Here is a 72,089-nt window from a genome sequence, read left to right as displayed (position 1 = left end):
CAGACACAGCCCGTGACCTTGGTTGTGTCTGGGAATCACAGGGAGGAGATAGTGTTTTTTGTAACACCTTCTACCTCCCAAGTGATTTTGGGTTTTCCATGGCTGTTGAAACACAATCCCCGGATTGATTGGCAGTCTGGGGTTGTGATGCAGTGGAGCGAAACCTACCACCAGGAGTGTTTAGGATCCTCGGTTCCACCCGGTGAGATAGCTAAGGAGGAGGTCAAAGTCCCGCCCAATCTGACGGCGGTGCCATGTGAGTACCACGATCTTGCTGACGTCTTCAGCAAAGATCTGGCACTCGCCCTTCCCCCGCACCGACCGTACGATTGTGCCATCGATTTGATTCCGGGCGCTGAGTACCCGTCCAGCAGGCTGCACAACCTCTCACGTCTGGAACGCGAATCAATGGAGACCTACATCCGGGACTCGTTAGCTGCTGGGTTGATCCGGAACTCCACCTCCCCAATGGGTGCTGGTTTCTTTTTTGTGGGTAAAAAGGACGGCGGACTCCGTCCATGCATCGATTACAGAGGGTTGAACGAGATCACGGTTCACAACCGATACCCGTTACCTCTGTTGGATTCGGTGTTCACGCCCCTGCATGGAGCCCAAATATTCACCAAACTCGATCTTAGGAATGCGTACCACCTGGTTCGGATCCGGAAGGGAGACGAGTGGAAGACGGCATTTAACACCCCCTTAGGTCACTTTGAGTACCTGGTCATGCCGTTCGGCCTCACAAACGCCCCTGCAACGTTCCAAGCTTTGGTTAATGACGTCTTGCGGGACTTCCTGCATCTAGACGACATCCTCATCTTTTCTCCGGACCCTGAGACTCATGTTAAGCATGTACGTCAGGTCCTACAGCGGTTGTTGGAGAACCGGCTGTTTGTGAATGGCGAGAAGTGCGAGTTCCACCGCACTTCTTTGTCCTTCTTGGGGTTCATAATCTCCTCCAACTCCGTTGCCCCTGATCTGGCCAAGGTTGCGGCGGTGAGAGATTGGCCCCACCCAACAAGCTGTAGGAAACTGCAACAGTTCCTCGGCTTTGCAAATTTCTACAGGAGGTTCATTAAGGGCTACAGACAGGTAGTTAGCCCCCTGACAGCCCTGACCTCCACTAAAGTCCCCTTCACCTGGTCGGATCGGTGTGAAGCCGCGTTTAGGGAGTTGAAACGCCGGTTCTCGACTGCACCAGTCCTGGTGCAGCCCGATCCACACCACCATCTTGACGATAGTGGACCGGTTCTCCAAGGCGGCCCACTTCGTGGCCCTCCCGAAGCTTCCTACGGCCCAGGAGACAGTAGACCTCCTGGTCCACCACGTCGTGCATCTGCATGGGATACCAGCGGACATCGTCTCAGACCGTGGCCCTCAGTTCTCCTCTCAGGTCTGGAGGAGTTTTTGCAAGGAACTGGGGGCCACCGTGAGTCTCTCGTCCGGGTATCACCCCCAGACGAACGGACAGGCAGAGCGGGCCAACCAGGAGTTGGAGCAGGCCCTCCGTTGCGTTACCTCCGCGCACCCGATGGCCTGGAGCACCCATCTGGCCTGGATCGAGTATGCCCACAACAGCCAAGTGTCGTCTGCCACCGGCCTCTCCCCGTTCGAGGTGTGTTTGGGGTACCAGCCCCCATTGGTCCCGCTTGTGGAGGGTGAGGTCGGTGTGCCCTCGGTCCAGGCCCACCTCAGGAGGTGCCGCCGGGTGTGGCGGACCGCCCGTTCTGCCCTGTTGAAGGCCCGGACGAGGGCGAAGGCCCATGCAGACCGCCGACGTTCCCCGGCCCCTGCATACCAGCCTGGGCAGGAGGTATGGTTGTCAACGAAGGACATCCCACTTCAAGTGGAATCACAGAAACTGAAAGACAGCTACATCGGACCCTTTCCCATCACCAAGGTCCTCAGCCCGGCCGCAGTGAAGCTACGGCTGCCAGCTTCACTGCGGATCCATCCTGTTTTTCACGTGTCGCGGATTAAACCATACCACACCTCACCGCTCTGCACCCCTGGACCTGCACCACCTCCTGCCCGGATCATCGACGGGGACACGGCATGGACCATGCGGCGGCTTCTGGACGTCCGTCGCAAGGGTCGGGGCTTCCAGTATCTGGTGGACTGGGAGGGGTATGGTCCCGAGGAACGCTCCTGGGTGAAAAGGAGCTTCATCCTGGACCCGGCCCTCCTGGCTGACTTCTACACCCGGCACCCGGATAAACCTGGCGCCCGATGAGAGGGGGGTCCTGTTGTGTGGGCCGCTGAAGAGGAGGTACTGCTGGAGGTGACAGCTGTCATCTATCAACACCAGCTGTCACCCATCACCACCATTATAAAGACCGGACTGCAACTCCACCTCCTCACCGAGAAATCTTCTACCTTACAGGTAATTCTCTGCTAAACCTTAAATTCGAGTATTAGTCTGATCTCTTTTTGCAGCCGTTTTCCTGGGACGGATACCCTGTCTGCGGAGTTGGCGTTTGGTGTGGAATGCGACGGCTTCACCTCACCCCCCACCCAGATAAGTGGTTATCTCAGGAGCTGCACGAGTGTGTGATTGGAGGTGGAGGTTCTCCCTCCTTACTGAACACAGACTGCGGGATTACTGAGTGTGCGAACTCACACTCATCCAGAACTGTTTGTTTTCTGCCAGTAGTACCAGGTCTGACTGCTGAAGACAGTGGCCACCTGGGGCGCAGGGCTTGGCAGCTCCGGTGTTCTTCAGGTCCGTTGGTGGTGAGGCTTGTGTGGGTTCCGGCTTTTCTCTCACCGGACGTCTCCTATCTTCAAGCCTGCCACACGTCACCTTTTTGTCGGATTGATATAACGCATATTTGTATCTGTCTGTATTACGTTGTGCACCTTCACAACATTAAATTGTTACCTTTTGGCTATTCCATTGTCCCTTCATTAACGCCCCCTGTTGTGGGTCCGTGTCACGACACTTCCCCAACAGTTGGAGATTGGCCTATAATTAGCTAAGATAGCTGGGTCAAGTGATGGCTTTTTAAGTAATGGTTTAGTTACTGCCACCTTAATCACCAGTCACTACACAGTCAATCAAGTTTTATTTCTATAGCACTTTACAATTTTCACTGAACCAAAGTGCTTTCCAATAGCACCAGCTAGAGATAAAATTAAAAGTATGAAAAACACAATAAAAGCATCCAAAATAGAATAAATAGACAAAAAAAGTGTCAAAGCAATTATGTGCAAAAAGCTGCCCTGAACAAGTATGTTTTTAACTTAGCTTTAAACAGAGGCAAACTATTAATGGACCTCAGTTCAGGAGGTAATGCATTCCACAACTTAGGACCTGCTACTGCAAAAGAACGGTCACCCCATTGTTTGGACCTGGGAACCTCAAGAAAGTTTTGGTCAGCAGACCGAAGTGCTCTGACAGGGTTGTGTGTTTAACAGGTCACATAAATAAGGTGCAATGCCATTTACAGCTTTAAAAACAAACATTAACAGTTTAAAATCAACTCTAAAACGGACTGGAAGCCAGTGCAGGGAGTAAAGTACAGGAGTGATGTGGCTGTGCTTCCTGGTATTGTCAACAGGCGAGCAGCAGCATTTTGGACCAGTTGGAGTCGGTTTAGAGAGCCTTGAGTGATAAACATAAAGTGCATTGCAATAGTCAATCCGGGAGCTGATAAAAGCATGCATAGCCTTTTCAAGGTCCTTTTGGCTTAGAAAGGGTTTGACTTTTGCCAGGAGTCTCAGCTGGAAAAAACTGGCTCTTACCACACTGTCAATTTGTTTCTCAAATTTTAAACATTCGTCAAACCGCACACCAAGGTTCCTTACCACAGCCCTATGATAAGGAGCCAGGGAGCCAAGATCTGGATCAGAGTTAGTTTTAGCTCCAAACAGAATACACTCTGTTTTGGCTTCATTAAGGTGCAGAAAATTCTGAGCCAGCCAGTCCTTAATATCCTTAAAAAAAGTTATGTATGGAGTCCAAAGCACTTTTATTATTAGGCACAACTGGCATATAAATCTGGAGGTCATCGGCATAAAAATGAAACTGAAGATTGTGTTTGGTGATGACTGAACTCAGTGGAAGCATGCACAAAGAGAACAAGAGTGGTCCGAGGATACTGCCCTGGGGCACACCAGTGGTCAGAGGAACTGTGGAGGAGGAGAAGTCATTAACCATCACCCTGAAAGTCCTGTTGGTCAAATAAGACTGAAACCACTCCAAGACAGTCCCCCGGAGGCCAACCTGCTGGGACAGATGTGTGAGGAGGATTGAGTGGTCCTCAGTATCAAACGCAGGTGTTAGATCCAACATCACCAGCAGCACAGGTTTTTTTTTTTTTTTTTAGAGTCCAACGATAAAAGAATGTCATTTTGTAATTTTAAAAGAGCTGACTCAGTGCTATGTCGAGATCTAAAACCCGACTGAAATTTATCTAAAACAGAGTTGTGTTCTAAAAACGATTGCAGCTGATTAAAAACAACTTTTTCTAAAACCTTAGATAAAAATGATAAATTTGACACTGGTCTAAAATTAGATAAAACTGAGGGATCTAGGTTAGGCTTTTTAAGAAGAGGCCTAACTACAGCATGTTTAAAATGGGCTGGAACTGTCCCGGAGCTGAGGCAGCTATTAATAAAAGAGAGCAAGCTCGGACCCACAGTGTTAAAAACCTCTTTAAAAACCTTTCCTGGAATAGTGTCCCATGAGCAGTAACTGGGTTTAATGCTCTGGACAACCTCAGTGAGGAGTGTCAGAGTAACCGGCTCAAAACTATTAAAAACAGCAGATGGTTCAGGTAGAGTGTAAAGGCTATTAAAAACCGTGCTACAGTTTAAAATATTCTGTCTGACTGTGGCTACTTTCGCTATAAAAAAACTTGAGAAATTTTTCACATGTAGCCTGCGAAATGTCAGACAATATGGTGGGTGGGTTTAAAACTGACTTGATTGTGTCAAATAACACTCTTGGACAGTTAGAACTACTGACAGATATTGGGTTTTTGCCTCCTTCACAGCATTCTGATACTCTGTAAGTCTATCCCGTAGCATTTCCAAGAACACCTGAAGCCTGTCCTTTCTCCATCTCCGCTCAGCCTGTCTACAGTGACGGCATAAGGCACGGGTGGTGTCATTGAGCCAGGGGTCTGGTGGACCTGGATTTAAAAGGTGCCACAGTATCTAAAATATCAGAGCATGTGGTATCAAAATATGATATGAACTCATCTGGACTAAGGGAGGAGGCCACATCCTCTGTGCAATAAAGTGCAGTGTCTCTAAAAGCAGCCTCAAATTTCCCTACAGTCGAGGGGGTGATGGTGCGGCAGGAGCGGGCTGGTATGGAGGGCCTGGGGATATTGACAGGAGCTGTAAATTCAAAAATAACAGGAAGGTGATCTGAGATAGGAGCAACTGCTGTATTACTAAGAGCCAGGGAAAGTCCATGTGAAATGACTAAGTCTAGTGTATGACCGAATTGATGTGTGGAGCCATGCACTGATTGTGATAGACCAAAAGAGTCCAAGAGGCTTTTGAAGTCATTGCCCAACTGATTTGAGGCACAACATGTATGTTAAAGTCCCCACAGATGAGTATATTGTCATATTTAGGCATTATATCTGATAAAAACTCTGAAAAGTCAGTCATAAAATCCTTATTACTTTTAGGGGGGCGGTATATGACGACGCAAAGCACAGGAGAGGCAAAGTTAATTATACATGATTGTAATTCAAAACTAGAATAGTGCTGTATTGGAACTAAATGACAGCTGAAGCTCTGTTTGAAGAGAGTGGCCACGCCCCCACCGCGTCCTGAAGAATGAGTACCCAGCCGGGAGGAGTTCAGTAAAAGCGCTGTTATCGCCAGCTTTTACCCAGGTCTCATTCAATAAAAGTAGGTCCAACTTATGTGTTAAAATAAAATCCTTAAGTATAAAAGTCTTGTTGGAAAGGGACCTAGTATTCACTAGCGCGCCTCGTATGGAGATGGCGCGCTCGTTTTGCTGCTCTGCGCAGCTGAGCGGGCGGAGATTCCCCAGGACACTGCCCCGTCTCTGGGTCTTAGCGTGACGCCAACGCGGAAGTGTGCAGCTGGTCCCAGGAGCAGACTGTAAGAGCCATCGGTAGCTGATATGGACTTGTAAATCCACACAGTATCCAGATGCTGGGCAGCGGGGAGCACTTTCATCTGCAGAAAACAGGTAGGACTTGACTTTCACATAGAAACCACCTCTTTTCCCACGCCGCCTGTGGCGCTTGTTGCGTGGAAACGCTGTGACAAGCCGGTGTAGGTATACCTGCACAGACGCCAGGAGAGGTGGTGGTGTCTTTGAATATCCCTTATAATCAAAGAAAGAATGTCTAACAACCGCGTCACGGATATTTAACAGCGTTTCTCTATCATAAACATAAAAAGACGTGACAAACAGAGTACTCCATAAAAATATCAGTAAAAACAGATGAGGCAGACGGCGGACCATACACAGCGGCGCCATCTTGAATCTCCAGAGTAGTAGTAGTAAACTCTGAAATCTGGTTCTGAGGATACAGAGTCTGTCTTCTCTAGATTGACATCTAGAGTCATGAGGTCCTGCTGCTCCACCACGGGGCAACTTGGCCCTCATGGATGATGTCAGGGAGACAAGGCAGTGTCTCTTTGAGGTCTTCCTTGGGGTGCTCACCGAATGACCTGCAAGAAAACTCACAGCTGGTTAGGCAAACATCCCCCACCCAGAGGTCAGAGGATGACTCCAGCAGAAGGTCAGCCTGCCCCTGCTGGCTCTGCCCTGCCACAGGTAGGTTAGCAGTGGCTGCCACTACTGACTGAGACTCATCACTGGATGCAGATCTGCCGTTGTTCCCCTTCATTCAGGCCCCATCTAAGCCATGTATGACCTCTGGAGAGAGGGAAGACCTGGGGAGGACGGCTGGAACTGCTGGATCGAGGGGCAGACAAAGGGCCAGCTGTGGACTGGACAGAGACCCTGGAGGCAATGAAGATCTGGGACAAGACCCCAATGGTGAGCCCGACTGCGGGGCGGCAGGCTGGGCAGTAGCTGTTTGAAGGATGTCTATAACTGAACGGAGAGTGGAACCAAAAAGAGCTCTGGTTACTGGATCCATTCCGAAGCAAGGTGACTGGAGTTTAGATACAAGCTGACACAGAGTGGCTGTCTCATGGCACAAAGACACCAAATCCATTGAAATGATGTTCTGGGCAGAAGAGATCAGTTGCTGCAGCTGGACAAGATCAAACAAAGCGGGGGTGTCCTCAGGTGACGAGGCAGCTTGCCCCGCTAGGATTACTTCCACGACTGGCTCAGGATCCATCTCAATATCTTTGATGATGCTGGTAATAGTGTTCTCCATCCCTACATAGGAGTTACAGAGGTCTCTCGATGCGGATACGCTTCTCTGGCCACGAGGCCCTGACTAAGTCAGCACTGGCAGCTGGGGCAGTCCACCGCGAAGAGGGCGGTGTCATTGAGGAGGATGATGACACAACAGTGTGTTGTGTGGGACTCCTGGCAGTCTAACCCACTCAGGTATGCTAAGGGATCAAGAGCCCAGTCCGGGGATTTATCCCTTTTTAAACACACTTTCCACAGAAGATAGCTCTGGCAGAAGTTCCACAGCCCATGGATGGGCTTCCACCACATTTTGAGCTTTATCCAGCCACTCTCTCTTGGTCCTCTTTTTCTTAAAGCCATGGAAGGAATTATAACAGAGTTGAAATTGTTCACTGAAAATCTTGAAAGAGATTGGACTGGGCAAGCTGCCTGTGGGGTTTAGTTTTGGTGGGTCCATTCTGTTACGGTTGGGCGTAGGGACAGACTAAATTGAACCCCAATAGCAGGTCAGCCAAACAAGAAGACAGAAGATCAAGAACAGCAATTTATTAATTCACAGAAGAATTGTCTTTTTGTGCAAGGTGAGTTCAACACAGGAGTCTTCAAAAACAGTGACAGTTCTGAGGAATATCTTCTTCAGAAAAGGAGAGCATAAATTCCACAATCAAAAAAGGGACACTTAACATAATACGCAGAATGTCCCAAATCAACATCCACTTCCTCCTTATGTAAAAGATAAATGCAAAATACAAAAATAGCAAGGAGGTTGGAAAACTGAGGGAAAAACAGCCTCCTCCTTGAAGGGGGAGAGCACTTAGGAAATAGCAGGACTTCCAAAAATGCAAGGTGAATTCAGAGTACTCACAAGAGGAAATGGATTCCAGTGACCCAGCAGTAACACCAGCAACGTTCAAAAATGCATACATGCAATGGACCCACAACTAAGGCCAAACAGGAGTCACAATATATAGCCAGCCTTAATTGTTGCAGGTGCACACTCAAGCAGGTGCACTTAGAGACTGATGTGTAAAGAATTTAAGAGAACACCAGATGGCAGTAAACAGATATTACCTGAAACTGAAGATAATAAAACGGACCACTAGATGGCAGCAGATAGCCAGACATTGCTAGAAACTGAAGGAAATAGACAGACAAAGGCAGAGACTACTACTTGACAAGATAAAGGTGAAAAGACAAGATGTGATGACCTAACAAGGAGACAAGAGCTGAAAGAAGATATGAGTAGATACTTTGGGATCAACTGTGAGGACATAAGGAGATGAGTGCAGAAATAACAGTAGATAGGAGCTGGGGACAGATGTGAGAAAAAGAGAGAGGAGACAAGAGACTAAAACCCCAATACTGACAGAACCACAACATCATGATCTTTACCACTTCATCATGTGGACTCATTTCCTCATCATGACCGTTGGACTTAAAGTTTCTGGATGCGTCATTCCACCATGTCTGTCAGTTATTTGTGGTGCTTTGTTCAATTTATTTTAGTCTTGTCATTGGTAGTTTGGCCAAAGCAGATGGTCCCCCCTCTGTGTCTGGTCTGCCTGAGATTTCTTTCAGGTTTGACCTGACCTTTGTGAGACACTTCAGATGGACTTATGTTGTGATTTGGTGCTGAAAAATAAACTGAAGTGACAAAAGAATCGATCACTGTGACGACTTAATTTCTACTTCAAGACATAAACATCTGAGATGCAGATGATTCAAAGTAAGTAAGTCCCTTCGGCTGCTCCCTTGTTTGCACTTGGGGTCGCGACAGCAAATCCAAGGTGGATCTGCATGTTGAATTGGCACAAGTTTTACGCCGGATGCCTTTCCTGATGCAACTCCACATTACATGGAGAAATGTGGCAGGGGTGGGACTTGAACCCGGAACCTTCTGAATTGAAACCAAGCGCATTAACCACTTGGCCACCACCCCTACAGATGTTCAAATCTTGACTGGAACTCAAACATGTGGTCATGTGACCCCAGTGTGAACGTCACTGCACTGACTGTCCTTCTGAGGACAGAGTTTAAAATTATGTTGTTGACTTTTATAACTCAGTGGTTGACCTCAATCCTATATGGTTGAGTTGGATCAGCCACATGTGACGGGACGTCCCCTGTGTGGACTGAAGGTGAGGAATCATTTACCAACTGAAACTAGACTGAAGACTCTTCTGTTGTCGGCTGCTAACAGTTACTGATCAAACCAAGTCTGGTATGATCCACCACAGGGATCTGTCCTGGGTCCTGGATGGAAACCACCCAAGAAGACAACCGGTCCATCACCACTTCTGGAAAATAACCATCGATTTACTGCAAACAAGTGAAACGTAGACGTGTCCTTGACTTCTAAAAACAGGAGAGCACGAAGAGTCAGCAAGTAATAATTATAAAAGGATTATCAGAAAATCAAGACGAAGAAAAGAAACACCTGAACCAAGACAACACTCAAAAGTCAGCATGTGAGAGAGATGATTTACATTAACTAACATGTAGAGAAGAGTGTCATCAGCATAACAGTGAAAAGTAATTCCACATTACTGCAGTGTTTGTCCAAGAAGTGCTGTTGAAAGAGAGATTAGCAGAGGGCCAAATACAGAACCCTGCAGTACTCCATGTTATAGTGGAGTGATACATCTTGCCAGGTATCTTTAATCTTGGAGTCTGAGGACCCAGAGACATGAATGTGACTTCTGGCGATGTGGCTGATGATTTGGACCAAATGATTTCTCTGTGATACTTTGAACTATTTGACACACTGACGTGTTTGAAGACAAACATTTTATTGTGACGAGAGCGACACAGCATCAGTGTCACTTCCTGAGACGAAGGTCGAGGACGTTTAACCGACAACTGAAGAAAGAAAAAACAGACAAAGTGACTGAGGAAGGAGACGAAGCTGCTGCTGAACTCCAGAAGGAAGCAGAGTTCAACACAGGAAGCATTCAGAGAAAGTTCCACTCACAATGCTGCTGCCACACACACTTTTCATTTTACTAACAATTCTAACAGGTAGGATTCAACATCAACAAGAGTTTCTTCATGTGGCTCATTTTTCTCTCTTTTTGCTCTAACACAGTTTGTGTCCTTCAGGTGTCAGCTGTGAAGAACTCACTGCAGTCCACCATCAAGAGGACACTTTAGAAGGCAGTACTGCTACTCTGGAGTACAAATACCACAAAACTGCTGATGGTGGTGATTATTTCTTCTGGTATCGACAATATCCAGGAAAACCACCAGAGTTCCTCCAGATCATCTCAGGTTTGAGCAGAACAAGAGCAGCAGAGTCTGTGAAATCAGACAAAAGGTTCTCAACTAAACTGTCTGAAGATAAACGTGGTGTGTATTTGGAGATCAGCAGTACTGCAGTGACAGACTCTGCTGTGTACTACTGTGCTGTGAGGCCCACAGTGACACAAAACAGTCTGTGGACAAAAACCTCACTGAGTGACAAACAGCGCCACCAAGTGTACACACAGCATGAATTTCTGGACAAATGCACTCAAACATTCAACACTGAGAAGATCCAGTTTAATGTGGTGTACCACAGGGGTCAATCTGAGGGTCTCAGTACAATTTAAATGTTGGCTTTCTGTCACATAATTTGGCAACACAACATTCTCCCTTTTGCTGATGACATCCTGTTCTATCTTTCTGTACTGATGGCAGTCGCTCTGTTTTTCTCACAAACTTTGTGGTCACAGCTGCAGTTCTCCTACCAGGGTTCCACCAATCACACATTTTCTTTGACGACTGTTTTTCAGATTCCGAAACTCGAAACAACAGTGCTAATTCTCATTGGCTCCAACATTAACACCAACATAAAGTGCTTAACAATGACCACTAGAGGGAGCCACAGACTGTTTGCCATCAATGGATGATGTCATGTTGACGGTTCACCAACAGATGATGTAGATGAAGGTCCAGATGGTTCAGAGTCTCAGTGTTCTTCCTCTCTCTCCTCCCCTCTCACTGCAGACATGAAACACTGGCTGACAAACATCCTGATTCTGACTCTCTGGCTCGGTAACCCTTTAAACCTACTGATTGTTCTCCTTTAATCATCTTTATTGATTCATCTCTTCCTCTGCATGTTCTGTTCTTCCCCAGAGTGTAAAGGAGAAGACAGAGTGATCCAGCCCACAGCAGATGTCATTGCTGCTGAAGGACACCACGTCACACTTCAATGTTCCTTTGAAACCAGCAGCACAAGCAATTATTTGTTCTGGTACCAACAAGAACTAAATGGTTCTCCAGAGTTTATGTTGCAACGTGATAAATTTGGAACAAGAAGAAATGCTGCAGAGTTCAACAAAGAGAGATTTGATGCTGAAGTCAACAAGACATCAGTTGATCTGAAGATCCAGAAGCTGCAGCTGCGAGACTCTGCTGTGTACTACTGCGCTCTGCAGCCCACAGTGACAGCAAGCAGCAAAAGAGAGGACAAAAACACTACACAACCACCACTAGAGGGAGCCAGTGTGCAAAAACACTACACAACCACCACTAGAGGGAGTCAGTGTGCAAAAACACTACACAACCACCACTAGAGGGAGTCAAGACCATTAGAGTTGTGTTTGATCTGTTTCATGGTGTGGAGTCATGCTTGAGGAAGAGTGTAACAGTGTGTTGGAGGTTAAGTTGAACATTGAAGGGGTGATGAATGTCATCACTGCATAGGGGGACTGATGATACACTTAATTGATTACTGTACTTCCATATTTAGAGGAGACTAAAATTTTTGCACGTTATATTTATTGATTTTTCTTCTGCTTTTAATTGTATTCAGACTCACATTTTAGCAGCGAGGTTAAAAAACAAACATTGATTCAGGAATTTTATACTGCTGTTGGATTTTTTTTTAACTGTCAGATCTCAGTGTGTTAGAGTCAGTGATGTTTTATCTGATGTTCTCATCTCCTCCACTCGTTCCCCACAGGGTTGTGTCCTTTCACCTTATTTGTTCTATATACCAACATGTGCCAAAGTCAACACCAAGGATTCTGTCGTGTCTCTTAAACTCAGATGACCAAGACCATGGCCCTGTGGTGTCACATTTTATCAGCTGCTGTAATTTGCCTGTTTTAGACGTCGATGTGAACAAGACCAAAGAGATGATATTTGATTCATGAAAAAAAAGCAGAAAGCCGTCTCCATGTAGTTATTAATGGTCTGACTGTGGAAATTGTACAGAATTATAAATATTTTGGGACTTTTATTGACAGCAGACGAACCTTTGAACATCAGATTGACCAGGTATGTAAAAAAGCTCAACAAGACATTTTTATGGTAAACTCATGTATTTTAATGTTGACAGCACTTTTATGAATTTTGATTTAATGTATTTAATTTATGTAGCATTAAATCACAACAAAGTTGCTTCAAAGTCCTTCAGAGATGTAAGGTGTAACCAGACCAAACATGACAACAAGCACACAGGCAACAGAGGTAAGAAAAAAAAAAACTCCCTCTGATGATTTGAGGAAGAAACAGAATTCAAACAAAGTCTAAATTGTTCTCCAAAGGTTTTGAATGTAGCCAAATCGGGGAGGCTGCCTGTGGGGCTCATGTCTCTGGCCTGTTGATTCTGTTATGGGTGTGTGTTCAAACACACTCAAAATTGACCCCAAAATGCAAACAGACAAACACAAAAGGTCGATGCAGAAGCCAAAGTGATTTATTTTCCCAAAACAATATCCCACGGTGCAAACAAGCGTTCAAAAATGAGTCCAACAAAAGGCAGAAACAGAAACACTGTACAAGAACCAACACCAGCAAACACAGAAACAGTCAATCTGGATCAGGACAAAATACTTACAGAGAGGACCAGAACTGAGGAGAGCTGGAACCACAGTGAACCTACAGACACTGACCTGAGGACAGGTGAGGACTTAAATACAGACACACTCATAAACAACAGGTGAGTTTAATTAGGGGAAGGAGGAGGAGCCAGCAGTAGTGGACACAGATAACCAAAAAATTAACTTTGATAACAGATAATCAGATAACTGAAAAGTTATCTTTGATAAAGATAAACTGATAAACCACCCAAAAATGTATCAGAAGTTACAGATAACCAATAAATTTCAGTATTGTCTCTGGTACATTTGCAACTACTAACAAGCTGAATTTTAGTTTTAACAGCACAATCGCTTTTGGAAGCATCAAAAGCGACAAAAGACCCAGACAATGAGCCCGCACTTCTATGTTTGATCATGCTGCTCCCTGCTGGCAGCTACATGGCTACAGCACAGAAGCACCCTCAGAACAGCCACAAAGCCAGCTCTCTACCAATCACAATGCTCTGGTCAGGCAGAGGTCTTGGAAAATAAAGGCATCCTGACTTATGGTTTGGTGTGAATACTGATAGAATAGCTCCATTAATGTTAATTCTGTCATTTGTACAAAGTTAAAATATAACATATATCTTTTAATGTTGAATAATGCACTAATTCTGAGGTTTTGTAACAAACACAGACAGACTGCAAAGGATTCTGGGTAAAAGTGCCTCTGCTAAACACTGATTGGTTCAGTCATTCATTATGTAAACCAACACGTTAATGTGACATGTGTCGTGTGTTGGTGTTTACAGATAAATGTGCTTTTGTAAAATATTCCATTTTTTATTTGTAAAAACAGGCATTTTTACAGAGCCCTGGAAGTGTCATCGCAAAATGTTCTGCATGTGGAGAGAATGTGCGCACGTTTTATTAGTTTTATTATTAGTTTTATGTTGTGCGCATGTTTTATGATGGTGTAAAACGTGCACTCAATATTGTCTTGACACATAAATGTAGGCTTTACACTGTGCAAGTTTTGGCCCTTTTTCAGATGATTTTTCATTTGTGCAAGAATTATTTGGACCGAGTTTCAGGTTAATCGCGCGTCCTGCATCATGTTGTGTACATGGAGTAACAAGCTGCGTTTAACATCTCACAACTAGGGATGGGTATCGAGAACTGGTTCCTTTCAGGTATCGTTAAGAAATGATTCGATCCACCGACATCAATAAGTTTTGTGCTTAACGATTCTGTTATTGGTCCTTCAGAGTGGCCGTTGCTTTGGCGGGTGTTTGTCAGGAAAATGATCATTTCTCTACATTGATTACAGACCCTGCAGCGGGTCCTTAATCAACTTTTCTGCAGCACGGCATTGCTTTGAACCTTGAACCAATCGAAGCATGGTTCACAGATTGAAGCAATGCTTCAGTTGATTGCTTCATTTATTTATTTCTTTCGCTTAATTTCCCCCCCTAAAACCCTAAAGAGCATACGTCTGTGAGTATTACTTACCTTTTCTATGTTAAACCGACCTGTTATGGTCTTCTGAAACAGTTGATAGATGTATTTTATAACTTAAAAATGGGAGGGATGCTAACGCGTTAGCATGTCTATGGCATTTTCAATGTTAAAAGTTAGCATTTAGCAATTGCAGCTATCATCATGTTCAGGTGCATTTGTCTTCAAATTGTAATATTCCTTAAATTTATTTTTGCTTATATATTAATAATCTAATGATTATTATATACAATTTTATAAAAGGGACAAAAAGAACCTGAATAGAAACACAACAGAAAATATATAATAGCAACTAACATAAATAAATAAATACATACAGAAATAAATAAATGTTTCCTGTGAACACCTAGTGACTCTCACACCTCCATTTCATCCCTGTTTTATTTAATTTTAATGACAGTTTGTTTCGGTCAAACCATATTTTCAGTTTGTTAATTTCTTCAGTGATTTCTTCCAGAACTTTCTGCCAAACTAGAAAACTGCTGCATCCTAGTAAGAGCAGAATACTACTGGAATCAATTTGAATAAGGAAAGTTGTATTTTTTTTCTCACTAAATAGATGCTGCACTCACTGCAGTTTATTGTCTGGAATAGTCCCAGATTGTATTTCAGAGCTTCTAGAATTCAAACATTTTCGTGCAGGTGGTGTTGGTGGGTAATTTTGGGTTTCAGCTTTTTTGTTTTTCACCACTTTCATCCCTGAATATGAGTTGATTCACTTTTGTGCGGATTAAAGTTACTAACTGGGACTCCTGTCTCGTTGCAAGAAAGAAACGAGAATCATCCTCCGTTCTGTTCACACAGCTCCAAATGTTGCGCGGCTCTCTGACAAGTCAAGATAGAATGATAGAATTCAGTCTGAATTAATAACTTCAAAGCGAAACACAGTTTTGTTTATTTTTATTTATCAATCAATCAATCAATTTTTTTATATAGCGCCAAATCACAACAAACAGTTGCCCTAAGGCGCTTTATATTGTAAGGCAAGGCCATACAATAATTATGTAAAACCCCAACGGTCAAAACGACCCCCTGTGAGCAAGCACTTGGCTACAGTGGGAAGGAAAAACTCCCTTTTAACAGGAAGAAACCTCCAGCAGAACCAGGCTCAGGGAGGGGCAGTCTTCTGCTGGGACTGGTTGGGGCTGAGGGAGAGAACCAGGAAAAAGACATGCTGTGGAGGGGAGCAGAGATCGATCACTAATGATTAAATGCAGAGTGGTGCATACAGAGCAAAAAGAGAAAGAAACACTCAGTGCATCATGGGAACCCCCCATGATAAGTCTATAGCAGCATAACTAAGGGATGGTTTAGGGTCACCTGATCCAGCCCTAACTATAAGCTTTAGCAAAAAGGAAAGTTTTAAGCCTAATCTTAAAAGTAGAGAGGGTGTCTGTCTCCCTGATCTGAATTGGGAGCTGGTTCCACAGGAGAGGAGCCTGAAAGCTGAAGGCTCTGCCTCCCATTCTACTCTTACAAACCCTAGGAACTACAAGTAAGCCTGCAGTCTGAGAGCGAAGCGCTCTATTGGGGTGATATGGTACTACGAGGTCCCTAAGATAAGATGGGACCTGATTATTCAAAACCTTATAAGTAAGAAGAAGAATTTTAAATTCTATTCTAGAATCAACAGGAAGCCAATGAAGAGAGGCCAATATGGGTGAGATATGCTCTCTCCTTCTAGTCCCCGTCAGTACTCTAGCTGCAGCATTTTGAATTAACTGAAGGCTTTTTAGGGAACTTTTAGGACAACCTGATAATAATGAATTACAATAGTCCAGCCTAGAGGAAATAAATGCATGAATTAGTTTTTCAGCATCACTCTGAGACAAGACCTTTCTGATTTTAGAGATATTGCGTAAATGCAAAAAAGCAGTCCTACATATTTGTTTAATATGCGCTTTGAATGACATATCCTGATCAAAAATGACTCCAAGATTTCTCACAGTATTACTAGAGGTCAGGGTAATGCCATCCAGAGTAAGGATCTGGTTAGACACCATGTTTCTAAGATTTGTGGGGCCAAGTACAATAACTTCAGTTTTATTTGAGTTTAAAAGCAGGAAATTAGAGGTCATCCATGTCTTTATGTCTGTAAGACAATCCTGCAGTTTAGCTAATTGGTGTGTGTCCTCTGGCTTCATGGATAGATAAAGCTGGGTATCATCTGCGTAACAATGAAAATTTAAGCAATACCGTCTAATAATACTACCTAAGGGAAGCATGTATAAAGTGAATAAAATTGGTCCTAGCACAGAACCTTGTGGAACTCCATAATTAACTTTAGTCTGTGAAGAAGATTCCCCATTTACATGAACAAATTGTAATCTATTAGACAAATATGATTCAAACCACCGCAGCGCAGTGCCTTTAATACCTATGGCATGCTCTAATCTCTGTAATAAAATTTTATGGTCAACAGTATCAAAAGCAGCACTGAGGTCTAACAGAACAAGCACAGAGATTAGTCCACTGTCCGAGGCCATAAGAAGATCATTTGTAACCTTCACTAATGCTGTTTCTGTACTATGATGAATTCTAAAACCTGACTGAAACTCTTCAAATAGACCATTCCTCTGCAGATGATCAGTTAGCTGTTTTACAACTACCCTTTCAAGAATTTTTGAGAGAAAAGGAAGGTTGGAGATTGGCCTATAATTAGCTAAGATAGCTGGGTCAAGTGATGGCTTTTTAAGTAATGGTTTAATTACTGCCACCTTAAAAGCCTGTGGTACATAGCCAACTAACAAAGATAGATTGATCATATTTAAGATCGAAGCATTAAATAATGGTAGGGCTTCCTTGAGCAGCCTGGTAGGAATGGGGTCTAATAAACATGTTGATGGTTTGGATGAAGTAACTAATGAAAATAACTCAGACAGAACAATCGGAGAGAAAGAGTCTAACCAAATACCGGCATCACTGAAAGCAGCCAAAGATAACGATACGTCCTTGGGATGGTTATGAGTAATTTTTTCTCTAATAGTTAAAATTTTGTTAGCAAAGAAAGTCATGAAGTCATTACTAGTTAAAGTTAATGGAATATTCAGCTCAATAGAGCTCTGACTCTTTGTCAGCCTGGCTACAGTGCTGAAAAGAAACCTGGGGTTGTTCTTATTTTCTTCAATTAGTGATGAGTAGAAAGAAATTTATGTCCAGAGATCAAGGATACAGTGACTAATTTCATATTTATTTACTTTAAGACTCAAGGAAATACATAGAAAACCTGTAAAGCCTACTTTTAGTACAAAATTCACAAGGTATCGATAAGCGATTCGATAAGGAATCGGATCGATAAGCAGAATCGATAATGGCATCGATATCGATAAAACCTTATCAATACCCATCCCTACTCACGACCACCTCCTGATCGCCAATCGTATGGTCGAATGAAAATCAAACCTGTTTGATATTATTCTGGTCGGCCGTCATGAGGTTATCCTGCTGCTGAAGAGCTACAAGCATCCAACTGCTTGCACTGTGCCTGTGAAACACCGCAGAGCTGTCTTGTAATGTTTTTTTTTTTGTTGTTGTTTTGTTTTTAAACTTAATTTGTAAAAAAAAAAAAGCCATTTGCAAAGCCAAAAAGTTGATTTGACAACCATCAGATATAACCGGGGTCAAAATAAATAGAACACTGCCATCTACTGGTGCCCAGACACTTAGTACTTAGGGCGAATACTGCCATGAACACTGCTGCCCTTGTCGGATTTTCATTGCCAGGAAATGGCGGAATGATTTGGGCTTTTTTTTCCCTCAGAATTTTTTCAGAAACTGTTAGAGACTGGCAGCTGGACACCATTAAAAAAATTTATCTGGCTTTCGGTGAAAATGTTACGGGCTTGGTAGAGAATAAGGAGTGTTACTGTCGCTTTAAGGATGGCCCCCAGTGGCTGTGGGGCGCGCCGTGCTGAACAGGCTGAACAACCATTTCACTTCTAAACGGATGGCTGTCTGGATCCGTGACCATCGTGTGCCATTTCTCTGGTTATCACAAGAGCTGGACATCAACCATTTTCCGGCAGATTTCACTTTTAACAAGAGATTTTGTCATGGAAAGCCGAGCGGAGGCTTCGCGCGTCACGATGGATTCGCTACTGGAGCGAGACAAAACCACCTCCGTTTTGGTCTGACAGGACGGCTTTGAGGTGACGTTCAGACAGCTGTCGGTGGTTTTTCCATCGAGTGATTATCCGAAAAATTGTGGATGTGCCTGGACATGCCAGAACATGTCCCGTGAGGCTTCATCACGGCGTTGCTTTGCGCTATGCGGCACTGCCGCGATGCGTGGAATTCCTCCGCACGTCTGTCTCAATGTGCCGAAAAAGTGCTGATGTCCACGTCTTTTCACAATTCCTGTGCTAGTCAGACGACGTCCCGGATAAAACACAGCGTCCAGTTTGGAAATGAACGGCACATTCCACTGTTACAGGAGTTTTTCTCATGGAAAGAGGAGCAGAGGAATTTCGCGCATCGCGGCGCAGCCGCATGGCGCAAAGCAACGCCGTGATGAAGCCTCACAGGACATGTTGGGGCATGTCCAGCTCATGCACAATTTCTCAGATACTCACACGACTGAAAAGCAACCAGAAGCCGTCTGAAAGCCACCTGAAAGCCGTCCTGTGAGACCAATACGGAGGTGGTTTTGTCCCGCGACATGAGCGGCATGGTGGCGCAATCCTCCGCTTCTCTTTCCTTGAAAAAAACTCCTGTAACAGTAGAATGTGCCAAAAAAGTGCTGATGTCCACACCTTCTGCCTTGTTTGTGAAAGTCAGACGACGTCCCGGATCAAAAAGCCTTCACGTTGGAAATGATCTGGTTGTTTCAGCAGGGTTTGAGCCTGTCGATCGGCGCTCAGAGCACGCCGTGCTCTCAGACACTGTGGACGGTCTTTAAACCGGCTGGAGCACTCCTTAATCTGTGTAATCCCCATAAAATCGTCGCTAAAAGCCATCTAAATTTTCTGAATGGTGTCCAGCTGGAGGTCTCTCACAGTTTCTGGAACAATTTGATGCAGCAAAGCTCCAAATCGTTCGGACATTTATTCGCAATAAAAATCCGACGAGAGGGGTGGATCACTGCTCACACAAAGCCTGCTCACAGGCGAATGACGCAACTGACAGGCATGAAAAAACCCACGCATGCGCACGAAGGTTCAAGCTTGGCTAATGCAATCACACGTGATTCAAATCCATATGGTTTTTGCAAAAAATAAAAAGGTCCGATACTTTTTGGACAGACCTCGTATACTTTCTTGTTGGTCCCATTTTAGTCTTACTTCTGGTTCCTGGTTTAATTCCATGTTCCTTGGTGTTGTGTCTTGGTGGTCTGTACAGCCGCTACAGCGTCAGCAATCAAAACAAAAATGTCAGGGTAGGGGGCTGACCTGATCAGTTGTAGCCACTTCTGTTTCTATTTGGGAATCTATAAAACAACGGCTCCGGTGATGTTTCCAACCTACTGACTCGGTCGCACATCTGGGAACTCTGCCTGTGAGGTCTTCACTTCGAAAGAAGCTCAGCTGATGCAGATGACCAACGACCACAAACAACTGACAAAGCACGCATTTTTTAAATTTTTTTTCGGACCCGGAAGTTTAAAGTCACGTGATGCGTTACAGTGGGGTAAAAAAAAGAAGTATTTAGTCAATCCCTAATTTTGCAAGTTCTCCTACTTAGAAAGATGAGAGAGGTCCATAGTTTTCATCATTAGTACTCTTCAACTATGAGAGACAAAATTAGAAAAAAAAAGTCCAGAAAATCACATTGTAGGATTTTTAAAGAATTTATTTGTAAATTATGGTGGAAAATAAGTATTTGGTCACCCACAAACAAGATTTCTGGCTCTCACAGACCTCTAACTTCATCATTAAGAAGCTCTTCTGTCCTCTACCTGTTACCTGTAGTAATGGCACCTGTTGTAACTCGTTATCTGTATAAAAGACACACGTCCACAGCCTCAAACAGTCAGACTCCAAACTCAACCATGGCCAAGACCAAAGAGCTGTCGAAGGACACCAGGAAGAAAATTGTAGATGTGTACCAGGTTGGGAAGAGTGAATCTACAATAGTCAAGCAGGTTGGTGTGAATAAATCAACTGTGGGAGCAATTGTAAGAAAATGGAAGACATACAAGACCATTGATAATCTCCCTCGATCTGGGACTCCACGCAAGATGTCATCCTGTGGGGTCAAAATGATCATAAGAATGGTGAAGAAAAATCCCAGAACTACACAGAGGGACCTGATGAATGACCTGCAGTGAGTTGGGACCAAAGTAACAAAGGCTACACACTACGCAGAGAGGGACTCAAATCCTGCAGTGCCAGGCGTGTCCCCCTACTTAAGACAGTGCGTGTCCAGGCCCGTCTGAAGTTTGAAAGAGAGCATATGGATGATCCAGAAGAGGACTGGGAGAATATCATGTGGTCAGATGAAACCAAAATAGAACATTTTGGTAAAAACTCAACTCGTCATGTTTGGAGGAAGAAGAATGCTGAGTTGCATTCCATGAACACCATATCTACTGTGAAGCATGGGGGTGGAAACATCATGCTTTGGGGCTGTTTTTCTGCAAAGGAGACAGGACGACTGATCCGTGTTAAGGGAAGAATGAACGTGGCCATGTATCATGAGATTTTAAGCCAAAACCTCCTTCCATCAGTGAAAGTATTAAAGATGCAACGTGGCTGGGTCTTCCAGCGTGACAATGAACCCAAACACACCGCTCAGGCAACGAAGGAGTGGTTCCGTAAAAAGCATTTCAAGGTCCTGGAGTGGCCGAGCCAGTCTCCAGACCTCAACCCCATACAAAATTTGTTGAGGGAGCTGAAAGTCCATACTGCCCAGCAACAGCCCCAAAACATCACTGCTCTAGAGGAGATCTGCATGGAGGAATGGACCAAAATACCAGCTACAGTGTGTGCAAACCTGGTGAAGACTTACAGGAAATGCTTGACCTCTGTCATTGCCAACAAAGATTATGTTACAAAGTATTGAGTTGAACTTTTGTTATTGACCTCTTCTTCTTCTTTGTCTTTTGGCTGTTCCTGTTAGGGTTCGCCACAGCAGATCAATCATTTCCATCTCACCATGTCCTCTATATCCTCCTCTGTCACACCAACCACCTGCATGTCCTCCTTCAACAAATCCATAAACCTCCTCTTTGGCCTCCCTCTTCTCCTCCTGCCTGGTGGCTCCATCGTCAGCATCCTTCTCCCTATATACCCTGGGTCCCTCCTCTGCACATGTCCAAACCATCTCAATTGCGCCTCTCTGACTTTGTCTCCAAACTGTCCCACTTGAGCTGTCCCTCTGATATGTTCATTCCTAATCTTGTCCATTCTTGTTACTCCCAAAGAGAATCTCAACATCTTCAGCTCTGCCACCTCCAGCTCTGCCTCCTGTCTTTTTGTTAATGCCACCGTCTCTAAGCCGTCCAACATAGCTGGTCTCACTACTGTCTTGTAAACTTTCTCCTTCACTCTTGCTGATATTCTTCCGTCACAAATCACTCCTGCCACCTTTCTCCACCCACTCCACCCTGCCTGCACTCTCTTCTTCACCTCTTTACCACACTCTCCATTACTTTGAACAGTTGACCCCAAATATTTAAACTCATCTACTTTCACCACTTCTACTCCTTGTAACTGCACTATTCCACTGGGCTCCCTCCCATTCACATACATGTACTCAGTCTTGCTTCTACTGACTTTCATTCCCCTTCTCTCCAAAGCATATCTCCACCTCTCCAGACTAGACTCAACTTGCTCTCTACTCTCACTACAGATCACAATGTCATCTGCAAACATCATAGTCCATGGGGACTCCTGTCTGATCTCATCCATCAACCTGTCCATAACCACTGCAAACAAGAAAGGACTCAGAGCTGATCCTTGGTGTAATCCCACCTCCACCTTGAATGAGTCTGTCATTCCGACTGCGCATCTCACCGCTGTCACACTATTCTTGTACATGTCCTGCACTACCCAAACATACCCTCTATGCCACTCCAGACTTCCTCATACAATACCACAGCTCTTCTCTTGGCACCCTGTCATAAGCTTTTTCTAAGTCCAGAAATACACAATGTAACTCTTTCTGGCCTTCTCTGCACTTATCCAACAGTATTCTCAGAGCAAACATTGCATCTGTAGTGCTCTTTTCCAGCATGAAACCATATTGCTGCTCACAGATCTTCACCTGTTTTCTAAGCCTAGCTTCTACTACTCTTTCCCATAACTTCATGCTGTGGCTGATAAACTTTATGCCTCTGTAGTTATTGCAGCTCTGCACATCTCCCTTATTCTTGAAAATAGGAACCAGCACACTTCGTCTCCACTCCTCAGGCATCCTCCCACTTTCCAAGATTTTATTAAACATTCTGGTTAGAAACTCTACTGCCATCTCTCCGAGACATTTCCATGCCTCCACTGGAATGTCATCTGGACCAACTGCCTTTCCACTCTTCATCCTCTTCATAGCAGCCCTCACTTCTTCCTTACTAATCTCTTGTACTTCCTGATTTATTCTCACCACATCATCCAGCCTTTTCTCTTGCTCATATTCTTTATTCATCAGCTCTTCAAAATATTCCCTCCACCTTCTCAGCACACACTCCTCACTTGTCAACACATTACCATGTGCATCTTTTACCACCCTAACCTGCTGCACATCCTTTCCAGCTCTGTCCCTTTGACTAGCCAATTGGTACAAGTCCTTTTCTCCTTCCTTACTATTCAACTTCTTGTACAGCTCACAATATGCCTTTTCCTTACCTTTTGCCACTTCTCTTTTCACCCTTACACGGCATCTCCTTGTACTCCTGTCTACTTTCTTCATCTCTCCGACTATCCCAAAACGTTTTCGCCAACCTCTTTCTCCTTATGCTTTCCTGGACCTCTTCATTCCACCACCAAGTCTCCTTGTCTTCCTTCCACTGTCCAGATGTCATACCCAGTACTGCCCTAGCTGTCTCCCTTACCACATCTGAAGTACTTTTCCAGTTGTCCAAAACTGCTTCCCCTCCAACTAGTGCTTCTCTCACCTGCTCGCTAAATTTCACACAACAGTCTTCCTCCTTCAGCTTCCACCATCTGATCCTTTGTTGAGCTCTCACTCTCTTCTTCTTTACCTCTAAAGTCATCCTACAAACAACCATCCTATGCTATCTAGTGACACTCTCTCCTGCTACCACCTTACAGTCTGTGATTTCTTTTAGCTTGCATCTCCTATAAAGAATGTAGTCCACCTGTGTGCACCTTCCTCCACTCTTATATGTTACCCTGTGCTCCTCCCTTTTCTTAAAGTAGGTATTCACCACAGCCATTTCCATCCTTTTTGCAAAATCCACTACCATCTGTCCTTCCCCATTCCTATCCTTGATACCATATCTACCCATTACTTCCTCAGCACCTCTGTTCCCTTCACCCTCATGCCCACTGAAGTCTGCTCCTATCACCACTCTTTCATGCTTGGGCACACTCTCCACCACCTCATCTAACACACTCCAGAAATCTTCTTTCTCCTTCATCTCACAACCTACCTGTGGGGCATATGCACTGATGATATTCATCATCACCCCTGCAATTTCCAACTTCACACTCATCACCCTGTCAGACACTCGCTTAACCTCCAACACACTTTTAACATGCTCTCCCTTTAAAATGACCCCAACACCATTTCTCTTCCTGTCCTCACCATGGTACAACAACTTGCACCCACCGCCGATGCTCCTGTTCTTACTTCTCTTCCACTTGGTCTCTTGCACACACAATATGTCTACCTTTCTCCTCTCCATCATATCAGTCAGCTCTCTTCCTTTACCAGTCATACTACCAACATTCAAAGTCCCTACTCTCACTTCCACCCTTCTAGTTTTCTTCTTCTCCCGCTGTTTGTGGAAACGTTCTTCTCCTGTTCTTCGTCATCTTCGCCCAGCAGTAGCCCAATTTCCACTGGCACCCTGTTGGGCAACAGCACCGGTGGCGGACGTTGTTAACCCGGGCCGCGAGCGATCCGGTATGGAAATTCCATTCTTAGTCTGCATAGTTGGGTTGGCTTGTTTTATGCCGGATGCCCTTCCTGACACAACCCTCCTCATTTATCCGGGCTTGGGACTGGCACTCAGAATGTACTGGCTTATTTTCCACCATAATTTACAAATAAATTCTTTAAAAATTGTTGGGAAAGTGTAGTGACACGGACCCACAACAGGGGGCGTAAATGAACGGACAATGGAGGAAGTCAAATGTGAACACTTTACTGTTGTGAATAGCACAACTCAACACAGCAGATTACAGAATAGGTGCAAAAATCAATTAACAAAGGTGTCGTGTGGGCAGGCTCGAAGATAGAAGACGTCTGTCCTGAGAAGAACCGGAACCATACGATTTCCTCCGCCACCGAACCTGGAAAATACTGGAGCCACCAAGTTCCGAGTCCCCAGGTGGCCACCGTCTCCGCGTGTCGGATCTGGTACTGCTGGCGAGGAACAGAAACAATCAGATGTGGGTGTGTGAACACCCAGTAACACTTATGGTGGATATTCCACCTCCACCTCTAACACAGTAAGAGACTGAGGGCTACTTAGTTGGACGTGCGTCACTCGTCACGTCTCTCCACACTTAGCATCCCGTTCTCAGTAGGCTCCTCAGGAACTCCTGCAACAACTCAGAGAATTAAGTATTCTTTAGAACAACAGCTGAGAGTATTACCTCCGTAGGTAGATGATATCTCGGCAACGAGGTGGAGATGACGTCCGGTCTTTATGGAGTGAGATGATGTACTGTAGATGGGTGACAGCTGTCAAGAGATAATGAGTGACAGCTGTCCGTGGCGGTAGGGCCCTCTCGTGCCTGAAGCCCGCACTTCAGGCAGGGCGCCCTCTGGTGGTGGGCCAGCAGTACCTCCTCTTCTGGCGGCCCACACAACAAAAATCCTACAATGTGATTTCCTGGATATTTTTCTCATTTTGTCTCTCATAGTTGAAGTGAACCTATGATGAAAATGACAGACCTCTCTCATCTTTCTAAGTAGGAGAACTTAACAATCAGGGACTGACTGAATACTTTTTTACACCACTGTATGTCAAACTTAACAACTGAATTATCAGCTCCCTTATTTAAGCAGCCTCAGTCCTCAACTTCCCTGCACTTTTTTTGTCATCGTTCCAGCCTTTTTCACAGCCTGGTTTTGACCTTGTTTGATTGCCTGTCTGGATTTTGACCTTGCCTCTGTGTTGCCTTTGAACTCTGCCACGCCGTGTACCTGAACCCTGCTTGTTTTTTGGACCACGCCTCAGCACTACGTCTCCCTGTACCTCCACCTGACTGACTGATACTGTGTACTGAATCAAACCTTTTTTTTGAAACGAACCCTAACGTTTTGTCTTTGAGTCTGCATTTGTGTCCAACGACCTTCTGTGCCACGTCACCTCGAATCATGACATGTAGACCCCAAACAGTTTAAACTGAAGCAAAAACAAAAAATGATTCAGCTGGCTGTTAATCCCTCATGGTGCTGTGACATGTTTGGTTTTTATGTGCTGTTTTAACTTAATTGTATTTGTGTTTTATTTTTGTGAATCTTTGATTTTACTCTAAAGCACTTTAGAAATAAATTAGGGCTGCAGCTATTGAATATTTTTGGAATCGAGTATTCTAGCAATTATTTAATTGATTAATCAAGTAATCGCATAAAAAGTGTGGTTTTAAACAAAAAATTCTTTTTTCTGGTGATGGTACAGCGCCACATACAGGCCTGGCATATGTACTACAACATTAAACAGCGCTTCAAGGAACAGAATTTGCCCCAAACATTTTTTGTAATAGAATTATTTGAGTTACTCGACTAATCTTTCAGTCCTTAAATAAATGTTGATTGATTGAAACTGACCACTTATTGCACCACTCAGATTTCTGTCATCTGCAACATAAAAATTTAATCAAGAATCGGCAAAATTCTTTAAATCAGAGACAGAATATGCTCGTGAATGTGAAAACATACAGAATTACGAATATTTTATTCTCAGCCATGTTTCCTGCCAATTTATTTCTCAAAATCAAATTTGACTTTTTTGTGATCAAGTTACGATCACCGGTGTCCCCGCCCATTCCAAAACAGAAGCTAAAGGGTTTTAGCCATACTCATGCTCCCCAGAAGCATTTACTGAAACAAATCTGAAGGACCAAAATGTCATGTTGAGGAGCTTCCAGGCAAGTCAGAGGCAGAGAAATAAAAATGCTTGAAAAGGCGAGAGGTCGCGGGAGCCCCCCACCCCAGACCCTTTAATAAACTCATATGTATGTATCATTGAAGCCTACAATAGTTTGTCATGAACAAATTGTCTCAGTCTATTTAAAATACCTTCATGCACTCAAGCAATTTTGAACTTTGTGTATCACATACAATCATGATATATTTACATCAACCTACATCGATGTTCAGTCCAAGACTTTTCCTTATTTTTATTATAGAAAGAATAAAAATAAACAAAATTAGAAAATCAAACCTTCACTGTGTCTTGTGATGGAATCACTGCGAAGACCACTCCAAGATGGTGGCCGCATTTCTTGCACCTCAGCAACCAGTGCGACGTCTACTTTTTATGATGTTTACGTTCAGAACAATTTAAATGTTGGCTTTCTGTCACATCATTTGGCAACACAACATTCTCCCTTTTGCTGATGACATCCTGTTTTATCTTTCTGTACTGATGGCAGTCGCTCTGTTTTTCCTCACAAACTTTATGTTCACAGCTGCAGTTCTCCAGAGGTGTCAAGTAACGAAGTACAAATACTTCGTTACTGTACTTAAGTACACTTTTTAGGTATCTATACTTTACTCCTTTACTTATTTTTCTGCCTACTTCTGACTTCTACTCTTCTACTCAAACAGTCGCATTACTCTTGGCTTCAGTTTAATGTTTATATATATATATTTCACATCTTGTGCGCCTGTAATCAACTTTTCTGCAGCGCGGCTTTGCTTTGAACCGTGAACCAATCAAAGCAGTGGTTTGCAGATTGAAGCAATGCTTCGGTCGATTGCTTCATTTATTCTTTTTCTTTCGCTTAATTTTCCCCCGCTAAAACCCTAAAGAGCATACTTATGTGAGTATTATTTACCTTTTCTATGTTAAACCGACCTGTTATGGTCTTCTGAAACAGTTGATAGATGTATTTTATAACTTAAAAACGGGAGCGACGCTAACGCGTTAGCATGTCAATGGCATTTTCAATGTTAAAAGTTAGCATTAAGCAGCTCTCATCACGTTCGGGAGCATTTGTTTTCAAATTGTAATATTTCTTACATTTATTTTTGTTTATATATTAATAATCTAATGATTATTATATACAATTCTAGAGAAAGAGGCAAAAAGAACTTGAATAGAAACACAACAGAAAATATAAAAGCAACTAACAATGAACATACATATATAAATACATACATAAATAAATAAGTGTTTCCTGTGAACACTTAGTGACTCTTACTCCTCCACTTCATCCCCGTCTTATTTAATAACAGTTTGTTTCGATCAAACCATATTTTCAATGTGTTAATTTCTTCAGTGATTTCCAACAGAACGATCTGACAAACTAGAAAACTGCTGCATCCTAGTAAGAGCAGAATACTACTGGAATGAATTTAAATAAGGAAAGTTGTATTTTTTTTTTTCTCACTAAATGGATGCTGCACTCACTGCAGTTTATTGTCTGGAATAGTCCCAGATTGCATTTCAGAGCTTCTAGAATTGAAACATTTTCGTGCAGGTGGTGTTGGGGGGTAATTTGGGTTTTGGGTCTTGGGCCACATGTGGAACGAATCAGTTTTTAAATTAAGCTTTCAATTCATATAGTGGCATCTACTTTTTTTTTTTAAAGGTTACTTTATACTTTTATACTTTAAGTAGGTTTTGGAGCACATACGTTTTCACTTTTACTTGAGTAAAGAGGTCAAGTTGATACTTCAACTTTTACCAGAGTGTTTTTAAACTGCAGTATCTATACTTCTACTTAAGTAACAAATGTGTGTACTTTTGAAACCACTGCAGTTCTCCTACCAGGGTTCCACCAATCACACATTTTCCTTCTTGATTCAAACTAAATAAAGTGCTTAACAATGACCACTAGAGGGAGCCACAGACTGTTTGCCATCAATGGATGATGTCATGTTGACGGTTCGAAAATCAGATGATGTAGATGAAGGTCCAGATGGTTCAGAGTCTCAGTGTTCTTCCTCTCTCTCCTCCCCTCTCACTGCAGACATGAAACACTGGCTGACAAACATCCTGATTCTGACTCTCTGGCTCGGTAACTCTTTAAACCTACTGATTGTTCTCCTTTAATCAATCATCTTTATTGATTCATCTCTTCCTCTGCATATTCTGTTCTTCCCCAGAGTGTAAAGGAGAAGACAGAGTGATCCAGCGCACAGCAGATGTCATTGCTGCTGAAGGACACCACGTCACACTTCAATGTTCTTTTCAGACAAGCGACACAAGTCCTAGATTGTTCTGGTACCAACAAGAACTAAATGGTTCTCCAAAGTTTGTGCTGCTACGTGATAAATTTGGAACAAGAAGAAATGCTGCAGAGTTCAACAAAGAGAGATTTGATGCTGAAGTCAACAAGACATCAGTTGATCTGAAGATCCAGAAGTTGCAGCTGCGAGACTCTGCTGTGTACTACTGTGCTCTGCAGCCCACAGTGACAGCAAGCAGCAAAAGAGAGGACAAAAACACTACACAACCACCACTAGAGGGAGCCAGTGTGCAAAAACACGACACAACCACCACTAGAGGGAGTCTCATGTTGTTCCACTTCAGTCCTGATCAGTGTCAAGCCTCGGTCCCACCGAGTGAAGAAGGAGCCACGCACCCTGTTTTTTTTGTTTCGTGAGCTATCGTGGCATTAGTGGCTCAGAGTGGCTCTTAGAGGCATTATCTTCAGTTAACGAGGCTCCTCTCTGAGCATGGCGCTAATTTCAAGATGTTCAAAATTTAGCAACAACAGCGTGGCACAGTTTGTGTTCGAGTTACTGCGACGGCTTAGAGACATTTGCGTGGTGCTTACGAGTCTGCAAAAAGTCCATTATCCGTGCGCCTGGCACCTTCGCAGGACCCGAGAAGCTATTTTTGGAGCGGCTCCTCCTCTTGCGCATACAATTGCACCTGCTCTGTGCGCTGGACTCTATATATTTTGTAGTGGAGTTGTTGTGAAAGTGTAGGAACACGGACCCACAATAGGGGGCGTAAATGAACGGGCAATGGATAAGCCAAACAGTAACAATTTAATGTTGTAAATTGTGCACAACGGAATACAGACAACAAGAAGTTTGGAACTACAGTCAATTACACGTTGGGTGATGTGTGGGCAGGCTTGAGGATAGGAGACGCCCGTCCAGAACCTTGCCGGATCCCACACGGCCCTCACCGCCAAGTGACCTGAAGAACACCGGAGCCGCCAAGTCCTGGGTCCCCAGGTGGTCACCGTCTCCAGCTGTCAGACCTGGTACTGCTGGCAGAGAACAAAAACAGCACAGGTGAGTGTGAGTACGCACACTCAGTAATCCCACAGTCTGTGTTCTTTTGGGAGGGAGCACCTCCACCTCCACTCACACACTTGTGCAGCTCCTGTTTAACCACTTATCTGGTTGGGATGTGAGGCGAAGCTGTGGCTAATCACACCAAATGCCAATCCAGCAGATAAGGAAACACCACAGGAAAATGGCTGCAAAAGAGTTCAGACTATTATTCAGTTTTAAGTCAGCAGAGAAATTACCTCCAAGGTAGCTGATTTCTCGGCGGGGAGGTGGAGTTGCAGTCCGGCCTTTAAGTGGTGGTGATGTGGATGAGTGACAGCTGGTGCTGATGACGAGTGACAGCTGTCACTCCTGGTTGCTATGACGCCCTCTCGTGCTTGAAGCCAGCACTTCAAGCAGGGCGCCATCTGGTGGTGGTGGGCCAGCAGTACCTCCTCTTCAGCGGCCCACACAACAGGAGTAATCATTTTCTGCCAAACCTTGGATGTTGAAAACACTTATAATCACTTCTGGCATCACAGAGGACTGTTTCATCTGGACACTTTTTTTCCTCTCTTTCCTGCTCCATGTGGGATGTATTTTGAGCAGCTTAAGGTAATTATTTTTAATTTTTTTATAGCTTGATAAAACAGCTCCTTGCTATAAAAGTATGTCTGTATGTTGATGTCTGTTGTATGTAAAAGTATGTTGATTTAATATCTTGGTAATGGATCACTGTGTGTGCGCACTGAAGCAAGACAAGTGCGGTGTTTTTCTGTATCTGTTAGCTGTTTAATCTGCGCAGTTAGATTGATCTAGTTATCTAGATTACGATTTGTTTGCCAGTGTAATCTTTACGTGCCTTAACTAAAGCACTCCTTCTGCTGAATCACCTCTAAATTATTTACACATTATTCACTTTGCGTGTTTTTAGGAATCCGCTAGCTTAGCGTAGCTACTAGCTCTTAGCCGATTTAGCATGGCGGCTTCTCCTGTCTCTCCCGCACTTTTCTGCTCTGGGTGTGAAATGTTTAGTTATTCCTCGGCCTCCTTTAGCAGTAACGGTACTTGTAATAACTGTAGCTTATTCGTAGCTTTGGAGGCCAGGCTGGGCGAATTGGAGACTCGGCTCCGCACCGTGGAAAATTCTACAGCTAGCCAGGCCCCTGTAGTCGGTGCGGACCAAGGTAGCTTAGCCGCCGTTAGTTACCCCCTGGCAGATCCTGAGCAGCCGGGAAAGCAGGCCGACTGGGTGACTGTGAGGAGGAAGCGTAGCCCTAAACAGAAGCCCCGTGTACACCGCCAACCCGTTCACATCTCTAACCGTTTTTCCCCACTCGACGACACACCCGCCGAGGAACAAACTCTGGTTATTGGCGACTCTGTTTTGAGAAATGTGAAGTTAGCGACACCAGCAACCATAGTCAATTGTCTTCCGGGGGCCAGAGCAGGCGACATTGAAGGAAATTTGAAACTGCTGGCTAAGGCTAAGCGTAAATTTGGTAAGATTGTAATTCACGTCGGCAGTAATGACACCCGGTTACGCCAATCGGAGGTCACTAAAATTAACATTAAATCGGTGTGTAACTTTGCAAAAACAATGTCGGACTCTGTAGTTTTCTCTGGGCCCCTCCCCAATCGGACCGGGAGTGACATGTTTAGCCGCATGTTCTCCTTGAATTGCTGGCTGTCTGAGTGGTGTCCAAAAAATGAGGTGGACTTCATAGATAATTGGCAAAGCTTCTGGGGAAAACCTGGTCTTGTTAGGAGAGACGGCATCCATCCCACTTTGGATGGAGCAGCTCTCATTTCTAGAAATCTGGCCAATTTTCTTAAATCCTCCAAACCGTGACTATCCAGGGTTGGGACCAGGAAGCAGAGTTGTAGTCTTACACACCTCTCTGCAGCTTCTCTCCCCCTGCCATCCCCTCATTACCCCATCCCCGTAGAGACGGTGCCTGCTCCCAGACCACCAATAACCAGCAAAAATCTATTTAAGCATAAAAATTCAAAAAGAAAAAATAATATAGCACCTTCAACTGCACCACAGACTAAAACAGTTAAATGTGGTCTATTAAACATTAGGTCTCTCTCTTCTAAGTCCCTGTTGGTAAATGATATAATAATTGATCAACATATTGATTTATTCTGCCTTACAGAAACCTGGTTACAGCGGGATGAATATGTTAGTTTAAATGAGTCAACACCCCCGAGTCACACTAACTGTCAGAATGCTCGTAGCACGGGCCGGGGCGGAGGATTAGCAGCAATCTTCCATTCCAGCTTATTAATTAATCAAAAACCCAGACAGAGCTTTAATTCATTTGAAAGCTTGACTCTTAGTCTTGTCCATCCAAATTGGAAGTCCCAAAAACCAGTTTTATTTGTTATTATCTATCGTCCACCTGGTCGTTACTGTGAGTTTCTCTGTGAATTTTCAGACCTTTTGTCTGACTTAGTGCTTAGCTCAGATAAGATAAGAATGACAGCCTCAACACTGCATTTAATCTATTATTAGACTCTATTGGCTTGGCTCAAAAAGTAAATGAGTCCACCCACCACTTTAATCATATCTTAGATCTTGTTCTGACTTATGGTATGGAAATAGAAGACTTAACAGTATTCCCTGAAAACTCCCTTCTGTCTGATCATTTCTTAATAACATTTACATTTACTCTGATGGACTACCCAGCAGTGGGGAATAAGTTTCATTACACTAGAAGTCTTTCAGAAAGCGTTGTAACTAGGTTTAAGGATATGATTCCTTCTTTATGTTCTCTAATGCCATATACCAACACAGTGCAGAGTAGCTACCTAAACTCTGTAGGTGAGATAGAGTATCTCGTCAATAGTTTTACATCCTCATTGAAGACAACTTTGGATGCTGTAGCTCCTCTAAAAAAAGAGAGCTTTAAATCAGAAGTGCCTGACTCCGTGGTATAACTCACAAACTCGTAGCTTAAAGCAGATAACCCGTAAGTTGGAGAGGAAATGGCGTCTCACTAATTTAGAAGATCTTCACTTAGCCTGGAAAAAGAGTCTGTTGCTCTATAAAAAAGCCCTCCGTAAAGCTAGGACATCTTTCTACTCATCACTAATTGAAGAAAATAAGAACAACCCCAGGTTTCTTTTCAGCACTGTAGCCAGGCTGACAAAGAGTCAGAGCTCTATTGAGCTGAGTATTCCATTAACTTTAACTAGTAATGACTTCATGACTTTCTTTGCTAACAAAATGTTAACTATTAGAGAAAAAATTACTCATAACCATCCCAAAGACGTATCGTTATCTTTGGCTGCTTTCAGTGATGCCGGTATTTGGTTAGACTCTTTCTCTCCGATTGTTCTGTCTGAGTTATTTTCATTAGTTACTTCATCCAAACCATCAACATGTTTATTAGACCCCATTCCTACCAGGCTGCTCAAGGAAGCCCTACCATTATTTAATGCTTCGATCTTAAATATGATCAATCTATCTTTGTTAGTTGGCTATGTACCACAGGCTTTTAAGGTGGCAGTAATTAAACCATTACTTAAAAAGCCATCACTTGACCCAGCTATCTTAGCTAATTATAGGCCAATCTCCAACCTTCCTTTTCTCTCAAAAATTCTTGAAAGGGTAGTTGTAAAACAGCTAACTGATCATCTGCAGAGGAATGGTCTATTTGAAGAGTTTCAGTCAGGTTTTAGAATTCATCATAGTACAGAAACAGCATTAGTGAAGGTTACAAATGATCTTCTTATGGCCTCGGACAGTGGACTCATCTCTGTGCTTGTTCTGTTAGACCTCAGTGCTGCTTTTGATACTGTTGACCATAAAATTTTATTACAGAGATTAGAGCATGCCATAGGTATTAAAGGCACTGCGCTGCGGTGGTTTGAATCATATTTGTCTAATAGATTACAATTTGTTCATGTAAATGGGGAGTCTTCTTCACAGACTAAAGTTAATTATGGAGTTCTACAAGGTTCTGTGCTAGGACCAATTTTATTCACTTTATACATGCTTCCCTTAGGCAGTATTATTAGACGGTATTGCTTAAATTTTCATTGTTACGCAGATGATACCCAGCTTTATCTATCCATGAAGCCAGAGGACACACACCAATTAGCTAAACTGCAGGATTGTCTTACAGACATAAAGACATGGATGACCTCTAATTTCCTGCTTTTAAACTCAGATAAAACTGAAGTTATTATACTTGGCCCCACAAATCTTAGAAACATGGTGTCTAACCAGATCCTTACTCTGGATGGCATTACCCTGACCTCTAGTAATACTGTGAGAAATCTTGGAGTCATTTTTGATCAGGATATGTCATTCAAAGCGCATATTAAATATGTAGGACTGCCTTTTTGCATTTACGCAATATCTCTAAAATCAGAAAGGTCTTGTCTCAGAGTGATGCTGAAAAACTAATTCATGCATTTATTTCCTCTAGGCTGGACTATTGTAATTATTATTATCAGGTTGTCCTAAAAGTTCCCTAAAAAGCCTTCAGTTGGTTCAGAATGCTGCAGCTAGAGTACTGACGGGGACTAGCAGGAGAGAGCATATCTCACCCATGTTGGCCTCTCTTCATTGGCTTCCTGTTAATTCTAGAATAGAATTTAAAATTCTTCTTCTTACTTATAAGGTTTTGAATAATCAGGTCCCATCTTATCTTAGGGACCTCGTAGTACCATATTACCCCATTAGAGCGCTTCGCTCTCAGACTGCGGGCTTACTTGTGGTTCCTAGGGTTTGTAAGAGTAGAATGGGAGGCAGAGCCTTCAGCTTTCAGGCTCCTCTCCTGTGGAACCAGCTCCCAATTCAGATCAGGGAGACAGATACCCTCTCTACTTTTAAGATTAGGCTTAAAACTTTCCTTTTCGCTAAGGCTTATAGTTAGGGCTGGATCGGGTGACCCTGGACCATCCCTTGGTTATGTTGCTTTAGACGTAGACTGTGGGGGGGTTCCCATGATGCACTGTTTCTTTCTCTTTTTGCTCCGTATGCATCACTCTGCATTTAATCATTAGTGATCGATCTCTGCCCCCCTTCTCGGCATGTCTTTTTCCTGGTTCTTTCCCTCAGCCCCAACCAGTCTCAGCAGAAGACTGCCCCTCCCTGAGCCTGGTTCTGCTGGAGGTTTCTTCCTGTTAAAAGGGAGTTTTTCCTTCCCACTGTGGCCAAGTGCTTGCTCATAGGGGGTCGTTTTGACCGTTGGGGTTTTTCATAATTATTGTATGGCCTTGCCTTAAAATGTGGAGCGCCTTGGGGCAACTGTTTGTTGTGATTTGGCGCTATATAAGAAAAAAGCTGATTGATTGATTGATTGATGTTCTTCACCATTTAAGATAAAAAAGGACGCTTTATTTCTTCAGATGAATCTCACTGAGACAAACAGGAAAGAATGTATATTTGCTAATGTGTCTTTTAATCAAATCAATTTTATTTATTTAGCGCCAAATCTCAACAAACAGTTGCCCCAAGGTGCTTTATATTGTAAGGCAAAGCCATACAATAATTACAGAAAAACCCCAACGGTCAAAACGACCCCCTGTGAGCAAGCACTTGGCGACAGTGGGAAGGAAAAACTCCCTTTTAACAGGAAGAAACCTCCAGCAGAACCAGGCTCAGGGAGGGGCAGTCTTCTGCTGGGACTGGTTGGGGCTGAGGGAGAGAACCAGGAAAAAGACATGCTGTGGAGGGGAGCAGAGATCAATCACTAATGATTAAATGCAGAGTGGTGCATACAGAGCAAAAAGAGAAAGAAACAGTGCATCATGGGAACCCCCCAGCAGTCTAAGTCTATAGCAGCATAACTAAGGGATGGTTCAGGGTCACCTGATCCAGCCCTAACTATAAGCTTTAGCAAAAAGGAAAGTTTTAAGCCTAATCTTAAAAGTAGAGAGGGTGTCTGTCTCCCTGATCTGAATTGGGAGCTGGTTCCACAGGAGAGGAGCCTGAAAGCTGAAGGCTCTGCCTCCCATTCTACTCTTACAAACCCTAGGAACTACAAGTAAGCCTGCAGTCTGAGAGCGAAGCGCTCTATTGGGGTGATATGGTACTATGAGGTCCCTAAGGTAAGATGGGACCTGATTATTCAAAACCTTATAAGTAAGAAGAAGAATTTAAAATTCTATTCTAGAATTAACAGGAAGCCAATGAAGAGAGGCCAATATGGGTGAGATATGCTCTCTCCTTCTAGTCCCCGTCAGCACTCTAGCTGCAGCATTTTGAATTAACTGAAGGCTTTTCAGGGAACTTTTAGGACAACCTGATAATAATGAATTACAATAGTCCAGCCTAGAGGAAATAAATGCATGAATTAGTTTTTCAGCATCACTCTGAGACAAGACCTTTCTAATTTTAGAGATATTGCGCAAATGCAAAAAAGCAGTCCTACATATTTGCTTAATATGCGCATTGAATGACATATCCTGATCAAAAATGACTCCAAGATTTCTCACAGTATTACTAGAGGTCAGGGCACCGCTGGACTGATAGTACTGCACACCGGGCATTTGCCCACTGGCCTGATGGCCTCCTGCGGATTTTTTTTTTTTTTTTTTTCAAAGTGAGGGAAGCTGTGAGTTTTTCATCCGCGTTTTTTTTTTTTTTTTGTAGCAGTTACGACTCGTCATCACCTCTTAAAGCGCGGTAAAGCACACCCGCACTGAGCTTTACAAAGACATTTTTACGCTTTTGTTCCTCCTTTATTTAGAATTCTGAGTTGAGCCGCTCCGTATCTGCTCATTAAAACAGCTGATCCTCCGCGACGTGTCAACAACTAACACTATTTTCCACTCAAATGCACCTAAACTCTCTTTCTGAGAACCATATGATGTGAAAACGCAATAAAACTTTCTTACCTGTAAATCTGGTCATGTTTTCTGCATAAATAAATGTTATCCATTTTTTGTGCTCAAACGCCAAAGCAGGGGCGAATCCAGATGGAATGGGGGCATGGGGCAGGGATGTGCCCCCCTCACAACACCCCTAGATTAAAGGTCCAGTTTTGAAGCCTTTTTTTTTTTACTATAACTACTAATACTACTTAAAATAATAATAATTTCGACAAGTAAAATGTTTAGAGAAAATTTAAATGTTAGAAAGAATTTAATAGTTACATTTATTAACAGTGTAGGTTAGAAATTACAAGTTTTACTGTTACAGTGCTGTCAACAGTTAAATATGAGGTCAAGAAAGAGGTCTTTATTTTACTTTTTATAAAACAAGTATATATTTTCATTGAAGTCAAGAAAGGGTGACTATAAAGTGAGGCGGGGACCACTACGGCCATGATGGTAAGTGAAGGTTAACTTCAGCTATTAATTAATGAACAGCAACCTAACTTGTTCATAAATCAGACATCTGTGTGTGAGAGAGACATTCTGATCTTCTGGTCCGAAGTAAAGTGCTGTCTAACTGGGTCACTCAGATATGAATTAAGGTTGGATATTATTTTCGTTTGTGCTAACTCTGCCAGTCACGTAACCTAGCCTAGCAATGTAACCTGTGCAAATGGTGTGCATGGCTAGCTACCATGCTGTCGCCGCCAGGTTGTTTCTTTATTCTTTATTCTATTTGTGTGACGGTCGTGCATCGGTTATACGAAGTATGCTGTTCTGCACAGTCTGTGGTGCAGTGGCGTGGTATAACGGCGTCCCTGTCTAAAATGTATTTTCCCAAGACCTGGCATAATTTCACATACCTAATATTTTACTTTAAATTGAGAGTCATTCTCTAAGTTGATTAGTAACACAAATTGGTAATAAAATAAATCCTTGATGTTACTTGAAGCTTGTAGTGAGATAGACAACTTGTGGCCTTTTTGTGTATTGCAGGTTCAAAAGTTCAACCTTTGTATCCAGTCATTGGTCCAGTCATCCAGTCATTTCTTGCTTTATATGATGAATTGTATCACACAAGTAATGATATATTATTTATCGTATAGCCTACAGTATTTCTATAACAAATGTTTTCATATAATTTCTATTTCTAAATTTAAGTAACAAGGCTGAATGAAATGATGGCTTATTATGTCTAAAAAGTAATGTGACCTACTGACAATAGATCGTACTTTTGATAAGCCTATGATAACTGTATTTCGGGAGAACTTTTCATAATGTTTCTTATAGTATTAAGTATATAGTATTTAGTATTGGTGCACATTGATCGGTTAAGGGACCAAAAAAAAAAAAAAAAAAAACACTGTCACAGCAGGCTTAATTTTTTTCCCCTTTGATACCTGGTGGTGGCCTGGTCTTGGTTAAAAATGGCTGGCCTGAAAAATTTCCCCAGTCCAGCCCTTGGTCAGGGTAATGCCATCCAGAGTAAGGATCTGGTTAGACACCATGTTTCTAAGATTTGTGGGGCCAAGTACAATAACTTCAGTTTTATCTGAATTTAAAAGCAGGAAATTAGAGGTCATCCATGTCTTTATGTCTGTAAGACATTCCTGCAGTTTAACTAATTGGTGTCTGACCTCTGGCTTCATGGATAGATAAAGCTGGGTATCATCTGCGTAACAATGAAAATTTAAGCAATGCTTTCTAATAATACTGCCTAAGGGAAGCATGTATAAAGTGAATAAAATTGGTCCTAGCACAGAACCTTGTGGAACTCCATAATTAACCTTAGTCTGTGAAGAAGACTCCCCATTTACATGAACAAATTGTAATCTATTAGATAAATATGATTCAAACCACTGCAGCGTAGTGCCTTTAATACCTATGGCATGCTCTAATCTCTGTAATAAAATTCTACGGTCAACAGTATCAAAAGCAGCACTGAGGTCTAACAGAACAAGCACAGAGATGAGTCCACTGTCCGAGGCCATAAGAAGATCATTTGTAACCTTCACTAATGCTGTTTCTGTACTATGATGAATTCTGAAACCTGACTGAAACTCTTCAAATAGACCAGGGGTGGGCATCGAGGGCCGAGACACTGCAGGTTTTCCATGTAACCAATCACCTCAGCAGGTGGGTTGCTGATGAGCTTCTGCTCTGAACAAAACACCTGGTTGTCAATGAAATCACCTGCTGAGACACCTGATCATTAATGAAATCACCTGCTGAGGCGATTGGTTGCACGGAAAACCTGCAGTGTCTCGGCTCTTTATGGCACATGATTGCCCACCCCTGAAATAGACGATTCCTCTGCAGATGATCAGTTAGCCGTTTTACAACTACCCTTTCAAGAATGTTTGAGAGAAAAGGAAGGTTGGAGATTGGCCTATAATTAGCTAAGATAGCTGGGTCAAGTGATGGCTTTTTAAGTAATGGTTTAATTACTGCCACCTTAAAAGCCTGTGGTACATAGCCAACTAATAAAGATAGATTGATCATATTTAAGATCGAAGCATTAATTAATGCAAGGGCTTCCTTGAGCAGCCTGGTAGGAATGGGGTCTAATAGACATGTTGATGGTTTGGAGGAAATAACTAATGAAAATAACTCAGACAGAACAATCGGAGAGAAAGAGTCTAACCAAATACCGGCATCACTGAAAGCAGCCAAAGATAACGATATGTCTTTGGGATGGTTATGAGTAATTTTTTCTCTAATAGTTAAAATTTTATTAGCAAAGAAAGTCATGAAGTCATTACTAGTTAAAGTTAAAGCAATACTCGGCTCAATAGAGTTCTGACTCTTTGTCAGCCTGGCTACAGTGCTGAAAAGAAACCTGGGGTTGTTCTTATTTTCTTCAATTAGTGATGAGTAGTAAGATGTCCCAGCTTTATGGAGGGCTTTTTTATAGAGCAACAGACTCTTTTTCCAGGCTAAGTGAAGATCTTCTAAATTAGTGAGTCGCCATTTCCTCTCCAACTTACGGGTTATCTGCTTTAAGCTGCGAGTTTGTGAGTTATACCACGGACTCAGGCACTTCTGATTTAAGGCTCTCTTTTTCAGAGGAGCTACAGCATCCAAAGTTGTCCTCAATGAGGATATAAAACTATTCAATCAATCAATCAACTTTTTTCTTGTATAGCGCCAAATCACAACAAACAGTTGCCCCAAGGCGCTCCACATTGCAAGGCAAGGCCATACAATAATTATGAAACACAGTCTACGTCTAAAGCAACATAACCAAGGGATGGTCCAGGGTCACCCGATCCAGCCCTAACTATAAGCCTTAGCGAAAAGGAAAGTTTTAAGCCTAATCTTAAAAGTAGAGAGGGTATCTGTCTCCCTGATCTGAATTGGGAGCTGGTTCCACAGGAGAGGAGCCTGAAAGCTGAAGGCTCTGCCTCCCATTCTACTCTTACAAACTCTAGGAACTACAAGTAAGCCCGCAGTCTGAGAGCGAAGCGCTCTAATGGGGTAATATGGTACTACGAGGTCCCTAAAATAAGATGGGACCTGATTATTCAAAACCTTATAAGTAAGAAGAAGAATTTTAAATTCTATTCTAGCATTAACAGGAAGCCAATGAAGGGAGGCCAACACGGGTGAGATATGCTCTCTCCTGCTAGTCCCCATCAGTACTCTAGCTGCAGCATTCTGAACCAACTGAAGGCTTTTTAGGGAACTTTTAGGACAACCTGATAATAATGAATTACAATAGTCCAGCCTAGAGGAAACAAATGCATGAATTAGTTTTTCAGCATCACTCTGAGACAAGACCTTTCTGATTTTAGAGATATTGCGTAAATGCAAAAAGGCAGTCCTACATATTTGTTTAATATGCGCTTTGAATGACATATCCTGATCAAAAATAACTCCAAGATTTCTCACAGTATTACTAGAGATCAGGGAAATGCCATCCAGAGTAACGATCTGGTTAGACACCATGCTTCTAAGATTTGTGGGGCCAAGTACAATAACTTCAGTTTTATCTGAGTTTAAAAGCAGGAAATTAGAGGTCATCCATGTCTTTATGTCTGTAAGACAATCCTGCAGTTTAGCTAATTGGTGCGTATCCTCTGGCTTCATGGATAGATAAAGCTGGGTATCATCTGCGTAACAATGAAAATTTAAGCAATACCGTCTAATAATACTGCCCAAGGGAAGCATGTATAAAGTGAATAAAATTGGTCCTAGCACAGAACCTTGTGGAACTCCATAATTAACTTTAGTCTGTGAAGAAGATTCCCCATTTACATGAACAAACTGTAATCTATTAGACAAATATGATTCAAACCACCGCAGCGCAATGCCTTTAATACCTATGACATGCTCTAATCTCTGTAATAAAATTTTATGGTCAACAGTATCAAAAGCAGCACTGAGGTCCAACAGAACAAGCACAGAGATAAGTCCACTGTCCGAAGCCATAAGAAGATCATTTGTAACCTTCACTAATGCTGTTTCTGTACTATGATGAATTCTAAAACCTGACTGAAACTCTTCAAATAGACCATTCCTCTGCAGGTGATCAGTTAGCTGTTTTACAACTACCCTCTCAAGAATCTTTGAGAGAAAAGGAAGGTTGGAGATTGGCCTATAATTAGCTAAGATAGCTGGGTCAAGTGATGGCTTTTTAAGTAATGGTTTAATTACTGCCACCTTAAAGGCCTGTGGTACATAACCAACTAACAAAGATAGATTGATCATATTTAAGATTGAAGCATTAAATAATGGTAGGACTTCCTTGAGCAGCCTGGCAGGAATGGGGTCTAATAAGCATGTTGATGGTTTGGATGAAGTAACTAATGAAAATAACTCAGACAGAACAATCGGAGAGAAAGAGTCTAAATAAATACCGGCATCACTGAAAGCAGCCAAAGATAACGATACATCTTTGGGATGGTTATGAGTAATTTTTTCTCTAATAGTCAAAATTTTGTTAGCAAAGAAAGTCATGAAGTCATTACTAGTTAAAGTTAATGGAATACTCAGCTCAATAGAGCTCTGACTCTTTGTCAGCCTGGCTACAGTGCTGAAAAGAAACCTGGGGTTGTTCTTATTTTCTTCAATTAGTGATGAGTAGAAAGATGTCCTAGCTTCACAAAGGGCTTTCTTATAGAGCAACAAACTCTTTTTCCAGGCTAAGTGAAGATCTTCTAAATTAGTGAGACGCCATTTCCTCTCCAACTTACGGGTTATCTGCTTTAAGCTACGAGTTTGTGAGTTATACCACGGAGTCAGACACTTCTGATTTAAAGCTCTCTTTTTCAGAGGAGCTACAGCATCCAAAGTTGTCTTCAATGAGGATGTAAAACTATTGACAAGATACTCTAACTCCCTTACAGAGTTTAGGTAGCTACTCTGCTCTGTGTTGGTATATGACATTAGAGAACATAAAGAAGGAATCATATCCTTAAACCTAGTTACAGCGCTTTCTGAAAGACTTCTAGTGTAATGAAACTTATTCCCCACTGCAGGGTAGTCCATCAGAGTAAATGTAAATGTTATTAAAAAATGATCAGACAAAAGGGAGTTTTCAGGGAATACTGTTAAGTCTTCTATTTCCATACCATAAGTCAGAACAAGATCTAAAATATGATTAAAGTGGTGGGTGGACTCATTTACTTTTTGAGCAAAGCCGATAGAGTCTAATAATAGATTAAATGCAGTGTTGAGGCTGTCATTCTCAGCATCTGTGTGGATGTTAAAATCGCCCACTATAATTATCTTATCTGAGCTAAGCACTAAGTCAGACAAAAGGTCTGAAAATTCACAGAGAAACTCACAGTAACGACCAGGAGGACGATAGATAATAACAAATAAAACTGGTTTTTGGGACTTCCAATTTGGATGGACAAGACTAAGAGACAAGCTTTCAAATGAATTAAAGCTCTGTCTAGGTTTTTGATTAATTAATAAGCTGGAATGGAAGATTGCTGCTAATCCTCCGCCCCGGCCCGTGCTACGAGCATTCTGACAGTTAGTGTGACTCGGGGGTGTTGACTCATTTAAACTAACATATTCATCCTGCTGTAACCAAGTTTCTGTTAGGCAGAATAAATCAATACGTTGATCAATTATTATATCATTTACCAACAGGGACTTAGAAGAAAGAGACCTAATGTTTAATAGACCACATTTAACTGTTTTAGTCTGTGGTGCAATTGAAGGTGCTATATTATTTTTTCTTTTTGAATTTTTATGCTTAAATAGATTTTTGCTAGTTATTGGTGGTCTGGGAGCAGGCACCGTCTCTACGGGGATGGAGTAATAGGGGGATGGCAGGGGGAGAGAAGCTGCAGAGAGGTGTATAAGACCACAGCTCTGCCTCCTGGTCCCAACGCTAGACAGTCACAGTTTGGAGGATCCCAAAAAATTGGCCAGATTTCTAGAAATGAGAGCTGCTCCCTCTAAAGTGGGATGGATGCCGTCTCTCCTAACAAGACCAGGTTTTCCCCAGACAGAAGCTTTGCCAATTATCAATGAAGCCCACCTCATTTTTTGGACACCACTCAGACAGCCAGCAATTCAAGGAGAATATGCGGCTAAACATGTCACTCCCGGTCTGATTGGGGAGGGGCCCAGAGAAAACAACAGAGTCCGACATTGTTTTTGCAAAGTTACACACCGATTCAATGTTAATTTTAGTGACCTCCGATTGGCGTAACCGGGTGTCATTACTGCCGACGTGAATTACAATCTTACCAAATTTACGCTTAGCCTTAGCCAGCAATTTCAAATGTCCTTCGATGTCGCCTGCTCTGGCCCCCGGAAGACAATTGACAATGGTTGCTGGTGTCGCTAACTTCACATTTCTCAAAACAGAGTCGCCAATAACCAGAGTTTGATCCTCGGCGAGTGTATCGTCGAGTGGGGAAAAACGGTTAGAGATGTGAACGGGTTGACGGTGTACACGGGGCTTCTGTTTAGGGCTACGCTTCCTCCTCACAGTCACCCAGTCAGCCTGCCTTCCCGACTGCACGGGGTCTGCCAGGGGGGAACTAACGGCGGCTAAGCTACCTTGGTCCGCACCGACTACAGGGGCCTGGCTAGCTGTAGAATTTTCCACGGTGCGGAGCCGAGCCTCCAATTCGCCCAGCCTGGCCTCCAAAGCTACGAATAAGCTGCACTTATTACATGTACCGTTACTGCTAAAAGAGGCCGAGGAATAACTAAACATTTCACACCCAGAGCAGAAAAGTACGGGAGAGACAGGAGAAGCCGCCATGCTAAAACGGCTAAGAGCTAGTAGCTACGCTAAGCTAGCGGATTCCCAAACAGGGAATCCGACACTAGACAGGCTGTGGAGCAGCACAGGTAACGCACGACAACAGTGCTAAAATAAAATAAAAATCCACTAGACAGGCTGTGGAGCAGCACAGGTAACGCACAACAACAGTGCTAAAAAATAAAATAAAATAAAAATAAAAATCCACTGGACAGACTGTGGAGCAGCACAGGTAACGCACAACAACAGTGCTAAAAAATAAAATAAAATAAAAATAAAAATCCACTGGACAGGCTGTGGAGCAGCACAGGTAACGCACGACAACAGTGCTAAAATAAAATAAAAATCCACTAGACAGGCTGTGGAGCAGCACAGGTAACGCACGACAACAGTGCTAAAATAAAATAAAATCCACTAGACAGGCTGTGGAGCAGCACAGGTAACGCACAACAACAGTGCTAAAATAAAATAAAATCCACTAGACAGGCTGTGGAGCAGCACAGGTAACGCACGACAACAGTGCTAAAATAAAATAAAAATCCACTAGACAGGCTGTGGAGCAGCACAGGTAACGCACGACAACAGTGCTAAAATAAAATAAAAATCCACTAGACAGGCTGTGGAGCAGCACAGGTAACGCACAACAACAGTGCTAAAAAATAAAATAAAATAAAAATAAAAATCCACTGGACAGGCTGTGGAGCAGCACAGGTAACGCACAACAACAGTGCTAAAAAATAAAATAAAATAAAAATAAAAATCCACTGGACAGGCTGTGGAGCAGCACAGGTAACGCACGACAACAGTGCTAAAATAAAATAAAAATCCACTAGACAGGCTGTGGAGCAGCACAGGTAACGCACGACAACAGTGCTAAAATAAAATAAAAATCCACTAGACAGGCTGTGGAGCAGCACAGGTAACGCACGACAACAGTGCTAAAATAAAATAAAAATCCACTAGACAGGCTGTGGAGCAGCACAGGTAACGCACGACAACAGTGCTAAAATAAAATAAAAATCCACTAGACAGGCTGTGGAGCAGCACAGGTAACGCACGACAACAGTGCTAAAATAAAATAAAAATCCACTGGACAGGCTGTGGAGCAGCACAGGTAACGCACAACAACAGTGCTAAAACAAAATAAAAATCCACTAGACAGGCTGTGGAGCAGCACAGGTAACGCACGACAACAGTGCTAAAACAAAATAAAAATCCACTGGACAGGCTGTGGAGCAGCACAGGTAACGTACAACAGTGCTAAAACAAAATAAAAATCCACTAGACAGGTTGTGGAGCAGCACAGGTAACGCACGACAACAGTGGTAAAAAATAAAATAAAAATCCACTGGACAGGCTGTGGAACAGCACAGGCAACGCACGACAACAGTGCTAAAAAATAAAATAAAAATCCACTGAACAGGCTGTGGAGCAGCACAGGCAACGCACGACAACAGCGCCAAAAAATAAAATAAAAATCCACTGACCAGGCTGTGGAGCAGCACAGGTAACGCACGACAACAGTGCTAAAAAATAAAATAAAAATCCACTGGACAGGCTGTGGAGCAGCACAGGTAACGCACGACAACAGTGCTAAAATAAAATAAAAATCCACTAGGCAGGCTGTGGAGCAGCACGACAACAGTGCTAAAAAATAAAATAAAAATAAAAACGAAAGCGTTAGCAAGCTAGTTAGCTTGCCAACGCTGATGAAGGTTAGCTGATAAAAGAGCTCCGTCGCGATGCTTCGACCGTTAGAGGTCTTCTTTAGGCGTTGGAGCACGGTGAAAAAGTAAAAAAAAGTAAAAAAGTCTTGAAAAAGACTGTTAATTCAAAGAACTCAAACAGCTCAGTTCAAACAGCTAACAGATACAGCAGAACACCGCTGTGCTCCGGAACCAGAAAAAAGTCCACCCTCCACCACAATAAGGTCCATTGACGAGATAATCTATCTCACTCACAGAGTTTAGGTAGCTACTCTGCCCTGTGTTGGTATATGGCATTGGAGAACATAAAGAAGGAATCATATCCTTAAACCTAGTTACAGCGACAGACAAAACGTCTGTTGCTCTATAAAAAAGCCCTCCGTAAAGCTAGGACATCTTACTACTCATCACGTATTGAAGAAAATAAGAACAACCCCAGGTTTTTTTCAGCACTGTAGCCAGGCTGACAGAGTCAGAGCTCTGTTGAGCCGAGTATTCCTTTAACTTTAACTAGTAATGACTTCATGACTTTCTTTGCTAATAAAAGTTTTACGGAGGGCTTTTTTATAGAGCAACAGACTCTTTTTCCAGGCTAAGTGAAGATCTTCTAAAATAGTGAGACGCCATTTCCTCTCCAACTTACGGGTTATCTGCTTTAAGCTGCGAGTTTGTGAGTTATACCACGGAGTCAGGCACTTCTGATTTAATGCTCTTTTAATCTGCCACTCAATGCATTAATTGACGTATTTCAGTTGTTTAAGCCGCAGGGTTCAAAACATGTGAAAAAGCGCTGCTGTCCACTCTAAAGTGAACTTTAGAGTAGTTTAGATTCATATTGGCCAGTGTCATAATTGACTCTGCTGCAATGCTGCAAGTCATTGATCTGAATCAGTGGCCTCTTTAAAGATATATTTTCACATATCTGAGAATGCACAAATCTCGTACAAATTTGATACTCTATAAAGGGTACGATAGACTTTTATATATAAAACATATATACAACATACATGTCATATGTTATATTTGACATATATGACACACGTTATTTTAAAAATACATGAAACTTGTATAGGGAGATTTTACACCATATAGGATCAACATATAAATCAGTTAAAACATATAAAATGTATATAATTTTTCAATAAAACATTTCCATATAGGGATGGAAAGTATCAATTTAAGCACCACCTGGAGGATCCTGCTGTCACAGATGAGCTACTGATATCTACAACAAGCACAGCAGCCAGTCTGGAGGCTGCGGTGGGAAGTGTGTAAAGACAAGAGCGCCCGCCACCCCCCCCCCCGACAAAAAGGTAAAACCCCTAATGCCCAAAAGACAGTTTTTCACCCAGAGTCAGAGCTCCTGGACATTGTCACACAACTGAAAGGTGAAATGGAGGAGCTCAAGAAGGCTATAAGTGGGTCTCCATGGCCCGCCCACACCCCAAAAGTGAGGGGGAGACGTGTCTGCAGAAGCAGTCAGTCCACTAACAATGGAGATCAGTGTGACCACTGTTTTAAATGTGGGGTTAGTGGACACATGTCAAGAGAGTGTTGGAAGGGGAAGCAGCCAGGTAAAGACTGGGCAGGTAGACAAGGACGCTAGTACAGTCGCAACCACACCTACACAAGTCCACACGCCGCATCTGTATAAACTGGTCAGAGACAGTATTCAGAGGTTCGAGTTAAGGCTCACAGCTAAAGCAGAAGTTCCCCAGGAAGAAGAAACAGTCAGTGTCACCTAATCAAAAATCACAGTTGATCAGTTTATCTGGCAAAAAGTAGGTTATAACCTGTTTTCAGCATAACAGTGAAACGTAATTCCACATTACTGCAGTATTTGTCCAAGAGGTGCCATCAAAAGAGAGACTAGCAGAGGGTTGAATACAGAACCCTGCAGTACTCCATGTTTTAGTTGAGTGATACATCTTGCCAGTTATCTCTAATCTCCGAGTCTGAGGACCCAGAGACAAGAATGTGACTGTTGACAATGTGGCCGATGATTTGGACCAAATGATTTCTCTGTGATACTTTGAACTACAGTAGTGTTCAGAATAATAGTAGTGCTATGTGACTAAAAAGATTAATCCAGGTTTTGAGTATATTTCTTATTGTTACATGGGAAACATGGTAGCAGTAGATTCAGTAGATTCTCACAAATCCAACAGGACCAAGCATTCATGATATGCACACTCTTAAAGCTATGAAATTGGGCTATTAGTAAAAAAAATTAGAAAATTGGGTGTTCACAATAATAGTAGTGTGGCATTCAGTCACTGAGTTCGTCAATGTTGTGGAACAAACAGGTGTGAATCAGGTGTCCCCTATTTAAGGATGAAGCCAGCACCTGTTGAACATGCTTTTCTCTTTGAAAGCCTGAGGAAAATGGGACGTTCAAGACATTGTTCAGAAGAACAGCGTAATTTGATTAAAAAGTTGATTGGAGAGGGGAAAACTTATACGCAGGTGCAAAAAATTATAGGCTGTTCATCTACAATGATCTCCAGTGCTTTAAAATGGACCAAAAAACCAGAGACGCGTGGAAGAAAACGGAAAACAACCATCAAAATGGATAGAAGAATAACCAGAATGGCAAAGGCTCACCCATTGATCAGCTCCAGGATGATCAAAGACAGTTTGGAGTTACCTGTAAGTGCTGTGACAGTTAGAAGACGCCTGTGTGAAGCTAATTTATTTGCAAGAATCCCCCGCAAAGTCCCTCTGTTAAATAAAAGACGTGCAGAAGAGGTTACAATTTGCCAAAGAACACATCAACTGGCCTCAAGAGAAATGGAGGAATATTTTGTGGACTGATGAGAGTAAAATTGTTCTTTTTGGGTCCAAGGGCCGCAGATAGTTTGTGAGACGACCCCCAAACTCTGAATTCAAGCCACAGTTCACAGTGAAGACAGTGAAGCATGGTGGTGCAAGCATCATGATATGGGCATGTTTCTCCTACTATGGTGTTGGGCCTATATATCGCATACCAGGTATCATGGATCAGTTTGGATATGTCAAAATACTTGAAGAGGTCATGTTGCCTTATGCTGAAGAGGACATGCCCTTGAAATGGGTTTTCAACAAGACAATGACCCCAAGCACACTAGTAAACCAGCAAAATCTTGGTTCCAAACCAACAAAATTAATGCCTCGCAGATGTGAAGAAATCATGAAAAACTGTGGTTATACAACTAAATACTAGTTTAGTGATTCACAGGATTGATAAAAAAGCAGTTTGAACATAATAGTTTTGAGTTTGTAGCGTCAACAGCAGATGCTACTATTATTGTGAACACCCCCTTTTCCACTTTTTTTTTTACTAATAGCCCAATTTCATAGCCTTAAGAGTGTGCATATCATGAATGCTTGGTCTTGTTGGATTTGTGAGAATCTACTGAATCGACTGGTACCTTGTTTCCCATGTAACAATAAGAAATATACTCAAAACCTGGATTAATCTTTTTAGTCACATAGCACTACTATTATTACTAAAACTATTACTATTAACACTACTGTATTTGACACACTGATGTGTTTGAAGACAAACACATTTTATTGTGACGAGAGCGACGCAGCATCAGTGTCACTTCCTGAGATGAAGGTCGAGGACGTTTAACCGACAACTGAAGAAAGAAAAAAACCAGACAAAGTGACTGAGGAAGGAGACGAAGCTGCTGCTGAACTCCAGAAGGAAGCAGAGTTCAACACAGGAAGCATTCAGAGAAAGTTCCACTCACAATGCTGCTGCCACACACACTTTTCATTTTACTAACAATTCTAACAGGTAGGATTCAACATCAACAAGAGTTTCTTCATGTGGCTCATTTTTCTCTCTTTTTACTCTAACACAGTTTGTGTCCTTCAGGTGTCAGCTGTGAAGAACTCACTGCAGTCCACCATCAAGAGGACACTTTAGAAGGCAGTACTGCTACTCTGGAGTACAAATACCACAAAACTGCTGATGCTGGTGATTATTTCTTCTGGTATCGACAATATCCAGGAAAACCACCAGAGTTCCTCCTGTTCATCTCAGCTTTGAGCAGAACAAGAGCAGTAGAGTCTGTGAAATCAGACAAAAGGTTCTCAACTAAACTGTCTGAAGATAAACGTGGTGTGTATTTGGAGATCAGCAGTACTGCAGTGACAGACTCTGCTGTGTACTACTGTGCTGTGAAGCCCACAGTGACACAAAACACTCAGTCTGTGGACAAAAACCTCACTCAGTGACAAACAGCACCACCAAGTGGACACACAGCATGAGTTTGAGGTCTTTGGACAAAAGCACTCAAATACTCAACACTAAGAAGGTCCAGTTTGCTGTGGTGTACCACAGGGGTCAATCCGAGGGTCTCAATACAATTTAAATGTTGGCTTTCTGTCACATCATTTGGCAACACAACATTCTCCCTTTTGCTGATGACATCCTGTTCTATCTTTCTGTACTGATGGCAGTCGCTCTGTTTTTCCTCAAAAACTTTATGTTCACAGCTGCAGTTCTCCTACCAGGGTTCCACCAATCACACATTTTCCTTCCTGATTCAAACTAAATAAAGTGCTTAACAATGATCACTAGAGGGAGCCACAGACTGTTTGCCATCAGTGGATGATGTCATGTTGACGGTTCACCAACAGATGATGTAGATGAAGGTCAAGATGGTTCAGAGTCTCAGTGTTCTTCCTCTCTCTCCTCCCCTCTCACTGCAGACATGAAACACTGGTTGACAAACATCCTGATTCTGACTCTCTGGCTCGGTAACTCTTTAAACCTACTGATTGTTCTACTTTAATCAATCATCTTTATTGATTCATCTCTTCCTCTGCATGTTCTGTTCTTCCCCAGAGTGTAAAGGAGAAGACAGAGTGATCCAGCGCACAGCAGATGTCATTGCTGCTGAAGGACACCACGTCACACTTCAATGTTCCTTTGAAACCAGCGACAAAAGTCCTTCTTTGTTCTGGTACCAACAAGCACTAAATGGTTCTCCAAAGTTTTTGCTGAAACGTTTCAGTTTTAAAGGAGGACAAAATGCTGCAGAGTTCAACAAAGAGAGATTTGATGCTGAAGTCAACAAGACATCAGTTGATCTGAAGATCCAGAAGCTGCAGCTGCGAGACTCTGCTGTGTACTACTGTGCTCTGCAGCCCACAGTGACAGCAAGCAGCAAAAGAGAGGACAAAAACACTACACAACCACCACTAGAGGGAGCCAGTGTGCAAAAACACTACACAACCACCACTAGAGGGAGCCAGTGTGCAAAACCACTACACAACCACCACTAGAGGGAGTCAGTGTGCAAAAACACTACACAACCACCACTAGAGGGACTCTCATGTTGTTCCAGTTCAATCCTGATCAGTGTAAGTTGAAATACTTGAAACACAGTTGAGTAACATAGAAAGATATTTCCAGAAGATTACACTCGCGGACGTTAAGGTCTCCCATTAAAATATGACAATCCGAAGTACCCAATAATCTCACACTGACTGTACTTCAGTGTCAAATATCATTTTCTGACATAAAACATATTGAGGTCAAATCAATCTCCAGACCTGAACACAACTGAGCAGTGTTCCATCTCTTGAGGACTGAAGAACTCCCCCAATAAACAACAAATAAGAAAAGGTTAGCCTCCATTCCTCTCATCTCATTCTCCCTCAGACCAGCCTGGTCCTGCCATGTTCATATTCTCACTGACAGTTGGAGTTCTATCATCTGTCTGACCAGTGGCGGCTGGTGGAAAACAGTCTTGGTGGGGCTGCTGTGCCAATAGATTCCCTTGTCTTGTCCAGTACAGGCATTCAAGTGAACAGTCGTAAAATTACTACAATTCCACAATAATCATTTCATGTCCTTCTCAAAATTAGCAGTTTTACAGATAAAGTTAACCATTTACAGCTATATTAGGCCCCATTTCTACTTTGGAAAGGAACAGTATCAAATACAACAGTCAAAGAACATTTCACCATTTGACACCAATTACACACATAGTACACCAAACTGTACTGAACTGACATTATCTTCAGACAAACAGATCCTGGGGTTCACAATGACACCCCCTTAACAAAATAGAAAATATCACCAAATTTACACTCTTTAAAAATATGGAAAAATTCTTCAATTGACAAAAGAACATTATGTACATACGACAATGTTCACACCACCTTCAGAGAGAGAGAGAGAGAGAGAGATAGAGAATGTGTGTGTGTGTGTGTGTGTGTATGTGTGTGTGAGAGAGAGAATGTGTGTGTGTGAGCGAAAGAGAGAAAATTAAGGTAATATTTTGCATGAACATTACTGAGTGGAATGGAGGCAAACTAAAGAAGCTTGAAAAACTTAAATTAAATAACTTGACTAACTAATAACAACAAAACCTTTAAATTAAATTGGTTAAAATTAATTAACAGTGTGGCTGAATTAGAATTTCTTTAAAAAAACATGCTAATTTCTATTTTAGGGTTTTGTTTTATTTTGTTTTTAAACTGAGCAAATAATTTGTTTTAGAGTGTGGAATACTCCAAAGAATATTTAACTTCTGTGAACTGATCCTCATAACGTGTAAAGTGAAGCCCCGGCCTCCCCTATTACCATTATAACTGGTCTGCTGTCCCAATAAAGATCACAGCTTTGACCCCCTAAAACAAACCAAAAAAACATCACTCATTCGTTTTATCTTGTGTTTTCATCCTCGTTTCCACACCAGGAGCAACATTCGGGAATAAATCCGAGCAGCTCGTCAGCTCACCTGAAGAGGTGGATGCGCTCCTTTCCATCCGCGCAGATCAGCAGCCTCCGTGACGTGTGCACGCTGACAGTGTGAATGAAGCCTGACATGGTTTATAACGAGTCAGACAAACGTCTCTCCTCCAACCGGGATGTGCAATTGTCATTAAACCACGAGAAAGATCTGATGTGCACACCTCCATGCACCTCCAAAAGGATCCCCGCGAAACTTTGGTGTCATTGATTTGTTGAGTTTTGTCCCGTTTTAAACCTCCGAAGAGTTCTTCAACTTACTCCAGCAAAACACACGGAGACAAAATAAAAATAAATAAATATAACCTAAATGTCATCGTCGCTCTTCCTGACTGACTGACAGCAGCAGCTGCAGCGTCACGTGTATCACTGACTGTAATCTAACGTTCCCGCATTTTTGTAGCAAGGGCTAAAATTCCGGCGCCCCAAAGCCATTAATTTTGGCAATGTTGATTTGCCAAATATTTATTCATTTTCCCTAGTAACTACATACGATTGGTTATTTTGCTGCACTTCAAGGGCGCTTTGAATGGCGCCCAAGGCGAGGAATGTACGTTTTCTGCTCCTGTCGGTAGAAATGCACTGTTGAATGAGAGTCAGTTGGAGGAAGTGTTGTTTTAATCATTCATACTACACGTACGCACATACAAGTAAGTAAAACTGACATTGATATACTTTTTAAATATATATATATATATATATATATATTATGACTTTTCCCCTCCACATCTAGGAGGGCAGCACCTGAGCGCCCCCTATGGGCCGGCCGCCACTGTGTCTGACCTAGTGACATCCTTAGTCCAGGTTTCATCAATATAAGAGAACTGTACAAAATTCTTGTGGAATGACGACCTAATTTTGGAACACTAACTCAATATGATAGGGTTATGTTAAACCTGGTTGAAGCCGAATGTCTTCCTACCTTTAAATTAGTCTTGCCCACCTGCATCCACATGTAGTGATTGTCCCTCTTAGGTTGCCACAAGCTGTCATGACCAGAGTGATGATTTCATTCATGTCCATGTCATTGTTTTCAGGCTTCTGGGCCAGTATTCCAGTTTCATAAATTAAATAAATTAATTAATTAAATTATTTTTTTAAAATAAAAAAATAAATTTGATGTGTTTGTATCAGTGGTGTCCAAACTATTTCAGAAAAGGCTGAGAGGCTGCAGGTTTTTCTTGCAGCCACTGATTTCACTGATTAACATCCCTTTGAGCAGGTGGGATGAATCAATCAATCAACTTTTTTCTTGTATAGCGCCAAATCACAACAAACAGTTGCCCCAAGGCGCTCCACATTGCAAGGCAAGGCCATACAATAATTATGAAACACAGTCTACGTCTAAAGCAACATAACCAAGGGATGGTCCAGGGTCACCCGATCCAGCCCTAACTATAAGCCTTAGCGAAAAGGAAAGTTTTAAGCCTAATCTTAAAAGTAGAGAGGGTATCTGTCTCCCTGATCTGAATTGGGAGCTGGTTCCACAGGAGAGGAGCCTGAAAGCTGAAGGCTCTGCCTCCCATTCTACTCTTACAAACCCTAGGAACTACAAGTAAGCCCGCAGTCTGAGAGCGAAGCGCTCTAATGGGGTAATATGGTACTACGAGTCCCTAAGATAAGATGGGACCTGATTATTCAAAACCTTATAAGTAAGAAGAAGAATTTTAAATTCTATTCTAGCATTAACAGGAAGCCAATGAAGGGAGGCCAACACGGGTGAGATATGCTCTCTCCTGCTAGTCCCCGTCAGTACTCTAGCTGCAGCATTCTGAACCAACTGAAGGCTTTTTAGGGAACTTTTAGGACAACCTGATAATAATGAATTACAATAGTCCAGCCTAGAGGAAATAAATGCATGAATTAGTTTTTCAGCATCACTCTGAGACAAGACCTTTCTGATTTTAGAGATATTGCGTAAATGCAAAAAAGCAGTCCTACATATTTGTTTAATATGCGCTTTGAATGACATATCCTGATCAAAAATAACTCCAAGATTTCTCACAGTATTACTAGAGATCAGGGAAATGCCATCCAGAGTAACGATCTGGTTAGACACCATGCTTCTAAGATTTGTGGGGCCAAGTACAATAACTTCAGTTTTATCTGAGTTTAAAAGCAGGAAATTAGAGGTCATCCATGTCTTTATGTCTGTAAGACAATCCTGCAGTTTAGCTAATTGGTGCGTATCCTCTGGCTTCATGGATAGATAAAGCTGGGTATCATCTGCGTAACAATGAAAATTTAAGCAATACCGTCTAATAATACTGCCCAAGGGAAGCATGTATAAAGTGAATAAAATTGGTCCTAGCACAGAACCTTGTGGAACTCCATAATTAACTTTAGTCTGTGAAGAAGATTCCCCATTTACATGAACAAACTGTAATCTATTAGACAAATATGATTCAAACCACCGCAGCGCAATGCCTTTAATACCTATGACATGCTCTAATCTCTGTAATAAAATTTTATGGTCAACAGTATCAAAAGCAGCACTGAGGTCCAACAGAACAAGCACAGAGATAAGTCCACTGTCCGAAGCCATAAGAAGATCATTTGTAACCTTCACTAATGCTGTTTCTGTACTATGATGAATTCTAAAACCTGACTGAAACTCTTCAAATAGACCATTCCTCTGCAGGTGATCAGTTAGCTGTTTTACAACTACCCTCTCAAGAATCTTTGAGAGAAAAGGAAGGTTGGAGATTGGCCTATAATTAGCTAAGATAGCTGGGTCAAGTGATGGCTTTTTAAGTAATGGTTTAATTACTGCCACCTTAAAGGCCTGTGGTACATAACCAACTAACAAAGATAGATTGATCATATTTAAGATTGAAGCATTAAATAATGGTAGGACTTCCTTGAGCAGCCTGGCAGGAATGGGGTCTAATAAGCATGTTGATGGTTTGGATGAAGTAACTAATGAAAATAACTCAGACAGAACAATCGGAGAGAAAGAGTCAAACCAAATACCGGCATCACTGAAAGCAGCCAAAGATAACGATACATCTTTGGGATGGTTATGAGTAATTTTTTCTCTAATAGTCAAAATTTTGTTAGCAAAGAAAGTCATGAAGTCATTACTAGTTAAAGTTAATGGAATACTCAGCTCAATAGAGCTCTGACTCTTTGTCAGCCTGGCTACAGTGCTGAAAAGAAACCTGGGGTTGTTCTTATTTTCTTCAATTAGTGATGAGTAGAAAGATGTCCTAGCTTCACGAAGGGCTTTCTTATAGAGCAACAAACTCTTTTTCCAGGCTAAGTGAAGATCTTCTAAATTAGTGAGACGCCATTTCCTCTCCAACTTACGGGTTATCTGCTTTAAGCTACGAGTTTGTGAGTTATACCACGGAGTCAGACACTTCTGATTTAAAGCTCTTTTTCAGAGGAGCTACAGCATCCAAAGTTGTCTTCAATGAGGATGTAAAACTATTGACAAGATACTCTAACTCCCTTACAGAGTTTAGGTAGCTACTCTGCTCTGTGTTGGTATATGACATTAGAGAACATAAAGAAGGAATCATATCCTTAAACCTAGTTACAGCGCTTTCTGAAAGACTTCTAGTGTAATGAAACTTATTCCCCACTGCAGGGTAGTCCATCAGGGTAAATGTAAATGTTATTAAAAATGATCAGACAAAAGGGAGTTTTCAGGGAATACTGTTAAGTCTTCTATTTCCATACCATAAGTCAGAACAAGATCTAAAATATGATTAAAGTGGTGGGTGGACTCATTTACTTTTTGAGCAAAGCCGATAGAGTCTAATAATAGATTAAATGCAGTGTTGAGGCTGTCATTCTCAGCATCTGTGTGGATGTTAAAATCGCCCACTATAATTATCTTATCTGAGCTAAGCACTAAGTCAGACAAAAGGTCTGAAAATTCACAGAGAAACTCACAGTAACGACCAGGAGGACGATAGATAATAACAAATAAAACTGGTTTTTGGGACTTCCAATTTGGATGGACAAGACTAAGAGACAAGCTTTCAAATGAATTAAAGCTCTGTCTAGGTTTTTGATTAATTAATAAGCTGGAATGGAAGATTGCTGCTAATCCTCCGCCCCGGCCCGTGCTAAGAGCATTCTGACAGTTAGTGTGACTCGGGGGTGTTGACTCATTTAAACTAACATATTCATCCTGCTGTAACCAAGTTTCTGTTAGGCAGAATAAATCAATACGTTGATCAATTATTATATCATTTACCAACAGGGACTTAGAAGAAAGAGACCTAATGTTTAATAGACCACATTTAACTGTTTTAGTCTGTGGTGCAATTGAAGGTGCTATATTATTTTTTCTTTTTGAATTTTTATGCTTAAATAGATTTTTGCTAGTTATTGGTGGTCTGGGAGCAGGCACCGTCTCTACGGGGATGGAGTAATAGGGGGATGGCAGGGGGAGAGAAGCTGCAGAGAGGTGTATAAGACCACAGCTCTGCCTCCTGGTCCCAACGCTAGACAGTCACAGTTTGGAGGATCCCAAAAAATTGGCCAGATTTCTAGAAATGAGAGCTGCTCCCTCTAAAGTGGGATGGATGCCGTCTCTCCTAACAAGACCAGGTTTTCCCCAGAAGCTTTGCCAATTATCAATGAAGCCCACCTCATTTTTTGGACACCACTCAGACAGCCAGCAATTCAAGGAGAACATGCGGCTAAACATGTCACTCCCGGTCTGATTGGGGAGGGGCCCAGAGAAAACAACAGAGTCCGACATTGTTTTTGCAAAGTTACACACCGATTCAATGTTAATTTTAGTGACCTCCGATTGGCGTAACCGAGTGTCATTACTGCCGACGTGAATTACAATCTTACCAAATTTACGCTTAGCCTTAGCCAGCAATTTCAAATGTCCTTCGATGTCGCCTGCTCTGGCCCCCGGAAGACAATTGACAATGGTTGCTGGTGTCGCTAACTTCACATTTCTCAAAACAGAGTCGCCAATAACCAGAGTTTGATCCTCGGCGAGTGTATCGTCGAGTGGGGAAAAACGGTTAGAGATGTGAACGGGTTGACGGTGTACACGGGGCTTCTGTTTAGGGCTACGCTTCCTCCTCACAGTCACCCAGTCAGCCTGCCTTCCCGACTGCACGGGGTCTGCCAGGGGGGAACTAACGGCTGCTAAGCTACCTTGGTCCGCACCGACTACAGGGGCCTGGCTAGCTGTAGAATTTTCCACGGTGCGGAGCCGAGCCTCCAATTCGCCCAGCCTGGCCTCCAAAGCTACGAATAAGCTGCACTTATTACATGTACCGTTACTGCTAAAAGAGGCCGAGGAATAACTAAACATTTCACACCCAGAGCAGAAAAGTACGGGAGAGACAGGAGAAGCCGCCATGCTAAAACGGCTAAGAGCTAGTAGCTACGCTAAGCTAGCGGATTCCCAAACAGGGAATCCGACACTAGACAGGCTGTGGAGCAGCACAGGTAACGCACGACAACAGTGCTAAAATAAAATAAAAATCCACTAGACAGGCTGTGGAGCAGCACAGGTAACGCACAACAACAGTGCTAAAAAATAAAATAAAATAAAAATAAAAATCCACTGGACAGGCTGTGGAGCAGCACAGGCAACGCACGACAACAGTGCTAAAAAATAAAATAAAATAAAAATAAAAATCCACTGGACAGGCTGTGGAGCAGCACAGGCAACGCACGACAACAGTGCTAAAATAAAATAAAAATCCACTAGACAGGCTGTGGAGCAGCACAGGTAACGCACAACAACAGTGCTAAAAAATAAAATAAAATAAAAATAAAAATCCACTGGACAGGCTGTGGAGCAGCACAGGTAACGCACAACAACAGTGCTAAAAAATAAAATAAAAATAAAAATCCACTGGACAGGCTGTGGAGCAGCACAGGCAACGCACGACAACAGTGCTAAAACAAAATAAAAATCCACTAGACAGGCTGTGGAGCAGCACAGGTAACGCACGACAACAGTGCTAAAACAAAATAAAAATCCACTAGACAGGCTGTGGAGCAGCACAGGTAACACACAACAACAGTGCTAAAAAATAAAATAAAAATAAAAATCCACTGGACAGGCTGTGGAGCAGCACAGGCAATGCACGACAACAGTGCTAAAACAAAATAAAAATCCACTAGACAGGCTGTGGAGCAGCACAGGTAACGCACAACAACAGTGCTAAAACAAAATAAAAATCCACTAGACAGGCTGTGGAGCAGCACAGGTAACGCACAACAACAGTGCTAAAACAAAATAAAAATCCACTAGACAGGCTGTGGAGCAGCACAGGTAACGCACGACAACAGTGCTAAAACAAAATAAAAATCCACTGGACAGGCTGTGGAGCAGCACAGGCAACGCACGACAACAGTGCTAAAACAAAATAAAAATCCACTAGACAGGTTGTGGAGCAGCACAGGTAACGCACGACAACAGCGCTAAATAAAAATCCACTGGACAGGCTGTGGAGCAGCACAGGTAACGCACGACAACAGCGCTAAATAAAAATCCACTAGACAGGTTGTGGAGCAGCACAGGTAACGCACGACAACAGCGCTAAATAAAAATCCACTGGACAGGCTGTGGAGCAGCACAGGTAACGCACGACAACAGTGGTAAAAAATAAAATAAAAATCCACTGGACAGGCTGTGGAGCAGCACAGGTAACACACGACAACAGTGCTAAAAAAAATAAAAATAAATAAAAATCCACTGGACAGGCTGTGGAGCAGCACAGGTAACGCACAACAACAGTGCTGAAAAATAAAATACAATAAAAATAAAAATCCACTGGACAGGCTGTGGAGCAGCACAGGCAACGCACGACAACAGTGCTAAAACAAAATAAAAATCCACTAGACAGGCTGTGGAGCAGCACAGGTAACGCACGACAACAGTGCTAAAATAAAATAAAAATCCACTAGACAGGCTGTGGAGCAGCACAGGTAACGCACAACAACAGTGCTAAAAAATAAAATAAAATAAAAATAAAAATCCACTGGACAGGCTGTGGAGCAGCACAGGTAACGCACAACAACAGTGCTAAAAAATAAAATAAAATAAAAATAAAAATCCACTGGACAGGCTGTGGAGCAGCACAGGCAACGCACGACAACAGTGCTAAAACAAAATAAAAATCCACTAGACAGGCTGTGGAGCAGCACAGGTAACGCACGACAACAGTGCTAAAATAAAATAAAAATCCACTAGACAGGCTGTGGAGCAGCACAGGTAACGCACAACAACAGTGCTAAAAAATAAAATAAAAATAAAAATCCACTGGACAGGCTGTGGAGCAGCACAGGCAACGCACGACAACAGTGCTAAAACAAAATAAAAATCCACTAGACAGGCTGTGGAGCAGCACAGGTAACGCACAACAACAGTGCTAAAACAAAATAAAAATCCACTAGACAGGCTGTGGAGCAGCACAGGTAACGCACAACAACAGTGCTAAAACAAAATAAAAATCCACTAGACAGGCTGTGGAGCAGCACAGGTAACGCACGACAACAGTGCTAAAACAAAATAAAAATCCACTGGACAGGCTGTGGAGCAGCACAGGTAACGCACAACAGTGCTAAAAAATAAAATAAAATAAAAATAAAAATCCACTGGACAGGCTGTGGAGCAGCACAGGCAACGCACGACAACAGCGCTAAATAAAAATCCACTGGACAGGCTGTGGAGCAGCACAGGTAACGCACGACAACAGCGCTAAATAAAAATCCACTAGACAGGTTGTGGAGCAGCACAGGTAACGCACGACAACAGTGCTAAATAAAAATCCACTGGACAGGCTGTGGAGCAGCACAGGTAACGCACGACAACAGCGCTAAATAAAAATCCACTGGACAGGCTGTGGAGCAGCACAGGTAACGCACGACAACAGCGCTAAATAAAAATCCACTAGACAGGTTGTGGAGCAGCACAGGTAACGCACGACAACAGCGCTAAATAAAAATCCACTGGACAGGCTGTGGAGCAGCACAGGTAACGCACGACAACAGTGGTAAAAAATAAAATAAAAATCCACTGGACAGGCTGTGGAGCAGCACAGGTAACACACGACAACAGTGCTAAAAAAAATAAAAATAAATAAAAATCCACTGGACAGGCTGTGGAGCAGCACAGGTAACGCACAACAACAGTGCTGAAAAATAAAATACAATAAAAATAAAAATCCACTGGACAGGCTGTGGAGCAGCACAGGTAACGCACGACAACAGCGCTAAATAAAAATCCACTAGACAGGTTGTGGAGCAGCACAGGTAACGCACGACAACAGCGCTAAATAAAAATCCACTGGACAGGCTGTGGAGCAGCACAGGTAACGCACGACAACAGTGGTAAAAAATAAAATAAAAATCCACTGGACAGGCTGTGGAGCAGCACAGGTAACACACGACAACAGTGCTAAAAAAAATAAAAATAAATAAAAATCCACTGGACAGGCTGTGGAGCAGCACAGGTAACGCACAACAACAGTGCTGAAAAATAAAATACAATAAAAATAAAAATCCACTGGACAGGCTGTGGAGCAGCACAGGTAACGCACGACAACAGTGCTAAAACAAAATAAAAATCCACTAGACAGGCTGTGGAGCAGCACAGGTAACGCATGACAACAGTGCTAAAATAAAATAAAAATCCACTAGACAGGCTGTGGAGCAGCACAGGTAACGCACAACAACAGTGCTAAAAAATAAAATAAAATAAAAATAAAAATCCACTGGACAGGCTGTGGAGCAGCACAGGTAACGCACAACAACAGTGCTAAAAAATAAAATAAAATAAAAATAAAAATCCACTGGACAGGCTGTGGAGCAGCACAGGCAACGCACGACAACAGTGCTAAAACAAAATAAAAATCCACTAGACAGGCTGTGGAGCAGCACAGGTAACGCACGACAACAGTGCTAAAATAAAATAAAAATCCACTAGACAGGCTGTGGAGCAGCACAGGTAACGCACAACAACAGTGCTAAAAAATAAAATAAAAATAAAAATCCACTGGACAGGCTGTGGAGCAGCACAGGCAACGCACGACAACAGTGCTAAAACAAATAAAAATCCACTAGACAGGCTGTGGAGCAGCACAGGTAACGCACAACAACAGTGCTAAAACAAAATAAAAATCCACTAGACAGGCTGTGGAGCAGCACAGGTAACGCAGGACAACAGTGCTAAAACAAAATAAAAATCCACTGGACAGGCTGTGGAGCAGCACAGGTAACGCACAACAGTGCTAAAAAATAAAATAAAATAAAAATAAAAATCCACTGGACAGGCTGTGGAGCAGCACAGGCAACGCACGACAACAGCGCTAAATAAAAATCCACTGGACAGGCTGTGGAGCAGCACAGGTAACGCACGACAACAGCGCTAAATAAAAATCCACTAGACAGGTTGTGGAGCAGCACAGGTAACGCACGACAACAGTGCTAAATAAAAATCCACTGGACAGGCTGTGGAGCAGCACAGGTAACGCACGACAACAGCGCTAAATAAAAATCCACTGGACAGGCTGTGGAGCAGCACAGGTAACGCACGACAACAGCGCTAAATAAAAATCCACTAGACAGGTTGTGGAGCAGCACAGGTAACGCACGACAACAGTGCTAAATAAAAATCCACTGGACAGGCTGTGGAGCAGCACAGGTAACGCACGACAACAGTGGTAAAAAATAAAATAAAAATCCACTGGACAGGCTGTGGAGCAGCACAGGTAACGCACGACAACAGTGCTAAAAAATAAAATAAAAATCCACTAGACAGGTTGTGGAGCAGCACAGGTAACGCACGACAACAGTGCTAAATAAAAATCCACTGGACAGGCTGTGGAGCAGCACAGGTAACGCACGACAACAGTGGTAAAAAATAAAATAAAAATCCACTGGACAGGCTGTGGAGCAGCACAGGTAACGCACGACAACAGTGCTAAAACAAAATAAAAATCCACTAGACAGGTTGTGGAGCAGCACAGGTAACGCACGACAACAGCGCTAAATAAAAATCCACTGGACAGGCTGTGGAGCAGCACAGGTAACGCACGACAACAGCGCTAAATAAAAATCCACTAGACAGGTTGTGGAGCAGCACAGGTAACGCACGACAACAGTGCTAAATAAAAATCCACTGGACAGGCTGTGGAGCAGCACAGGCAACGCACGACAACAGTGGTAAAAAATAAAATAAAAATCCACTGGACAGGCTGTGGAGCAGCACAGGTAACGCACGACAACAGTGCTAAAAAATAAAATAAAAATCCACTAGACAGGCTGTGGAGCAGCACAGGTAACACACGACAACAGTGCTAAAAAAAATAAAAATAAATAAAAATCCACTGGACAGGCTGCGGAGCAGCACAGGCAACGCACGACAACAGTGCTAAAAAAATAAATAAATAAAAATCCACTGGACAGGCTGTGGAGCAGCACAGGTAACACACGACAACAGTGCTAAAAAAAATAAAAATAAATAAAAATCCACTGGACAGGCTGTGGAGCAGCACAGGTAACGCACGACAACAGTGGTAAAAAAAATAAAAATAAATAAAAATCCACTGGACAGGCTGTGGAGCAGCACAGGTAACACACGACAACAGTGCTAAAAAAAATAAAAATAAATAAAAATCCACTGGACAGGCTGTGGAGCAGCACAGGTAACGCACGACAACAGCGCTAAATAAAAATCCACTGGACAGGCTGTGGAGCAGCACAGGTAACACACGACAACAGTGCTAAAAAAAATAAAAATAAATAAAAATCCACTGGACAGGCTGTGGAGCAGCACAGGTAACGCACGACAACAGCGCTAAATAAAAATCCACTGGACAGGCTGTGGAGCAGCACAGGTAACGCACGACAACAGCGCTAAATAAAAATCCACTGGACAGGCTGTGGAGCAGCACAGGTAACGCACGACAACAGTGGTAAAAAATAAAATAAAAATCCACTGGACAGGCTGCGGAGCAGCACAGGCAACGCACGACAACAGTGGTAAAAAATAAAATAAAAATCCACTAGACAGGCTGTGGAGCAGCACAGGTAACACATGACAACAGTGCTAAAAAATAAAATAAAAATCCACTGGACAGGCTGTGGAGCAGCACAGGTAACACATGACAACAGTGCTAAAAAATAAAATAAAAATCCACTGGACAGGCTGTGGAACAGCACAGGTAATGCACGACAACAGTGCTAAAAAATAAAATAAAAATCCACTAGACAGGCTGTGGAGCAGCACAGGTAACACACGACAACAGTGCTAAAAAAAATAAAAATAAATAAAAATCCACTGGACAGGCTGTGGAGCAGCACAGGCAACGCACGACAACAGTGGTAAAAAATAAAATAAAAATCCACTAGACAGGCTGTGGAGCAGCACAGGTAACACATGACAACAGTGCTAAAAAATAAAATAAAAATCCACTGGACAGGCTGTGGAACAGCACAGGTAACGCACGACAACAGTGCTAAAAAATAAAATAAAAATCCACTAGACAGGCTGTGGAGCAGCACAGGTAACGCACGACAACAGTGCTAAAAAATAAAATAAAAATCCACTGACCAGGCTGTGGAGCAGCACAGGCAACGCACGACAACAGCGCCAAAAAATAAAATAAAAATCCACTGACCAGGCTGTGGAGCAGCACAGGTAACGCACGACAACAGTGCTAAAAAATAAAATAAAAATCCACTGACCAGGCTGTGGAGCAGCACAGGTAACGCACGACAACAGTGCTAAAAAATAAAATAAAAATCCACTGGACAGGCTGTGGAGCAGCACAGGTAACGCACGACAACAGTGCTAAAATAAAATAAAAATCCACTAGGCAGGCTGTGGAGCAGCACGACAACAGTGCTAAAAAATAAAATAAAAATAAAAACGAAAGCGTTAGCAAGCTAGTTAGCTTGCCAACGCTGATGAAGGTTAGCTGATAAAAGAGCTCCGTCGCGATGCTTCGACCGTTAGAGGTCTTCTTTAGGCGTTGGAGCACGGTGAAAAAGTAAAAAAAAGTAAAAAAGTCTTGAAAAAGACTGTTAATTCAAAGAACTCAAACAGCTCAGTTCAAACAGCTAACAGATACAGCAGAACACCGCTGTGCTCCAGAACAGGAAGTCATGGACAGATGTCTATCGATGAGTTCATCAGTGAAATCACCTGCTGCAGTCTGGCTGCAAAGAAAACCTGCACCCTCTCAGACCTTTCTGGAATAGTTTGGACACCTCTGGTCTATATGAAAGCTGGTCTATGTGAAGCTTACCGTAGAAACAGCGTCTTCATACCAAACTGTAAATTCTGTGAGCAGACGTACAGCTTTCTCCATGTCGTCAGCTGCATTGAGAAATTCTGTATCAGAATCCACATCAATCCTTCAGTATGACAGATTAAATTCACCCATTTCAGCATCAGCACTGCACTAGTTTGTCTCTCAGCTGATGGCGCCATTATTGACATCTGCATAGCAACACGGTCAGGGCGCGGAGAAACACATCAAATGAAACGGTCAAATATTTTGCCACCGTCAACGTGATATTTTATGGTCGGAAATCTCACACGATTAACCAATCAGATTTGCGGAACAAATGGAATTGGATTAGAATTTCTTTTTCACTCTTAAATGTCCTTTAAGTTTTTATTTCTAATTTGTTTAAGTTTTTAAATCTGCTTATTGCTGCATTGTGATGGTGTCCTTGAGTGTTTTTGAAAGGTGTCGATAAATGAATGTATTATTGTTATAGTTATTTATTTGTGATGTGGTGAGTTAAGATCCTAATTGCTGGTGATTTCAGTGTTGACATAAATAATCCTTCCAATCCCCTCAGCAAAGTGTTTGTGGAAAAGTTGGGTTTCATCAGTGCATTCAGGTATCAATCCACTGCTGCAGTAACACTCTGGATGTGGTCCTTGTTGGCCGTCTTAGATACTGATGTAGCCTCTCTTCCATCAGCAGTTTCAGATCTCTCTCTTATGATATGACGCTCGAGTTTTGTGGTGCTGCATTGTTTCTGATCATGCTCCATGCAGCCAAATCCAACTGGACCACATCACAGACAACCTCTGCAAGTAGAGCCAGACACACATCAGTACGCCATCAACAGACACAGCACAGAACACACACGTCAAACAAACTGGACTTTAAGGGCTGTAGCAGTATCTTGTGCGAGTACGGCCTGAGTTTGTTTGCCGTCTTGACATTTTCACTTTATCTTGTTTTGGCCACAGCAGCACCTCATCTGCCTCCATACTTGTTTTTATTAAGGTGACAAATGAGAACACCAAGGCAGAGCACAGAACACAAGAGACTGATGTCAAATAGATTGATTAACAGACTTGAAATAACTGTGGAAATGAGCTGGCAGAGGAAAAGACGAGGATGGAGTGGAAAATCGAGACACACAGGAAACAGTTACCAAAGACTGAATACTGAACAATTTCAATTTATTTTCATTTATATAGCGCCAAATCACAACAGAGTTGCCTCAAGGCGCTTCACACAGGTAAGGTCTAACCTTACCAACCCCCAGAGCAACAGTGGTAAGAAAAAACTCCCTCTGAAGAAGAAACCTCAAGCAGACCAGACTCAAAGGGGTGACCCTCTGTTTGGGCCATGATACAGACACAAATTACAGAACAATTCACAGGAAATGCTGTTGGTGCACAGGACAGGAGGGTCTCCAGCACAAATACCACACCCATCTCTGGATGGAGCTGCACTTTAAACAGAGAAAAACAGAATCAGGCATCAGAAAGACAACAAATAAAGTGTAATTTGCCAACATTAAACAACAAGAAAAACAGAAATTACTAAGGTGATCGCCGGCCACTACCCTAAGCTTCACTTTGTGATCTGAAGCAAAACGTCCTTGTGTCAAGCAACCCAGTCCAGTCAAAGATTCAACCTTCTCTACTGTGGAAACCACCTGGACAACTGAGAGCCTTCACAGAAACTTCACTAAAAGACCTAGAATTTAGTGAATGGCCCGCTCTGTTTACTAATATAATGAATTAATAAGTAAAAATGCCAGTATGCTAGCCATGGGTGATTCTTAGACTACAGGCATTTATGTCCTTTGATCATATTTTATGAAAAAAATGGGAAATTTCACACTTTTATAGTTATCTTTACAATGAAAGTGTGTTAAGAAATTTGTCCTAGTAGTCTATGATGACGTTTTCACCTTTTCTCAGCGTCATTATATGCAAATATTGCTGTTTTGTGCTTGTCCCACACCCAGACTTATGATCTTCAATGATGAAAATGAATAGTAAAAAAATGTTTTTTCTAATATTTTAAAATATGTCTGAATAAAATATCAGTAAAATAATCAAAACATAACTGGGGTATTCAATGTCATACAACTGTTGTGATTTTTCTAAACAAATGTAGTTGTCCCACACTATTGCCGTAATTTCCACCACAACACTGTAATGTCCCTGTGATGGAAATTACATTTACAAGGCCAATAGTGCCCGTAGTTAAAGAATCACCCCCATACGAAAGTGCGTCTTAATGGGCCTTTCACACTGAATACGTCAGGCCAATCCGTCAATGCTTCCCAATCAGTCGGATGCATTTCCAATGAGTCTGACGTGTCCGATGCGTGACGTCAGACACGTTGCTTCGGAAGCGGCAAGGGGGCGGAGATTGCGGCTACGTCACACTGTTTCCACAACCTGAAAAAAGTTCAGCGATCGCCATCTTGAATTTGCGTCACCTGAACCACAAAAAAGCTTTTAAAAAAAACAGCAGTAGAGCGATTCTCCCATCACCCTGCTGGGGAGAAGCTTTTTTTTTCAGCTACTTTTCGGAGTGAAGCCAACCGAGGGAGGACTGATGACTTGGTGGGATATTGATCGAACCGCGACAGCGGGCCGACCCGCACGGAGAAGCCGGCCTTCAGGCATCATTCCTGGGCAGAGCGATCCAGGCCGCCGGGGTGATGGAGCAAACCCACTCAGTCCGAAATCTCCCACTTTTTAGATATATGTGAAGTCCTAGTTTGACCAGCGGAGTTTAGTTCTGCAGCTTTGAGGTGAGAATAAAATAAAAGTAAAACGTGATGTTTCTGTACTGCTGTGAAGGTTTAATGATCAGCTAACGTTAGCTTAGCCTTTTAGCACAGTTGATCTGAGTGAACACTTTAATTTGTAAGTGGTTCAGTCTCTTATTTTTACCAAATAAAGCTACAGCTTTTTTTCGGAGTCCACAAATTTCAACTTTAAATAAGTTTTTTTGGGGGGCATTTTTTCTCCATCTTTTTTCCCTATATATTATATATACATACACATACATATATACACACATACATATATACATACATACAGTTTAGTGTTTCTTTATATTTAAATACATTTTTTTATTTGTCCCAATCAGGAACATTTGCTGTGCAGACAACCAAACTTCCATTGATGAGCTGAACACCACGAAGTCCAGTCGAAAGAAAACATCTCTGCTCTTCAAAATAGGACAAAAGTGTCTTCAGTAACACCACCAGAGGTCAAAGCTGCAGAAGAGACCTTCATCTGGTCCAGAGAATCCAGCAGAACATCACCTGCTTCTAAATAAAAGGCTCTTTGAACAGCAACTATTTTATTATTTTTTAAAAAACTGTTTCATTTTATATTTTAACAATAAATGAACGGATCATTAAAAATGTCCACGAATCAAAGTCCAAAGACATTTGCACAGGTAGAAGCTCTCCACTTATTGTGCTCAAATTCATATTTTAGAAATGACTCTGTCCTGATAACAACGTTAAAGACAATTACATATTTTGGCGAAATTACAAGTTGAAATGACCTTTAAAAAAAAATTCATCATGAGGTTTATGTCACAGAAATCCTACTTTACAATCACACTGCAGTCATTGTTAAATTATTTCCTGTTGCATTTATAATAAACATTTGTATTTATTTAGTGTCTGTTTTTCTGGTTGAAATGAGATATAAATAATCTACCAGACTTAAAAAAAAAAAAAAGGTACAAGTTTCCATGTTATTTTGTCTAAAAATAAATGTCTCAGGTTCCATATGTTAAACAAGAAATGATCTAATCTGAAATAACAGGTGCTTTTAATTTACAGATGAAAGGTTTCTAAAGAACCATTTATTAATTTATTTAGCTATTTTAATTACAAATGTTCTAAACTTTTTTTTTTAACAGTAATCAGAAATTCTGAGGTAACAAAACAACAACAACAAAAAACATTTCCAAGGATTTTTCTTCAGAAAACTGCTCTATAAATGAGCAGTCCTGTGACACGTTTGTTTTGTACAGATCAGTGGTAGAGAAGCTTGAATCTTCAACTGGACTGGGTTGCTTGACGTGAGGACGTTTCGCTTGAAATCGCAGAAGCTTCCTCAGCTAAAATTCTTGCTCTGGTAGTCTGACTTCTGTCTTGACTCTTGTAGAGAAGAATAAAACAGAAGCCAACAAAAGCTGGAGTTTTTTTAACCTAAGCAGACCCCTCCTACCGAGAGGGAGACTGCTACAGGCTAGTGACTAAAGAATAGCTCTAATTAGCACCTATTGTGCTCTAGTTAGCACCCTCCTAATGACAGAGCAGCTGTCCCTCCTAATGACAGGACGGAAGCCTCTCCTGATGACGTGAATGACTCATTACCACGAACAAAAGACTGAAACTGCTTTGACTTGAGTACCCCATTGTAAACAGGGGACAAAGCGTGTCTGAGACCCCCTCCCCGGTTAAGGCTGGGTTTCAACTGTTTTACAGTTGAATGCTTCCTTGACACCTCTCTCAAACCATTTCTTCTCTCTAGCTAAGATTTTTAACTTCCTTGTCCTCAAACATGTGGTTGGTGTCTTTCAGGTGGAGATGAACTGCAGACTGAGGTCCACTGGCGCATGGATCCATAGATGCGTGGGGGATGCCACTCCATGCATCTATGGACTGCCCAAAATCCACAAACAGGATGTGCCACTCAGGCCTATTGTATGTAGCACAGATTCCATCACATACAATTTGGCCAAGCACCTCAAGTGGATTTTGGCTCCTCTAGTGGGTAACTCAGACCACCATGTGGAGAACACACAAGATTTTGTGAACAAGATCTTGGAGATCTGTCTTAACACCACGTATTTCCTGTTTAGGGGGAATTACTACAGGCAGATCCATGGTTGTGCGATAGGGTCTCCGGTATCCCCCATTGTGGCCAATCTGTACATGGAGCGAGTGGAGAAGACAGCCTTGACGTCTTTCATGGGCATCTCTCCCAGTCACTGGTTCAGATATGTCGATGACATATGGGTTAAAAATCAAGCAACAGGAGGTCGAGGACTTTACAGAACACATCAACTCAGTGGATTCCAATATCAAGTTCACACGTGAGGATGCCAGAAACAACCATTTAGCCTTCTTGGACTGTGATGTTACGATTGGAGAGAACAGGCAGCTCCAGACAGAGGTTTACAGAAAACCCACTCACACTGACCAATATCTGCTATTTGGCTCAAACCACCCCCTTGAACACAAGCTCGGGGTGATTAGGATGCTTCAACACAGAGCCCTACAGGTGCCCACAACTGTAGATGGAAGGGCTAAAGAACAACAACTTGTACGGAAAGCCCTCACAGTATGTGGGTACCCACGATGGTCCCTGGACAAAGTGCAGAAGTCCCAGAAAACAAAGAGACCAGATAGACAGGAGACGGAGACAAGAAGAAGAGGAGTATCTCTCCCTTATTTAGCAGGAGTAGGGGACAAACTACAGAGGATCTTCAGACAGCACAAAATCCCAGTTTACTTTAAACTGGTTATAGTAGAGAAGCTTGAATCTTCGACTGGACTGGGTTGCTTGACGTGAGGACGTTTCGCTTCAAATCGCAGAAGCTTCCTCAGCTAAAATTCTTGCTCTGGAAGTCTGACTTCTGTCTGACTCTTGTAGAGAAGAATAAAACAGAAGCCAACAAAAGCTGGAGTTTTAAACCTAACCAGACCCCTCCTACTGAGAGGCAGACTGCTATAGGCTAATGACTAAACAATAGCTCTAATTAGCAACTATTGTGCTCTAGTTAGCACACCTAATGACAGGACAGCTGTCCCTCTAATGATGGGATGGATGCCTTTCTGATGGCTCCCTTGATGACATGAATGACTCATTACCATGAACAAAAGACTGAAACTCCTTTGACCTGAGTACCCCATTGTAAACAGGGGATAAAGTGTGTCTCAGACCCCCTCCCCGGTTAAGGCTGGTTTCAAACGTTTCACAATGAATGCCTCCTTGACCCCTCTCTCAAACCATTTCTTCTCTCTGGCTAATATTTTAACTTCCTTGTCCTCAAACGTGTGGTTACTCTCTTTAAGGTGGAGATGAACCACAGACTGAGGTCCACTGGCGCCCTCTCTGTGGTGCTGGTATAGCCTTTTGTGTAAAGGTTGCTTCGTTTCACCTATGTAGTGTTTGTTACAGTTTTCCTGACATCTGACAGAATACACTACATTGCTCTGTAACTAGGGATCCTGTCCTTAGGGTGTACTAATTTCTGTCTCAAGGTGTTAACCAGTTTAAAGTAAACTGGGATTTTGTGCTGTCTGAAGATCTTCTGTAGTTTTTCCCCTACTCCTGCTAAATAAGGGAGAGACACTCTTCTTCTTGTCTCTAAACTGGTTAACACCTTGAGACAGAAATTAGTTCACCCTAAGGACAGGATCCCTAGTTACAAACAGAGCAATGTAGTGTATTCTATCAGATGTCAGGAAAACTAATGAACACTACATAGGTGAGACTAAGCAAACTTTACACAAAAGGCTATACCAGCACCGCAGAGAGGGCACCAGTGGACCTCAGTCTCCAGTTCATCTCCACCTGAAAGATACTAACCACACGTTTGAGGACAAGGAAGTTAAAAATCTTAGCCAGAGAGAAGAAATGGTTTGAGAGAAGTGTCAAGGAAGCATTCTTTGTAAAACAGTTGAAACCCAGCCTTAACCGGGGAGGGGGTCTCAGATACGCTTTGTCCCCTGTTTACAATGGGGTACTCAGGTCAAAGCAGTTTCAGTCTTTTGTTCATGGTAATGAGTCATTCACATCATCAGTAGAGTCGTCAAGGGAGCCATCAGGAGAGGCTTCCGTCCCATCATTAGGAGGGACAGCTGCCCTGTGATTAGGAGGGTGCTAACTAGAGCACAATAGATGCTAATTAGAGCTATTGTTTAGTCACCAGCCTGCAGCAGTCGGTCTCTTGGTAGGAGGGGTCTGGTTAGGTTAAAAAAAACTCCAGCTTTTGTTGGCTTCTGTTTTATTCTTCTCTACAAGAGTCAAGACGGAAGTCAAACTACCAGAGCAAGAATTTTAGCTGAGGAAGCTTCTGTGATGTGAAGCGAAACGTCCTTATGTCAAGCAACCCAGTCCAGTCGAAGATTCAAGCTTCTCTACTATGGAAACCATCTGGACAACAGAGCCTAA

General features: G+C 42.5%; 3 gene segments (V, D, J or C); all 3 read left to right on the top strand.

Annotated features, from left to right (window-relative positions):
* The first annotated feature begins 11,033 nt into the window (after positions 1–11,033).
* Positions 11,034–12,362, top strand: LOC117521347. The segment is given in 3 exon segments: positions 11,034–11,359; positions 11,444–11,751; positions 12,273–12,362. Coding segments are annotated over 3 exon segments (444 nt in total).
* A 16,427-nt stretch (positions 12,363–28,789) lies between these two features.
* Positions 28,790–51,645, top strand: LOC117521346. The segment is given in 3 exon segments: positions 28,790–28,943; positions 50,765–51,124; positions 51,584–51,645. Coding segments are annotated over 3 exon segments (576 nt in total).
* LOC117521872 lies at positions 49,548–50,169 on the top strand. The segment is given in 2 exon segments: positions 49,548–49,708; positions 49,790–50,169. Coding segments are annotated over 2 exon segments (408 nt in total).
* Positions 51,646–72,089: the final 20,444 nt, after the last annotated feature.

This window comes from Thalassophryne amazonica, chromosome 12 (genome assembly GCF_902500255.1).
Source record: "Thalassophryne amazonica chromosome 12, fThaAma1.1, whole genome shotgun sequence".
Taxonomy (NCBI): domain Eukaryota; kingdom Metazoa; phylum Chordata; class Actinopteri; order Batrachoidiformes; family Batrachoididae; genus Thalassophryne; species Thalassophryne amazonica.
This window is presented reverse-complemented; position numbering and strand designations above follow the sequence as displayed.